The 65,502-nt window shown below is 38.5% G+C and overlaps 1 pseudogene and 6 gene segments (V, D, J or C); 4 read left to right on the top strand and 3 right to left on the bottom strand.

Moving 5' to 3' along the window:
* The first annotated feature begins 6,579 nt into the window (after positions 1-6,579).
* LOC118800308 lies at positions 6,580-7,436 on the top strand. The segment is given in 2 exon segments: positions 6,580-6,758; positions 6,863-7,436. Coding segments are annotated over 2 exon segments (375 nt in total).
* A 4,928-nt stretch (positions 7,437-12,364) lies between these two features.
* LOC118800303 lies at positions 12,365-13,524 on the bottom strand (annotated as a pseudogene).
* Positions 13,525-18,033: 4,509 nt separating this feature from the next.
* On the top strand, positions 18,034-18,677 carry LOC118800309. The segment is given in 2 exon segments: positions 18,034-18,101; positions 18,240-18,677. Coding segments are annotated over 2 exon segments (375 nt in total).
* A 3,604-nt stretch (positions 18,678-22,281) lies between these two features.
* LOC118800304 lies at positions 22,282-33,954 on the bottom strand. The segment is given in 4 exon segments: positions 22,282-22,722; positions 23,467-23,573; positions 33,007-33,245; positions 33,904-33,954. Coding segments are annotated over 4 exon segments (711 nt in total).
* Positions 24,260-35,069, top strand: LOC118800305. The segment is given in 3 exon segments: positions 24,260-24,418; positions 34,494-34,611; positions 34,744-35,069. Coding segments are annotated over 2 exon segments (417 nt in total).
* A 3,201-nt stretch (positions 35,070-38,270) lies between these two features.
* On the bottom strand, positions 38,271-39,933 carry LOC118800306 (the record flags this gene model as incomplete). The annotated part of the segment is given in 2 exon segments: positions 38,271-38,584; positions 39,834-39,933. Coding segments are annotated over 2 exon segments (414 nt in total), but the record flags the coding sequence as incomplete, so codon positions are not given.
* Positions 39,934-40,214: 281 nt separating this feature from the next.
* LOC118800307 lies at positions 40,215-40,983 on the top strand. The segment is given in 2 exon segments: positions 40,215-40,393; positions 40,533-40,983. Coding segments are annotated over 2 exon segments (375 nt in total).
* The last annotated feature ends 24,519 nt before the right edge of the window (positions 40,984-65,502 follow it).

Here is a 65,502-nt window from a genome sequence, read left to right on the forward strand (position 1 = left end):
TTATAGTACAAAAAACAGGGTAAAACGTGAAGGAAACAATTAATTTGAATAGTTCAGTTCATGCAGCAGAAGCAGCAGCATCAGTGGGGTCAGGTTGTGAGGGTGAGGTTTGCACGGTGAGCAGTGGCACCCGATCAAGGCAGCAGAGGCAGCAGCATCAGCAGCAGGATGGGCAGCTGTTCAACTCGGCAAAAGAAAGAGAGGAAAAACACAGTCAATGGGTGATTGATTAATTTGAATTAGTTTGAATGATTGATTGGTTCAAGTGAATAATTTTGAATAGTTCATGCAGCAACAGCAGTAGTATCAGTGGGGTCAGGTTGTGAGGGTGAGGTTTGCACGGCGTTGAACAGCAGGAGGCTCAATGTTGGTAACTCGGTCCAGAGGGCTGGCGAGCAGTGGCACCCGATCGAGGCAGAAAAGGCAGCAGCATCAGAACGCACAGGACGGGCAGCTGTTCAACTCGGCGAAGAAAAGAAAGGAAAACACACAGAGAGGAAAACACACAGAGTTAGTTCTGTAATGGGTGACCGATCACAAATTACAGTGTTAGCAGAGACTCTGGCAGGTATAGAACTAACAGGGAAAACTAATTACCAAAGGCTTGAATATACAAGTAGGTTTTTAGCCTAGACTTAAAGACTGAGGCTGTGTCTGAGTCCCGAACATTAACAGGAAGACTATTCCAAAGCTGGGGGGCTTTGTATGAGAAAGCTCTCCCCCCTGACGTAACTTTATTAATTCTGGGTACTAATAGTAAGCCAGCACCTTGTGATCTAAGTAGGCGGGATGGTTCATAGTGAGAGAGAAGTTCACTCAGGTACAGCGGGGCGAGTCCGTTTAGTGCTTTATAAGTCAGCAAGAGAATTTTATAATCAATCCGAAATTTTACTGGCAACCAGTGTAAGGCTGATAAAACTGGGCTGATATGGTCAAACTTTCTGGTTCTAGTAAGAACTCTGGCTGCAGCGTTCTGGACTAGCTGAAGCTTGTTAATGCTTTTGCTGGGACATCCAGCCAGCAGGGCATTACAGTAATCTAGCCTTGAAGTAATAAATGCATGAACTAACTTTTCTGCATCCTGTAGAGATAATGCATTTCTCAATTTAGCAATATTGCGAAGATGCAGGAAGGCTGTTCTAGTAATATTAGTTATATGTGTGTCGAAGGACAGATCAGGGTCTATAATGACACCAAGGTTTTTTACATATGAGCTTGATGCAACTGAGAAATTGTTAAGTTTAAGTGTTAGATTAGACAGTTTGTTTCTAGCTGCTTTTGGACCAAGAAGCAGAACCTCTGTTTTATCTGAGTTTAGAAGGAGAAAGTTACTCGACATCCAGTCCTTTATGTCTTGTATACAGTCTTCAATCTTGCTAAGTTTAATTCTATCATCTGGGTCGCTTGCTAAATATAACTGAGTGTCATCGGCATAGCAGTGGAAGTTTATGCCGTGTCTACTGATAATGGTGCCCAGTGGTAGCATATATAAAGTGAATAATACAGGTCCTAAAACAGAGCCTTGTGGAACACCATATTTTACTTTTGTGAGAACAGATGATTCACCGTTTATATTAACAAACTGATACCGATCAGTGAGGTAGGACCGGAACCAGGAAAGAGCTGTTCCTGTTACCCCTACAAGGTTTTCTAGTCTGTCTAGTAAGATAGTGTGGTCTATTGTGTCAAATGCCGCACTAAGATCGAGGAGGACTAACAAGGACACATGATCTTGGTCAGAAAATAATAATAGATCATTTACAATTTTTACTAGTGCTGTTTCTGTACTATGATGTGGCCTAAAACCAGATTGGAATTTTTCGTGTATTTGATTCCTATGTAAAAAGGAGCTTAACTGTTTTGCTACAACTTTTTCCAAGATCTTAGATATAAAGGGGAGATTCGAGATGGGTCTATAATTTGAAAGTTCGCATGGATCGAGGTTCGCTTTCTTAATCAGCGGTCTAATTACTGCTAGTTTAAGAGATTTTGGGATGTACCCAAGGCTAAGAGAAGAGTTTATTATTGACAGAATAGGCTTGGTTATTTCTGGCAGAATTTCCTTGAGTAAACCTGTAGGAATCGGATCTAGCATACAGGTAGATGATTTCGCGGAAGAGACTATTTTAAATAGTTCATTTTCTTGGAGTAAGGTAAATGATTCCAGCCTCTCTGCAGGAATTATAATATTTTCAAGGTTGAGGCTGGCATTATGGGGAAGCAGGTTTCTAGAGTTTAATTGCGTATTCTGAATTTTCTGCCTAATTTTTTCAATTTTATCACTAAAGAAATTCATAAAATCGTTGCTGCTATAGGCTGATGGCATCTGGGGTTCACTAACTGTTTTGTTCTCTGTTAGTTTAGAGATTGTGCTGAAAAGTAATCTAGGATTATTCTTATTGTTTTCTATGAGAGAGGAGAGATAAGCTGAGCGTGCTGTAGCAAGTGCTTGTCTATAGTCTGTAAGGCTCTCCTTCCAGGCGGACTGGAACACTTCTAGCTTAGTCAGGCGCCATTTACGCTCAAGTTGTCTGGCGTTCTGTTTTAAAGCCCGAGTGTTGTCATTATACCAGGGGGCGAGTTTTTTCTGCCTTACTATTTTACTTTTTAATGGGGCCACACTATCTAGAGTAGATCGAAAACTATTCTCTAAGAGCTTGGTCATAGCATCTAGCTCAGTAGGATTAGATGGACAGATGAGAGCGGCTGATAATTTAGGAAGGTTTCTAATAAAGCCACCAGCTGTGGAGGGAGTTATTGTCCGCTTGACACAATAACATGGTGATGAACGCACATTACCACTAAAGTGAATTTCGTAAGAGATTAAGTAATGGTCAGAGACTGCTGTGCTCTGGGGGAGAATGGCTAAGTTATCTATGTTTACACCAAAAGTCAGTATTAAGTCTAGAGTGTGGTTGTGGTAGTGTGTGGGCCCCTTTATGATTTGGGTGAAACCTATGGAGTCTATGATAGATATAAATGCCTTGCTTAGTGCATCTTGGGGATTGTCTAAATGGATATTAAAATCTCCGACAACTATTATTTTATTTGAAAGCGTTATTAGACTTGATAGAAACTCAGAGAATTCCTGTAAGAACTGAGAATACGGCCCTGGTGGCCTGTAGACTGTAATTAGTGTAAAGGAATTTTTATGTGTTCCTTGATCACTTATATTAAGAAAAAGAACTTCAAAAGAAGAGAATGTATAGCCTACTTTCTGCCTCACGCCTAAAGCTTTAGTATGGATGGTTGCTATACCTCCACCTCGGCCGCTTAAACGAGGGCTATGTGCATAGCTGTAGCCTGGGGGTGTGGCTTCGTTTAGACTAAAGTATTCATCGGGTCTAATCCACGTTTCTGTGAGACACAGAGCATCAAAGCTGTGATCGGTAATAATTTCATTAACAACGACAGCTTTAGGAGTAAGGGATCTTATATTAAGCAGTCCTAGTTTTAGACCAAAGGTGCTGTCACTGCAAACTGGTGTAACTGGTCTGATATTAATCAAGTTACTGAAGCAAACTTTTCGAGGCTTTTTGATGCTTTGTTTTATTCGGGGAACAGACACAGTCTCTATTGGGAGAAACCTATGAGCATTTATATTTATAGAATGAGCATTTGTTACCCTATTTACAGTATAAAAGCTAGCAATCGCATAATCTTCAGCAGTAGCACTATCATAATGAGCTGTAGCGTTTCTATCTTTGCCGCTACTTACGTGGCCTTCGCTCTGGAGTCAGCGGATGGCCCTCTCGATGTTCCGTGAGAGAACTATGGATCCCAGGCGACTGGGGTGGAGGCCGTCCCTCCGGAAGAGCGCTAAACTAAACAGTAACAGATCAATATCAGAGAAATGAAGAGCTTTTTAAATATAACATCATTGACGTACATAGAATGTAGTTTTTGTCTGTCAGAAACTGAAGACTTTCAGTCGTGATGTTCAGTTTCAGACGATACTTCTTCACTACTGAAGGTCACTGAAATGTAGGGCCGCCCTGTTTGACCTGTGGACGTCTTAGCTTTGACTAAGAATCTGAAAACAGTGCCTTTAGACTTCTGTTATGCCAGATTCCTGTGCTTATCTTGATTATGAATAATATTCATGTCATGTAGAGTTTAATTCCAGTGTCATTTGTGCCAGTAGAAATATTTAATCACAGTAAAATTTGATGATACTTATTATTGGACTGTTGAACTTTAATTCTTCCACTGTTCTTGTTTCATTAAACACAGACTGATTCTGACCATGTAGTGTATTTCTGTATTTTATGATCTTGATGAAACCTTTACTCACAGTAAGTGTATTAGAGGTAATGAGATCCAAAAAGAAATATAGTTTTATTACAGCTTGTAAAATATTTATAAGTGTTTATAAGCAAATAATAAGTAATTATACTTACTAAAGTCTTATTTTTACCATAAATGATGAAACAACTTTTTTAATGCCGTCTTAATGATTAATCTTGGCAGAAACAGATTTTTACACTTTTTCTCCACTGCGTGTTCAGTTTCATTACTACACCTATCTTTCCCTGAAGTAACTGTGCACTGAGACCCTCTTTGTGACCCTCTGTGTTGTTCTTAAGAAAATAAATTATTTTAAAATATAAATCTGTTGTTGATAATAAGCTGATGTGGTGATTATGTGCAGATCAGATTTAGATTTGAAATATAAGAAGGTGGATCAGATCATAAATCAGCTGAAAGGGCATCTCAGTACAAAATACACAAAACCTTTAGATAAAACAAAAATGCAGTGAATTAGAGAAACACCCATAAATCTGTTTCACAAAATAAAATAAAATAAATCTTTTTTTCTGTTTATTTGAGTTCAGCTCCTTACTGCTTCTTGTAAAGGCTTGGTCTGGGGTTGGGTTGTCTGTTACACTGAATTCGGCCAGTAGAGGGAGGCACAGAGTGTCTCCTTAGTAATAAATGACGAGCAGCATAACCTGAGCCTGGCCTTATTTTAGGGGAGCTCTCAGTCTGCTTGGTGAGCAGCTGGTACTCAATCCTGAATTGAGCCTGACCACCTGCCACAGTCGTCCTGCACAGTAGAAGATGTGGGTTTGATTCCACCTCAGGCCTGTTGACCTGTTACAACTTCTAAAATCAATCTTCAAATAAGATCTATTGATCACTGCATTAATCAGATCCACTTACATTCTGAAAACGCTGATGGAAAGATCTGTTAAAGTGCTGCTGTGTAGGAACACAAGAGAGACGTGTAAGTTGTTTAGTCTGAAAGGTGGGATTGAAGGAATTTGTAAGTTGCTGAATGTGAAGAGGAGAACATCTATTATCTGACCTGTAAAAGTTTCTCTTTATTTACTTTTTAAAAAGAAAGTAATTCATTTCTGTGTGTGCAGCTCATTTCTGTTTGTCTGTCAGGCAGAATGTCCAGCAGGGGGAGCCACAGCCCATCTCAGCCTCTCCCAGCCCCTCCTGAGAGCTCCACTCTCACACACTGATCAGTAAAACTCCCACTACTGATCTGGAGTGTGAGCTGGGAGGCTGCAGGAACGCTGCTGTGAGTTTCCTCACTGGTCATGTTGCTGCTGCAGGATTTCTCTCTGTAAACTGTGATAAAGACCACAGGAGAATCAGCTGGGCTTCATTCAGTGATCCACTCATCACACTGTTTTATACTCAGTTTAACCAGTAAAACAGTCAGAGAGAGAGAGAGAGAGAGAGAGAGAGCAGTGGGATGAAACTCAGATTTGCATTAACAGGCCTGAGTCGTCCACTTTCTCCCAGAATAGAGCAGCACTTTCAGCAGATGTTCAGCTTCCGTCCTTCTCCTCTTAGCCGTCCACTGTCCAGCAGACCAGCGGCCCCTGTGGAGAGTATCCAGACAGCAGGCAGAGCAGTGAGGCTGACCCCTCGGACAGCTGCAGAGAGGAGGGAGGAGCAGAGACACAGAGGGCTTCACTGTGGAACCAGCTGGAGACGAGAAACAACAGCACACATGATTAAACACAAACAGTTAAACATATTTACTAGTTATTCTTTATGAAGCTCTCTGAGTGTAATTTTTATTTATTTAGTAAAATCAGTTCAGCCCATGTTCTGTTCTCATATTGTTCAAATGAACCGACTTTGTTAAAACAATATTTATATAACTATAGTCATAATAACAGTTTCTAACTTTAAATTAATAGATAATCATTTTGTTGACTTCATACAGGATAACTAAACCCAGCATAGTCTGACTTCATGTTCTAAGCCAGAGTTCATACTTTACTGTTTAAAAAGCAGCTGACTGCAGGATAAAGACAGATTGAGAGTCATTATATGGATTTTATCCTGTTTTCCTTTCCTTGGATTTCTCAACAAAATAAATTAGAGAAAAATCAAACTTCTAAACTTCATCACTAAATTAATAATTAATAAATATATATTAAATATGTTCTGTACTTTTTGAGAAATTACAAGTTGTGGTATTTAATAGTGAACTGTACATTAAATAAGATAATAAATAAATCAACGTCCTCCAGAATGAAAAATAAATATCTCCCAAAAAAAATTATATACTTTTCTCATTTTCTAACAGTTTATAGTAGAGATACTTACTAGAGTCATTTCCATAGAGAGAGCTGACTTTGCATTATCAGCACATGCTTCAGTGCTCTGGGAGAGTTTATAGTCCTGTGAGTTTAACACTTCATGACTGAGAGCTGCTGCCCCACAAACTTCACCCACAGCAGACATGACTTTGACCACCATCTTCATCTGGACTCTGATCTTCTGGACTCAAGGTAGATCACTGTTATACAGTAATACTGTTATACAGTGTATGAGTTTATTCTGAAACAGTATCATGTGCATTTGAGTTACTTTGAATTGTTACTATTTATTTCAGAATCCAGAGGTCAGGTGACTGTGACTCAGACTCCTGCAGTGAAATCTGCTCTTCCAGGAGAAACAGTCACCATCAGCTGTAGAACCAGCACTGCAGTCTATGGTAGTAACCGTCTAGCCTGGTACCTGCAGAAACCTGGAGAAGCTCCTAAACTCCTGATCTACTATGCTAGCAGTAGAACATCAGGAACTCCAGCTCGTTTCAGTGGCAGTGGATCTGGATCTGACTTCACTCTGACCCTCAGTGGAGTCCAGACTGAAGATGATGGAGATTATTACTGTCAGAGTTTACATCAAATCAGCAGTGTCTGGTGGTTCACACAGTGATACAGAGCCGTACAAAAAGCTGTGAGAGTCAGAGACACAGAGACTGCACTGCTGCAGCTGAGACCTACTGCAGGTGCTGAGGGGGAGGATGTGATACAGCACAATCACACACTCTGTGGAGGAGAGGAAACACACCACACTAACACACAACTCAACACACACATCTATAAATAAGCACAAAGCAATAATGCACACAGCATTTCAGCTCCACTTCTATGAGAGGAGTAGTTTAGTGGAGCTGGAGCTCATTCTAGTCCTACTGTTCATGTGTCAGTGGTGTGCTTGGATGTAGTGAAGGCTTTACATATGTTCACATAATTTACATGCCTTTATGAATTTTAAATGCTGTTTTTCCACCTTTGTTAATTTACTAACTTATATTTAGAGTTTAGAGTTCATTTTTGGGGGGGATTCCTTAAAGATCTACATTCGTGTATCTCGTTTTCACTGATCACGTTTCGTAGTGTTTAAATGTTCTGCCCTCTGCTCGTCCTCTCTCCATCTCCCAGTTCCATTCACAAAATAAGAAAAGGGCCACAGAGATTTGAAACTAAACACATACAGAGAATTAAAATATGGTATCAGAATATATAACATAATTCTGTTCTACTAGAACAGAACATTTTCTCATGATCCTTAAAAAGAACCTGCACACGATACTCAACCCCATCCAGGACTGACAATCTAATAACCTGTCAACTACCAGTTTTAGTTCAGGGGGCTCTGCAGAGGACATTCAAGTTTCTGAGGGGGCTGGAGTCAAGCCCACCAAAGTGACATCACTGCACTAAGTGGACAATCAACCGAACTAGTTCAGATTAGTGAGAATTGAAAACCCATTGCGGTCTTTTAACTGACTTGGACTTTAGACTAAAATCATTTTCCGTTATGTTTATTTAGTAAAATAATGACTGATTATTCTATTTTGACACTAACAAAACAATCATAACACTACAGAAACTTTAACAAATGTTTCAGTAGTGATAATTTTAAATAGTTGCTCTAAAGCATTTATGAGAGTGTCTCACTGCAGCTCACCTGCATTTGCCCAAATCACCTCAACTGGCTCCTCTCAATGTGGAGGAGTAGCGGCTCTACATTGAGCTCCTCCAGGATGACTGAGCTCCTCACCCTGTCAAGTAGAGTGTAGCCCACCACCCTGTGAAGAAACTCATTTCCACCGCTTTTATCTGTGATCTCATTCTTTCAGTCACTATCCAAAGCTCATGACCACAGGTGATGGAGAGGATGCAGACTGACTGGTAAACAGAGAGCTTTGCCTTACGGCTCAACTCCCTCTTCACCACTACAGTCCGGTACAGTGAGCACATTACTGCTGCCGCCTGTCCCAGCCTGCGGCCGATCTCACAATCCCTCTTCCCATCACTCGTGAACAAGACCCTGAGATACTTAAAGTCCTCCACCTGGGGCAGGTCCTCCCACCTTACCTGGATTGTTTCATAATTTACACTCTAAAAACTCTCAACATGGATGTAACCTAATACATTTGGTGTGCTTGTGCCTCTGGGTCTGCTTTTTACATGCAGGGAGCTTTTTTCTATTCTAAAAGATTCTTATATTTTGTTCGTATTTACAGCCACAGAACAGAGTCTGGGACTGATTCTGATGAGAAGAGGCCAGAAATATGGCCGAGAAAATACAGTCACAGGCTGAGATGAACTGGTCCACATCATTTAACTCCTTCTTCAAAAATGAGTCCCACTCTGAACCTGCTGCTGTGAGTTTCCTCACTGGTCATGTTGCTGCTGCAGGATTACTCTCTGTAAACTGTGATAAAGACCACAGGAAAATCAGCTGGGACCACAGGAAAATCAGTGATCCACTCATTACACTGTTTTATACTCACATTTTATCCCTCAGCATCAACATAGAACCTGTTCTTATACAATACCGTCCCATCATGATCCATTTCAGACTCCATAAGTCTTTAATCAGCATCATTAGTCTATAAACTGAGTCTCTTTAACATCAGCTTAGTCTATTAAACTCACAGCACTGTGACTCTGACACACTGACAGTCAGCTCAGGATATTAAACTCACATCCTGGAGGGCAGCAGCACTAAAGGAGGAAGTGAAACCAGCCTTTACTCTCCTGAGGATTTTCACATCATAATAATCATAATCAATCTTTTTAGTGTTTAACTTCAATGTGTTTTGATAGTGTCAGTAAATGTACTGCTTTGTGATTGGTTACATCTCTGACAATGGAGGTTTGTATTTTAGACCAAAGAATCACAAAAAAGAGAAGAACAGATTTGCATAATCTTCAATTCCTGTGCTGACAAATCCTGGATATGGAGCTACTGAGACGTTCCACAGCAGAACTCAGTACCTAAGTAGATTTCTGACCTGGTACTTTTGAATTTCACGTTTTACGTTTACTTGTGTAATTATTTTATGCAGTGCTCTGGGAGAGTTTATAGTCCTGTGAGTTTAACACTTCATGACTGAGAGCTGCTGCCCACAAACTTCACCCACAGCAGACATGACTTTGATCTCCATCTTCATCTGGACTCTGATCTTCTGGACTCAAGGTAGTTTTTGACTATCCATGGGAAACATTTTTTAAGAATAATGAATTATTTAATATAAACTATTTTATTTTGCTCAGAATCCAGAGGTTATATGTTTACTGGATGTTTGTTTACATAGATTATTTATGAAGATAGAGACATTTTATTGCAACAGTGTGTTTGGGACTTGTTACTGAAAACAATAATATTGTGTATTTATGAGTCACCCTGAATTCTCCTTATATTATTTCAGAATCCAGAGGTCAGGCGACTGTGACTCAGACTCCTGCAGTGAAATTTGCTCTTCCTGGAGAAACAGTCACCATCAGCTGTAGAACCAGCCCTGCAGTGTACAGTGACAGTTCAGGTCAGCGTTTAGCCTGGTACCTGCAGAAACCTGGAGAAGCTCCTAAACTCCTGATTAAAATGATTAGCAGTAGAGAGTTAGGAACTCCAGCTCGTTTCAGTGGCAGTGGATCTGAAACTGACTTCACTCTGACCATCAGTGGAGTCCAGAGGCTGCACTGCTGCAGCTGAGACCTACTGCAGGTGCTGAGGGGGAGGATGTGATACAGCACAATCACACACTTTGTGAAGGAGAGGAAACACACCACACTAACACACAACTCAACACACACATCTATAAATAAGCACAAATCAATAATGCACACAGTGCACCAACTGGTTTGAGTTTGTGTCACTTTCTTGTGTTGAAGATTTGGTGTGACCCCAAGAAATGTGATCTTCAGCATTTTGTGACCCAATATTACAACATCATTGAACAACAACAACAACAAAACATTTCTTATTTCAGTTTGATGAGCTCAGTTTACTGTAATGGATCCCATATAATCAGTTTTTCCCTTCTGTCTTCAGCCTCTAATTAGATTAAGATATTACCATCATTTTTAAGATAAATCACAATGACTTCTGTGATCAACAGCATTAAATACCTGGAATAAAAAGGATCTCATGAGGACCAGACTGAGACAGGCGGTCCACAATCAGAGAACAAGTTTGAATCAATCATCAGCAAATCCAGTGAAAAGTGAGTTTCAGTATCAGCTGTTTTTGGGAGAATCTGTATATCTTTGGAAATACAAGATAAGAAGACGAAACAAGACCATCACATAAATGAGAGCTGGATGTGGGATGTTGCTCTTATGGAGTGATGAATAAGAATCTGAAGTGTTTATATGACACAGTAAAGGTGAGCACATGAGCTCTGCATGTGTGAGTCCCACCATAAAGCTTGGAATTGGATGGTGTAGGAGTGAATTACTGATGAAAGAGCTGGAGATGTTTATCACATATCCACAGCATTTCCAGTGAGCATGACCATCACAGAGGAGTGTCATTCTATCAGGACTATGAGTAGATGGGCTTTTCTTCAATCTACAGGAAAGAAAAAACTCAAAATCTTCCTCAGCTGGAACAGAAATATCTGAGAAAAATGGTCAACAGAGCCTTTAGATTTCAGCATCACTGGACTTGTGGGGGTCAAACTGGACTGAAAAGGAAAGCAAAGCAATCTTTCAGGACTGCGTGCAGCATGAAGGATGAAGATCTCCTTTACTGGCAGCACATGTATAAAAATGTAAAAGTGTTTATTTTGACTAATTTGTTGGTAATAAATATATTAAAAATGTTGCCCCAGACAGGAAATACATATTATTTGCATCCATGATAAAATTGCAAATAATTTGCATACATAAAATTATTAAATATATTTTTTGTAAATAAAATTAATTTACAATAACAATGCAAATAATTTGCATACATATACATAAAGATTGAACCTGCCTAAAGCTGCAGTCACACCGAACATGAGTAAAATCTGCCTTGAGGATAAAATCAATTCACTTGAATGCAAAAGATGTGAGCACAGAAAATCAATTCACCTCAGTTAAAGTTAAATTTCATTTCCTGCTGAGTTCATCTGGGTGACCTTGATTTCCAAGCAATTAAAATACGAGAAGGTGAGCTGTGGTCTCTTCTCTCTGTCAACATAATGTCGCTTGTCACTCACAGTTTCAGTAATATAAACTAGTTACTCAGCTAACATTTACTGAACTATATTTTCCCTCCAAAACCATCAGTACCGTCTCTACTCTCCTGACTTTTGTCCACACTGCAAAGAAAACACTGAGGCAGCAGTGCAGTGTGACCACAGCTTATTCTACCATTTACTGTGTCCACTGTAATTACATACTACAAATATTAAACAGGATAAGACAAATAAAAATACTATAAATAATATGAAACGTTCACTACATGATACTATAAATTACACAGCAGTCTGATGAATTTTATAGTTAAAATCATTAAACCTATTTCTGAAAAAATCTTGAAGGTTGATTGGTTTCGTTGATTCGGATCAACAGTATGACTTTCTAAAACTTTATCATTGTCATCATCAGACATGGCTGGAAATATTTGCCTCCACATTAGATTTTAATGACATTTAAGGTGTTTATTATGGTGGGAAAATGCAATAAAATAGCCACTGCAGTGTTGTTGACTGAAACGCTTTATTTTATTTATTTAAATTCAACAGATCATCATTTCAGCGTTAATCACAGACGTGTTTGAGCTCATTTGAGAGTGAGAGGAGCGCTATCAGCTGAAACCCCTATGTGGTTCTCACTGCTTAGCACTGATCTCTCCTCAGTGTCTGGCTGACAGGAGGCTGGGAGTCCTTGGTGGCCTCACAGGTCACTGTGTTCTTTAGCCACTGCTCCTCCTGGAGGGTCAGGGTGCTGCTCCAGCTGTAGAGGCCGTCGTCCTTCTGCAGAAGCCCAGGGCTCTGGCTAACCCCCGAGCTCCAGCTGCTCCCACCCACCTTCCAGCTCAGCCTCCAGTCTGAGGACACACGAGTGTGGCCTTCCCCTGCTGCAGCCCCTCACTGGAGGGGGGCAGGACAGTGAGGGTGGGCGAGGCCAAACCTAGAAGACACAAACACAGGAAGGGACACGTGTCAATCAACCAGCACAGACACACCAGAGTGGGTTTCACTTCTCTTATTTTGTACAGAGCTGAACTGAGTTCAGTGGAGCATTAAAATGTTTCACCCTCTAATTATAACCTGCTTTACAGTTTAAACTGCCTCTCAGAGCTGTGGCCATCAAAACTGTCCTGTTTTTAAAACATTTTAATATTTTTTATACCAGACATTAAAATTATGAAAATTAATATATTTTGTAATTTAAACTATTGAAATTAACGTTAATGTTGTCTCTGTAAAGCAATAACAGAAAATATCATTCTGAATAGAATTAATAATAATCTTAAAAATTAAAACAGACTACATATATTAAAAACAAGATTTGTAAGTATTTATTATAACCAGCACTGTGATAGTTCAGCATGAGAGTGAGAATTACAGTGAAAGAGCTGCACTGAGAGTCTACTGTAAATAACAGATCTTTATACTGTTAAAATAAACTCAGTAATTAAAGGCAAGTTGAGAGAAATTCACTGAAACATTTATACTTTTATTAGCGACAGTTCAGAAACAGACGGTCGATTAAAACTCTCCCAACACAGTAAACACTGATACTGTTAAATAACTAAAAACTAATAAATACTAAATATGATGTACAAAACCATCAAGTACATTGATTTTCCAGAATTTATTAAGAGATTATTTATATATAAGAAATAAAAAGCTACTCACGGCCAACTGACAGTTTGGTTCCTCGTCCAAAACTCCACCACAGTGATACAAACTCATTCAGTGTCTGTACAAAAACCTGCTCTAAAGACTCTGCTCTCTCTGTGCTTCACTAACAGCTTTTTCATATCAGTCATTAAATACTGATGAGTTTTATAAGCAGGAGATAAATGTATAAATTCTGAAACACTGAACTTTTGTTTCTTTACTTTTTTAAACTTGTTTGTCTGAACTGAGGTCACACATTATTAGACGTGTTGTCAGATTGCTAACTTGTTTATTAAACTGTAATATCATTGTAAAATTTTTGGATTATTTAACTTGATTTAAATAATAATAAATTATTACAAGAACAGAAAACAGAAGAGCTGCTGTGTATAAAATCTTTTTGGTTCTGTTGAGTAACAACATTAACATAGATAAATGAACATAAGATGATTTTCTGCTAAAAGAGAGAAAAGTATTGTAATAAAATGTGTATTTTTTACTGCATGCAGTTTAGTTCCTCCACCAAAAACTCCTGCACTGAGAGACAGACTGACAGCAGTAGCTGCAAAATCCCTCAAGAGAAAGACTGATACACTTTAAACTGAACAATATGAGATCGCCCCCCACTGGACATTAAGAGAATATTACACTGATCGGGAAAGGCAGATTGATCAACTGCGGAGATCAGGAGAGTGAAGATTCTCATATGAATCACAGTAAAAACCTCAAAATGACAATAAACCTCTACAATATCCACAATAAAACAGTCTTAAACAGTTTACAGTGTGTTCAGTTCAACACATTTCAGCAACAACAGAAGCTGATAAACAACACATATAAACATTTTCATGCTTCTGTCTGATATTCAGCAGCTCTAAACTGAACCATGAAGAACTCCTTCTGTTTCCATGCTGTTATACTCAATGTCACATGATCACTGCAGCCAATAGAGTCATTTCCATAGAGAGAGCTGACTTTGCATTATCAGCACATGCTTCAGTGCTCTGGGAGAGTTTATAGTCCTGTGAGTTTAACACTTCATGACTGAGAGCTGCTGCCCACAAACTTCACCCACAGCAGGCATGACTTTGACCACCATCTTCATCTGGACTCTGATCTTCTGGACTCAAGGTAGATCACTGTTATACATTAATACTGTTATACAGTGTATGAGGCGCTTATACTAAAAATAATATCATATGTTTTTGAGTGACTTTGAATTGTTACCATTTATTTTAGGATCCAGAGGTCAGGCAACTATGACTCAGACTCCTGCAGTGAAATCTGCTCTTCCAGGAGAAACAGTCACCATCAGCTGTAGAACCAGCCCTGCAGTTTATAGTAACCGTCTAGCCTGGTACTTACAGAAACCTGGAGAAGCTCCTAAACTCCTGATCTACAGTGCTACTAGCTTATGGTCAGGAACTCCAGCTCGTTTCAGAGGCAGTGGATCTGGATCTGACTTCACTTTGACCATCAGTGGAGTCCAGACTGAAGATGATGGAGATTATTACTGTCAAGGTGAATTTTACATCAGTAGTATCTGGTCATTCACACAGTGATACAGAGCCGTACAAAAAGCTGTGAGAGTCAGAGACACAGAGGCTGCACTGCTGCAGCTGAGACCTACTGCAGGTGCTGAGGGGGAGGATGTGATACAGCACAATCACACACTCTGTGGAGGAGAGGAAACACACCACACTAACACACAACTCAACACACACATCTATAAATAAGCACAAAGCAGTAATGCACACAGCATTTCAGCTCCACTTCTATGAGAGGAGTAGTTTAGTGGAGCTGGAGCTCATTCTAGTCCTACTGTTCATGTGTTAGTGGTGTGCATGGATGTAGTGAAGTTTATATGTATGTACACTTAATTTCCATGCCTTTATAAAATTGAAGTGGTGTTTTCTTACCTTTTTTAATTTAATAACTTTTATGTTTAGAGTTAATCATTTGTTTTTTGGAATTTCCTAAAAGATCTACTTTCACATATCTTGTTTTCACTGATCTCGGTTCTGTACTTTTTAAATATTCTCCCGTTCTGCCCTCTCCTCGTCCCCTCTCCACCACCCAGTTCAATTCACAAAATATGAAAAGTTCCATAGAGATTTGAAACGAAATGTCTACATTTTCTCATTATCCTTAAAAAGAACCTGCACACGATACTCAACCCCATCCAGGACTGACAATCTAATAACCTGTCAACTACCAGTTTTAGGACAGGGGGCGCTGCAGAGGACATTCAAGTTTCTGAGGGGGCTGGAGTCAAGCCCACCAAAATTACACCACCGCACAAAGTGGACCATCAACTGAACTAGTTCAGAGTTGTGAGAATTGAAAACTCATTGTGGTCTTTTAACTGACTTGGAATTTAGACTAAAATCATTTTCCGTTATGTTTATTTTTTATTATTATTCTATTTTGACACTAACAAAACAATCATAACACCACAGAAACTTTAACAAATGTTTCAGTAGTGATAATTTTAAATAGTTGCTCTACTGCATTTATGAGAGTGTCTCACTGCAGCTCATCTGCATTTGCCCAAACCACCTCAACTGGCTCCTCTCAATGTGGAGGAGTAGCGGCTCCTTTTTGAGGATCTACTGTCAAGTAGAGTGTAGTCATTTCCGCCGCTTGTATCTGCCATCTCAATCTTTCGGTCACTATCCAAAGCTCATGACCACAGGTGATGGAGGGGATGTAGACTGACAGATAAACAGAGAGCTTTGCCTTGTGGCTCAGCTCCCTCTTCACCACTACAGTCCGGTACAGTTACTGCATTACTGCTGCCGCCTGTCCCAGCCTGTGGCCGATCTCACCATCCCTCTTCCCATCGCTCAACCATGACCCCAAATACTTAAACTCCTCCACCTGGGGCAGGTCCTCCCACCTTACCTGGATTATTTCATAATATACACTCTAAAATCTCTGGACATGGATGTAACCTAATACATTTTTGTGTGCTTGTGCCTCTGGGTCGACTTTTTGCATGCAGGAGGCTTTTTTCTATTCTAAAAGATTCTTATATTTTGTTCGTATTTACAGCCACAGAACAGAGTCTGGGACTGATTCTGATGAGACAAGAGCAGAAAAGTGGACTGGTCCACTTTAATGCCTTCTCCAAAAATGAGTCCCACTCTGAACCTGCTGCTGTGAGTTTCCTCACTGGTCATGTTGCTGCTGCAGGATTCCTCTCTGTAAACTGTGATAAAGACCACAGGAGAATCAGCTGGGCTTCATTCAGTGATCCACTCATTACACTGTTTTATACTCACATTTTATCCCTCAGAATCAACACAGAACCCGTTCTTATACAATACCATCCCATCATGATCCATTTCAGACTCCATAAGTCTTTAATCAGCATCATTAGTCTATAAACTGAGTCTCTTTAACATCAGCTTAGTCTATTAAACTCACAGCACTGTGACTCTGACACACTGACAGTCAGCTCAGGACATTAAACTCACATCCTGGAGGGCAGCAGCACTAAAGGAGGAAGTGAAACCAGCCCCCCACCACCCCCCACCCAGGTGAACACAAACAAGCAGTTTAACCAGTAAAACAGTCAGAGAGAGAGAGAGAGAGAGAGAGAGAGAGAGAGATCAGTGGGGTGAATCTCCGATTTGCATTAACAGGCCTGAGTCGTCCACTTTCTCCCAGAATAGAGCAGCACTTTCAGCAGATGTTCAGCTTCCGTCCTTCTCCTCTTAGCCGTCCACTGTCCAGCAGACCAGCGGCCCCTGTGGAGAGTATCCAGACAGCAGGCAGAGCAGTGAGGCTGACCCCTCAGACAGCTGCAGAGAGGAGGGAGGAGCAGAGACACAGAGGGCTTCACTGTGGAACCAGCTGGAGACGAGAAACAACAGCACACATGATTAAACACAAACAATTAAACATATTTACTAGTTATTCTTTATGAAGCTCTCTGAGTGTAATTTTTATTTATTTAGTAAAATCAGTTCAGCCCATGTTCTGTTCTCATATTATTCAAATGAACAGACTTTGTTAAAACAATATTTATATAACTACAGTCATAATAACAGTTTTTAGTTTAAATTAATAGATAATCTTTTTGTTGACTCCTTACACGATAATTAAACCCAACATGATCTGACATCATTTTGTAAGCCAGAGTTCATACTTTACTGTTTAATATAATCTGTATTAAATCATAAAAAGCAGCTGATTGCAGAATAAAGACAGATTGAGAGTCATTATATGGATTTTATACTTTTTTCCTTTCCTTGGATTTCTCATCAACAAAACAAATTAGAGAAAAATCAAACTTTCAAACTTCATGAATGAATGAATTAATAAATTAATAAATACATATTAATAACTTTTTGTATTTTTTGAGAAAATACAAGTTGTGGTATTTAATAGTGAACTGTAAATTAAATTATAGTTTGAATCAACATCCTACAGAATTAGAAATATGAATATCTCACAAAACAAAAATCATTTTCTCATTTTCTAATATGGTCTGTGTTGTCTTGACTGTTTACAGTAGAGATATTTACTAGAGTCATTTCCATAGAGAGAGCTGACTTTGCATTATCAGCACATGCTTCAGTGCTCTGGGAGAGTTTATAGTCCTGTGAGTTTAACACTTCATGACTGAGAGCTGCTGCCCCACAAACTTCACCCACAGCAGGCATGACTTTGATCACCATCTTCATCTGGACTCTGATCTTCTGGACTCGAGGTAACACACTAATATACATTTACCTTTATGAAGATGATTTATGAAAACATATTAACACACATATTAATGAGGGGCTTATTTTAAAAATAAGATAATGTGTATTTATGAGTCACCCTGAATTCTTCTTATTTATTTCAGAATCCAGAGGTCAGGCGACTGTGACTCAGACTCCTGCAGTGAAATCTGCTCTTCCAGGAGAAACAGTCACCATCAGCTGTAGAACCAGTCACAGAGTGGATGATGGTACTGATCTCTCTTGGTATCTGCAAGAACCTGGAGAAGCTCCTAAACTCCTGATCTACTCCATTAGAAGCTTACAGTCAGGAACTCCAGCTCGTTTCAGTGGCAGTGGATCTGGAACTGACTTCACTCTGACCATCAGTGGAGTCCAGACTGAAGATGCAGGAGATTATTACTGTCTGGCTCTATTTTACATCAGTAGTAGATACTCGTTCACACAGTGATACAGAGCCGTACAAAAAGCTGTGAGAGTCAGAGACACAGAGGCTGCACTGCTGCAGCTGAGACCTACTGCAGGTGCTGAGGGGGAGGATGTGATACAGCACAATCACACACTCTGTGAAGGAGAGGAAACACACCACACTAACACACAACTCAACACACACATCTATAAATAAGCACAAAGCAATAATGCACACAGCATTTCAGCTTCACTTCTATGAGAGGAGTAGTTCAGTGGAGCTGGAGCTCATTCTAGTCCTACTGTTCATGTTTCTGCCACTCTCTTATTAGATCATAGTTCTAGAAATAATTCTAATATAAAATGTTCTTCTTTAGTTCATGTACATAAAAATACATGTGCACCCTGTTTATTCATAAAAATATTAAGGATTATAAAAAGAATTCAAAGACGTCGTAAAATCCATGATGTACCACGACTATGGCTGCCTCAAAACTCTGAACTGTGTATTACTGCATATTTTATTATTACAAAAACCCTTCTGCTGTTAAAGGAATTATCTTTGACTCTAATGCTGCTCGCATGGAGCACCGAGTATATTAATGAAGTAAGAGCCTGTTTTTCTTTAAACTCAGGGACTGAAAACATATTTTCTTACATAGAACTAGGCTGACCAGCTAGCTAACAGGCTAAAAGACAGACAACATACTAAACAACTTTCACTTTAACATCAGAGGCTTGAATTAAAGTACTAACGATATGATTCACTGAAAACGGCAGTATAACGGTCTAAAGAATGTCACCTGAATGGCTAACATGCTTCAAATGTCCATGTTTCAGTCAGAAGTAGCATCAAACCCAGGCTGAGTCCCAAACGGCTCTATACTCCATAGCTAAATAGTGAGCTGTGTAACATTAAGCTTAGAACTTCTAGCTTCTGCTGTAAAATAGTGACTGCCTGTTGAATATGAATGTGGATGAATCCCAAATGACCATTTTTAGGGATATTTTGCTTTGTCGAGATGCAGGAGTCAGTATTTAAATTCCTACATAGTGCACTATGTAGGGAGCATGGAGCCGTTTGAGATTCAACCCATTGTGAGAAGAGTGGCATCATCAAACTGGCAGAAGAAAACTGGTGGCAATTTGGTGACCAAAAAGTACTTATAAACTGAAAGGTTTTGCATTAAACAGTACTGTGTTATCATATGATCACTGTTAAAGAAAAAAGTTTTAAAAAATCATGAAATATCTGCAGTTTACAGTGACTGACAACCAGACGTTCTTCTCTGCATTCAGCGGTCAACAATACCACACTCTAAAGGAACTACAGTTCTTAGTGGATTACTTGTTTATGTCGATTATTATTAATAATAACTTAAAGAATGATCTAAAACATTGTGTATTTTATTCCAAGGTCTGTCCTGCTGGCTATCAGAGCTTTAAAACTCAGCATGGATCCAAGATGAGATCTGATGATTTTTGAGCTAAGAATACTTTAGTTCAACAACTTCTGAAAATACCTCTGAACTGCTGTCTCTCAGATCGTCTGTATGTGTGCAAAAATACTACATTTTAGGAGGAGGTGAGTTTACTTTTGGTACAAAAATGGCCAAATTCCCACCAATTTTAAAATTCTGTTAGAATTTACAACCCAAATAATGACAAATCTGAGGAGCCTAAGGTCTCCATAAAAAACAGCATAAAACGTGTCTCATATAAATACTTTGCAATCAGTCACTAAATGGAAAACAATAACATAAAATTAGCATTGAGTTTAAAAAGATGAGTATAGGTGATTAATGAATTAACTAATTCACTCATGTCTTAGTTGATTAAATAAACCTATATCTATACACACTTAACTGAAAAGTAATTTTTGACAACAGCTAATTCTCACTGTTATCCAAATCCTGGTGAGAGAGTGAAATCAGTTAAAGAGAGAGAGAGTGAGAGAGATAAAGGGAGAGAGAGAAAGAGAGAGAGAGATAAAGAGAAAGAGAGAAAGAGAGCAGAGAGTTTTCCATTAACAGGGCTGAATCTTTCTGTTTCTCTCAGAATAGAGCAGAACTTTCACCAGATGTTCAGTGTTTGTCAGCCAGACTCACTCAGTCACAGCACACATCTAACACTGATAATGAGCTGAACTGCTCTAAAAGAACAGACACTGTTCATAAAGTGTGTCAGGTCTGTCAGGCTGCTGAACACTGTCTCTGTCCTGGAGCTGCTGCTGTACTGTTTCCCATCAGAGACGCATTAGGACTTGTGTATTTATACCTGGCAGCTTCCACAAGAGTCTACAAGCTCTCTCGCTCTCATGATGAGTTTCTCAGCCATAGATTTGATCTTTCCTGCTGTTGATTCTGTTTCATCCTGTTTCTCTGAGTGACTGATGACAACATGATCATCACAGCTTCACTTCAGATGTCATTACATCACGATTAAGGCTCGATACACAGCCTGTCAATATTCAGCAAGACAGTAACTCAACATCTGTACCATCTGTACAGAACTATCTGGTGAAGAAGTGGAGTGAACTGCACCTTAAAGAAACAGCCTTAATCTCACTGAGATCTCAGTCTCATATGACCTGTTCAGGCCAAACTGCCCCATCAGCTGTTCTTAGAAATGAGTGTGACGTCACTGTAAAATATGAAAATGCTGGTTTCTTTCTTATGAATAAAACAGTCTACAAATTTAGAATAACAGTCATTCTGTCCAATCAGATGTAGGAAAGTGACATAATCACACTGACTAAATGAGCTGAAATGTAAATGAATGTGGAAGTAAAGTTCTCTAATGTGCTGCACACACACACACTCACACACACACACACACACACACACACACACACACACTCACGCACACACACACAGACACACTCACACACACACACACACACACACACACTCACACACACACACTCACACACTCTCTCTTTCTCTCTCTCACACACACACACTCTCTCTCTCTCTCTATCTCTCTCTCTCTCAAACACACACACACACACACACAAACACACACACACACACACTCTCTCTCTCACACACACACACACACACACACACTCTCTCTCTCTCTCTCTCTCACACACACACACTCTCTCTCTCTCTCTCTCTCTCACACACACACACACACTCACACACAGGCATGCATGCACGCACACACACACACACACACACACACACACACACACATTCATATCTGCCTGAGTCTTGATGGGTTTTGTGTTTGTGAAACTCAGATTTGCATGAGCAGGATGGTCTTCCCTTCCCAGAAAGAAGCAGCTCTGTGTCCAGATGTTCATCATCTCCAGAGTTCAGAATTCAGAGCAATATCACTTTAGTTTCAGCACCAGCATGAAGATCCAACCTGCCTCAGTCTAGCATTAACTGACTACAGATACAGAGGAGACTGTGGCCTGAATACTGTGATTATATACATTAACAAATAAATCAATATAATACCATTTATATAAATACTTAATGTTCACTGACGATGTTAAAAAAATATGCACCTTCTTTATTTACATTATATCTGAATATATTTTAAAGTTAAATTAAATTTCCTGAAAAAAATAATTTACAGATACTTTAATCCCTGATTGATCTCCTTCGTGATCATTAATGAACTTCTGTAGATCATTAGATGTGCCTGGAAATGTTTTCCTACAGAATTAAAGACTCTATATAGCATTTCTGATTCTGATAAAGAAGAAAAAATCTACCTTCAGACAATAAAACATACAGCGTTGTTGATTGAAACGCTTTATTTTCTTTAGTCAAATAATCAGATCATCATTCCAGCATTAATCACAGACGTGTTTGAGCTCATTTGAGAGTGAGAGGAGCTCTATCAGCTGAAACCCCCGCGTGGTTCTCACTGCTCAGCACTGATCTCTCCTCAGTGTCTGGCTGATAGTAGGCTGGGAGTCCTTGGTGGCCTCACAGGTCACTGTGTTCTTTAGCCACTGCTCCTCCTGGAGGGTCAGGGTGCTGCTCCAGCTGTAGAGGCCGTCGTCCTTCTGCAGAAGCCCGGGGCTCTGGCTAACCCCCGAGCTCCAGCTGCTCCCACCCACCTTCCAGCTCAGCCTCCAGTCTGAGGGGAAGCCCTTGTTGGCCAAACAGACCAGTGTGACCTTCCCCTGCAGCAGCCCCTCGCTAGAGGGGGGCAGGACTGTGAGGGTGGGTGATGCCAAACCTAGGAGACACAAACACAGGAAGGGGACACGTGTCAATCAACCAGCACAGACACACCAGAGTGGGTTTCACTTCTCTTATTTTGTACAGAGCTGAACTGAGTTCAGTGGAGCATTAAAATGTTTCACCCTCTAATTATAACCTGCTTTACAGCTTAAACTGCCTCTCAGACTAATCTGCAGTTACTCATCTCAAAAAGAGTCTGAATTTATGAAACATTTCATTTTCAGACAAACATTTTTTCACTTCATTTATAAAATTAGGAAATTTAATGCATTCAATCTTTTTATATTTAAAATAAATATAAATTTTGCTTATGGAGAAAAATAAATGAAAAAATGAAAAAAAACATAATAGAACTATTAAATACATGAATCAGAAAAACACAGTCTATATGTAGATGTTATCATGTCTTTAAGAATTTACAGTAACTGAAATGGTGATCTCAACATGAGAATGAGAACCATAGAGCGATAAAAACAAATTTATGACTTTTAACTATGAACTCAGTGATTCTACACGCCTTAAGAGAAATTTGCTGATTTTTTATTTTTTTTTGCTTTTACTAACAACTTTTCAGAAAAACATATGATGAAAAATCTTTATTCTAAACTGCAACAGTTAAAACAATAAAGTACTAAATAAATAAAACTCCATAACTTACAAAAAACATCAAGTACATTAATAGTCTTTTCCAAATTTTTTTAACAGATTAATTATGAATAAGAAATAAAAAGCTACTTACGGCCAACTGACAGTTTCGTTCCTCCACCAAAAGTGTACCACAGTGATACAAACTCATTCAGCGTCTGTACAAAAACCTCCTGCTCTAAAGACTCTGCTCTCTCTGTGCTTTACTAACAGCTTTTTCATACCAGTCATTAAATCCTGATGAGTTTTTATAATCAGCAGACAAATGTATAAATTCTGAAACCCTGGACTATTGTTTTTTTTTTTCTTTTTTGAACTTCTTTGCTCTGAACTGTGGTGATACATTGTTATATTTGCTCTCAAACTGCTAATTCATGAATTATTTAATTCTGTGATATAATTATAAAATATTAACAATTTTATTATTTAACTTGACTTTAATTCAACCTTCAAAGTTAAATAAAAGTAAATTGTTACAAGATCAAAAATAGTTAAAGAGCTGCTGTGTATAAAAAATACTTTTGGTTCTTCTGAGGAATGGAGAAGAACAGGAATAAGTTAATACAAGTTGATTTCCTGCTAAAAGAGAGAAAAGTATTGTAATAAAATGTATATTTTCTTACTCCCTGCATGCAGTTTAGTTCCTCCACCAAAAACTCCTGCACTGAGAGACAGACTGACAGCAGTAGCTGCAAAATCCCTCAAGAGAAAGACTGATACACTTTAAACTGAACAATATGAGACGCCCCCCACTGGACATTAAGAGAATATTACACTGCTGAGCTGTGAGATCAACTGTGTCTTAAACAGTTTACAGTGTGTTCAGTTCAACACATTTCAGCAACAACAGAAGCTGATAAACAACACATATGAACATTTTCATGCTTCTGTCTGATATTCAGCAGCTCTAAACTGAACCATGAAGAACTCCTTCTGTTTCCATGCTGTTATACTCAATGTCACATGATCACTGCAGCCAATAGAGTCATTTCCATAGAGAGAGCTGACTTTGCATTATCAGCACATGCTTCAGTGCTCTGGGAGAGTTTATAGTCCTATGAGTTTAACACTTCATGACTGAGAGCTGCTGCCCACAAACTTCACCCACAGCAGACATGACTTTGACCACCATCTTCATATGGACTCTGATCTTCTGGACTCGAGGTAGAACACTGTTATACATTAATACTGTTATACAGTGTATGAGGCGCTTATACTAAAAATAATATCATATGTATTTGAGTCACTTTGGATTGTTACCAATTATTTCAGGATCCAGAGGTCAGGCGACTGTGACTCAGACTCCTGCAGTGAAATCTGCTCTTCCAGGAGAAACAGTCACCATCAGCTGTAGAACCAGCCCTGCAGTGTATAATGACGAATTGGCTCAGCGTTTATTCTGGTACCTGCAGAAACCTGGAGAAGCTCCTAAACTCCTGATCTACCACATTACCAACAGAGCATCAGGGGTTCCAGCTCGTTTCAGTGGCAGTGGGACTAAGACTGACTTCTCTCTGACCATCAGTGGGGTCCAGACAGAAGATGATGGAGATTATTACTGTCAGAGTTATCATTGGATCAGTAATACAAACCTGTTCACACAGTGATACAGAGCCGTACAAAAAGCTGTGAGAGTCAGAGACACAGAGGCGGCATTGCTGCAGCTGAGACCTACTGCAGGTGCTGAGGGGGAGGATGTGATACAGCACAATCACACACTCTGTGGAGGAGAGGAAACACACCACACTAACACACAACTCAACACACATCTATAAATAAGCACAAAGCAGTAATGCACACAGCATTTCAGCTCCACTTCTATGAGAGGAGTAGTTTAGTGGAGCTGGAGTTCATTCTAGTCCTACTGTTCATGTGGTAGTGGTGGAAGTTTCATTCTAAAATGATCTGCCACATAGAAGCTGTTTGTTTTTTTCTGCTCCAGCAATTTAAGAAATTTGAAAAGTTGAACAAGAAGTTGTCAAATAGGCTGAGGGGGCAGAATGTAACTGCTGCACCATGTAGGGTAGAACAGGAAACTCAAACAAGAAGCTGACTTCAGCTTCGTTCAAGGCAATGAGTATTTTCAGAGTAGTGGGCTTTCATTTTTGGGAGAACAGGCTTAGCTTTAACTACCGTACATAGCCAGCCATGCATCCAGCTAACTAACATTGACCGAGTTACTAAAACCCACATGAGCTGTTTAAAATTCGCAAACAATGAAAACATTGCAAATGCATACATTAGCTGATCAACCTATAGTGTGTGACTCGTGATGCACTTATTCGTGTAGGTTTAGTGTCCTCAACCTGGAGCTTTGTGTCTGGGGAGGAGGGGGCGGGGCAGACAACTCTCTCCTATACTTTGAATTTAGACTGCAGCACCTATTTTAAATGCTTGCTGTCAGTTTTAGACACTGATCCTTAAACTCCAGCAGAGTATGACGCTCTGAGGTGTGCGAGACACACAAATGAGACAAATTACTTTAGAAACTCAGATGTGGAACATAATAATCATAGTCTCATAAGCGACGGCGGCAAGGCGCTACAAGTTCAGGGAACTCCCAATTCCCGGAAGCCCTCGGGCTGATTAGGCCCAACCTGGCACACCTGTGGACTCCTCTACATAAGGCTGTGGCAAACAGCAGCTCTTTGTCACACCTTTGTAGAGGGTGACTGGTACGGTACGCAGCCCAGGTGGGTATTTAATCGAAAAAAAAAAGAGGGCTGGAAAAACAAAAGAGAGAAGTTAACTTAAAAACCAAAAGAACTCTTGAACAAGAAACGGCTCCAGTTAGAAAATACTAAACCACTCAGTTGAGGTCAATAGTCGATTGTTACATCTGTTACCTAGCAACCAAAATTACAAGCACAGCTAAAACATAAACACACAATCAAAATGATGTTTACATTTGTTAAAGTTAGTTAAACAGCTCTCAGTGTAAAAAACATCAGAACTAAACTGTGATGAACTACAAGTTTACAGAAAGGTGAATAATATTGATTCCCAAAGATTCAACCAGCAAACAAGCTGGAAGAACATCATTCAAATGTAATAAAAGAAACTAAATACAGAAAGAAAGGAATAAAGTAAGAGAGATACAAAGTAACAAATGGGTGAAAGTACAAATTGAGAAAAAAAGAAATAAAGGAATAAAAAGAATAAATGCAGAAAAAGAAACTAAGCAAGAATGCAAAGAAAAAGAATGAACGGAAGAAAGGAAGAAAATAAAGATATAAAGAAAAAAGAAAAAGAGGAAGGAAGAAGAGTAAAAGAAGAAAGAAAGGAATAAAGTAAAGAGAGAAGAAAAAGGACAGAAGGGAGAAGGGAATGAATAATCCTGTTCAGCTCCTCTCCAGCCTCTTCTACACTCTGCTGCTGCTGCTACATTTAATTCAGTACTGTAAAATGGAAAAATACCTTCAGCTAAAAATGAACTGCATGTATAAAAGACCACCTGACCACAGATAAACACATCTGTATGAACTGGTTCCCCATCTGACCAGAACTCAAATGACCTCATATTACTCTGTCCTATTATAGTTCTTATAATATACACTTAAAATGGTGGTTCTTTAAGGGTTCTTTAGTTAAGGCAATGGTCCTATTTAGAACCATGAGATCTATATAGAACCATTTTGTGCTTAAATGTTTCTTTGCCTGGTGAAATGGTTCTACAGATTGATGGAGAATGTGCTGTTTGGTTCTAAAAAAAAGAAAAAAAAAGTTTCCATATAGCACCAAAAAGGTTTCTTCTACTGTTAAAGTGTCAAACTTATAACAAATAAAAGAACGCTTTTCAAAAATGGTCTATATAGAACTCCTGACATTACTAAAGAACCATTGAAGTACCATATTTAAGTGTGTCCAGTACAATGGAAATAACTAATAATCCATGTTGTGCTAACATGAAGCTCTTTCTCATATTCACCTTTTCCTGCTGCTGTTTTCCTGCTGTCTCTTTCTGGCACTCCTTAAAAAATGTCTAATGTCTGTATTTGTTTTAAAAATAATGACTAATGAAGGAAACTGAGGAAGTAAAACACACACAGTAGTAAAATTATACTTAGCTAGCCTGGTTTACTGATAGCAAAACAAAACCTCTTCTTTTTCTGCCAGCTTCTTATTCAAACTCTCCGTTCCACCTTAAATGGCTTAAAAGGCGCAGCAGCTCCATTCAGACGCCTGCGTTCTGCAGCGCCATTTAAGGTGGAACGGAAAATTCGAATAAGAAGCCAACCGACAAAATAAGTTCACTGGCTAATATCTGCACCATCTTATGTCCCACAGCTGCTGGTCCATTATCGTTAGTGTGTAGCGACATTATGGTAAAGATAATGACCGTTAATGTTTTTGTACCTGGGATTACAGCGCAGTTTAAACGGATTACAGTTCAGTTAATGTTAGTCTGCACCGCTAACCTGTCTAAGATGGTGTTAATCTGTAAAACTCCACTAAAGTAAAACAACTAAAGCTCATTTTTCTCATTTCTTTCCAGACTTTCATCACAGCAACGCGCTCTCACTGCTGCTCGGCTCAACAACGCCTCCCAGTTAGTGAATCTTGGGGAATCGATTCAGAAAGAGTTGATTCTATGACTCGAACACGTCTTTGCCAATGATTCTGAGAGTCAAGATGCTCTGAGTCGACTCTTTTATGACTGGTTATATATATATATATATATATATATATATATATATATATATATATATATATATATATATATATATTTGATTCCTCTTTTAATCTTAGAAAAAGATCCGGGGTTGTTGAAAAAACGTTGGGGTCTGCAGCCCAATGGCCCGAACCGAGTCACGACCCTGATTTAAAATATGTAACTCACAGTAAACTGGATTAAAACAGCAAATGGGAACTGGCCACAACTTAACTGGGTAAAAGTGATAATAAGAAGAAATACAACCTGATATTTACACTACAGACTCACAAACACCATCATTATTAATAAACTGATCAATATAATGAATCATGAAGACTGATTTGACTGAGACTCTTAAACTGTGAGTGACTGATTCAGAGAGAGAATGAAAACAGGACCTACAGAAGGTGTTAAAGGTATAAACAGTAGAAATAGAGCTGCTAGCGCTGCTGACCAACACCAGCACCACCTGACCGCTACCCGAATTGAGGAGAACGTCTGTTTGGATATGAATGATAGTCCAGAACCGGCGCGCGCTTCCAGATTTTCCCACAGCCGCTCAGTGGAGTCTGTCGCCCCGTGTGGCCGCGTTTGGAACTGCAGGCCATGATTTCTGTAGGAAAGAGAAACATTTACTGACTTTATTAGCATGTTAGTTTGGTAAATATAGAGAATGAATGAACAGAAATGATTCAGGATTCAGTTCTAAATGAATAAAATAATGCAGTAATGAATAAATGGAGATTATACAGCTGTTCACTGCTGTACATTTCAGTTTGAGATTGTATGATGTTCCCATTATTTCACTGCATTTCAACAGCAGCCTTCATCTCACTCTTCAGCTCCCAGTCAAACACATCACACTGTCCACTCTTCTAGATCATTCTGAATGGAGTTTAAATGGTACTCAGTAATGAGTTTGGGGGTCTCAGTGGGATGCGGGCTGCTGTGAGTTACACTGAATAAAATTCAGAAAAAACAACATTGAAAAATTAAATAATACAACCAAATTTGCACTTTCAACTAAAATAATTAAATAACTAATTTTAAAGTTTGATTCATAAACACACCATAATGTATTTTATGACTATATAATGTAATGAATACTCTGGTGGGAATCGGAAGATATTTCATTCTCCCACATCTCTACAAAAAGCTGCATTTTAAACATAAGATTCCACACTGAGCAGAAATGTTTGATCAAACAATATCAAATAAATGTAATAATCTTTACTCTGTGTTGTCAGAAAGATGATTTCCATAGAGGCTCCACTTTGCATTATCAGCACATGCTTCAGTGCTCTGGGAGAGTTTATAGTCCTGTGAGTTTAACACTTCATGACTGAGAGCTGCTGCCCACAAACTTCACCCACAGCAGACATGACTTTGACCACCATCTTCATCTGGACTCTGATCTTCTGGACTCAGGGTAAATGTGAGGGGATAAGTTTCAGTTCTGCCACATTAACCCCCTTTTTATATTTACATTTGATTTATTGCTCTGTTTACATCTAAAATCATCAAATATTGAAATGCTTTTCTGTCATTTTTTTCTTAAGCGTCCATTGGAGAAATAATCCTGACTCAGACTCCAGGATCCCAGACTGTTTCACCAGGAGACACTGTTACTATCACCTGCAGAGGCAGTGATATCTTGCTTTTCTGGTATCTGCAGAAACCTGGAGAAGCTCCTAAACTCCTGATCTATTTTGCCTCTAACCGTCAGTCTGGTGTTCCAGAGCGTTTCAGTGGCAGCGGTTCTGGATCAGAATATTCTCTAAAAATCAGTGGAGTCCAGACTGAAGATGCAGGAGTTTATTACTGTCAGAGTTACCATGAGATCAGTGGTAGGTTGGTGTTCCCACAGTGTTTTGGAGGTGTACAAAAAGCTCCCCCAGTCAGAGACACAGAGACTGCACTGCTGCAGCTGGACTCTGCTGCAGGTGCTGAGGGGGAGGATGGATACACACAATAACACACTCTGTGGAAATCAGGACATTAGATGGAATTTGTTCTTCTTTCCTTTAGACTGTAAATGCTTTGTGATTTTAGATATTTATTTACTGATCTCCACAGATCTGGAACTAGCTGTAGAGTTCAGCTTGAGTGTCATTTATTATAAAGTTTATTATGAGGATCTGGACAGACTATGAAATGGATGTTTCTCTCAGTCCTGAAAAAGAGGGAGTCCCTAAAGAAATCCTTGAAAAACTCAACTGTTCAGTTTTTATTAGGAGATGATATTCAGAGGTGAGAACACTGAAAAAAAGTTTGTACGTTCAACCTAAAAAAAATAATTCTTATGATAACAAACGGTTTAAATATTCTCATTCAACTAAATGAAATACTTCAAATGAAATGTTAGTTTGTTTGTTTCCACATGAAGACATTTAGGCTCCTCCAATTATATTGAGAGACAGACATTAAGTTCAGATCTTTACTGAAGAATTCACTGTAAAACTGACAGTAAAAATATGTAAACAGAATGTCTGTTATCAGTTTGAATATCTGTGTTTAAGTTAGAGCTGCTATCAAATCTTTGTGCACCACTGTTAGCTTGGTGCTAACATTACATTACAAACCCCTTAGAGGAGCTAATCTCACAATTTTGACTGTCTTTGATTCAAATTAATTTAATACACTCAACATTTGACACCTACAGCATCCTGTTATTTATTTAGTTCTGGCTGAGTTTTGACATTAATGACCTGAACTAGAGGTCTAGCTCTGAAAGCCATGGTTGATGGCTGAGTTCTATAGAGAAACTCAGAGCTTGATTTTGATTTTAGACCTAATACTTTTTTATTCCTACTCAAGTTGTACTTTTACTTCTACTCCAGTCATTATTTCACTAAAGTAACAATACTTTTACTTGAGTATGACTTTAAGCTGCTCTTTCACTCTAAACACTTTTCATACTACATGACTTAGTGTTGTTCTGTGTTCCTGCAGTGCAGAACTTCCCAAGAGTCTAACTGGATCTAATGAAAACAGTGGTCAGTAGCAGTTGGTGTGCTGTTAGACAGAGTGATCCACCATGGAGTCTGAGCAGACTGAGCAGCAGGGGGTGCCACAGCCCACCTCAGCCCCTCCCAGCTGCCTCCTGAAGCTCCACCCTCCCTCACTGATCAATAAAACTCCCACCTCTGATCCTGGAGTGTGGAACTGGGAGGCGTGCAGTGTTTACAAAGCACTGTGGCTATGATACACTGACAGTTAGTTCAGGATCTCAAACTCAAATCCTGGAGGCAGCAGCACTAAAGTAGGAAGTAAATCCTGGCTAGTGGTCTATTCAGTCTCCATGTCACTGCTTTCCATGTGAGGTCAATAAGGGTAGCTACCTTATGGTATGACTTTCCAGTATCAGTCAACAAGACAGAGGAAGGATTAGATGGTTTCTTTGGTTGAGGGTTATGCAATACCAAGATTGCTACCAGTTTCCCTAATCAATATCACAAGACCTTATCATTTCGGACAGGGGTTCCTGACCCCTGGTCCTAGAGGACCCTCTTTCCTAAACGTTTTTGTGTTTTCCTGCCAAAACACACCATTTAAATTCAAGAAAATCATTAATTAATTAGCTGATTCGTTGGATCAGGTGTGTTGGGAGCAGAGAAAACACTAAAACCTGCAGGGCAGGGGATCCTCCAGGAACAGGGTTGGGATCCACTGCTCTAGGATAGTATTTTTTTTAACCCAGTCCCCTGGGCCCACCACATATTTTGCTCTTTCTCAGCTCGTAGTACACATGATCCAAGCCAGTAAGACCCAGAACACCTGCCACATGTGCTCTAGGACCCAGGTTTGAACAAAAATATCCAGTCACATGCAGTAACTTATCAATCAGCCACTCGCCAAAAGGATTCTTTATAAACCTGTAAACCTCTTGCGATGATAAAAACGGGGTTATTTGCTAATGTCAGATGCTGTGTATTTTGCTCTGGTCTATAACTGTTTCTATTCTTCTTAAAGTAGACTTTCTTAAACTAGGACGTTTTTTAGTATAATAAGGAAACATGTTTTCTTAACATGTCTCTAACTAATCCTACTTGTGCAAATAGCTGCAATAAGGGTATGTACCATGTGTGTAGCTTTCAGGGCAAAAAGGGCAAAATGAAGTATAAACACACTTGTCTAAAATGTTTTTATTTGTAATATCTTCTACTACCACTATTTCTGTTTTCAATGCCCACACTGTAAAGCCTTACAAAATTTAGCTGCAGCTTTGGTAAACTTGGTTTTGACAGTTTTGATCTTTTTAGCTTGTTGTTGTTTTTATGTTTTATTCTCAAAGAATGACCCACAGTGGAGCTCAGTTCCAGTCTTGGAGACTGAACACTCTACATGTTGTTGAAGTCTTACTCTAACACACCTGACTCAACTGATGCAGAGCTTTATAATTCCCTGAGGAGTTGAAGGAGGTGTGATAGACTATGACCATGACACACCCACAGTTAGCATTATCACTAAAATAAGAAGAAACCCCCTCCCCAGCCCACCCAGCTGAATACAAGCAAGTAGTTTTAAGCAGTAAACAGTCAGACAGACAGAGAGAGAGAGAGAGAGAGAGAGAGAGAGAGAGAGAGAGAGAGAGAGATCAGTGGGGTGAAACTTAGATTTGCATTAACAGACCTGAGTCGTCCACTTTCTCCCAGAATAGAGCAGCACTTTCAGCAGATGTTCAGCTTCATTCAGCCAAACTCACTCAAGCACAACACACAGCACTGCACTGAATCTACAGCTACAGATACTCTCTCACAACACTGACCATTAAACAGAGTAAAAGAACAGACGATGTTCAAGATTCAGCTTTATTTCAGCTCAGCAGAACCACAGGAACAGCAACAGGACAGAGAACAGAGTAAAGACAGGAACATCAGCACTGTGTAGAGTTTAAACTCTACTGTAGATGATGTGGAAGCAGCTCTATGTTCAGCTCTATCTTGGAGCTGCTAATTTTCACAGTGGCTTTTTGTGAACGTGATTGGCTGATTGACGTTGTCATGGAAGACCGTACAGCCAAACTCCTCCCCCTTTTCCCAGAGTGCTTTGCTGAGGGTCAGGGTGCTGCTGCGGCTGTAGCGGCCATTCTTCTCTTCTTCTACACTGGTCAGAACCCCCTCCTTCACCTCTGAGCTGTCCACAGTCCAGCTGACCAGCGCCCCCTGTGGAGAGTATCCAGACAGCAGGCAGAGCAGTGAGGCTGAACCCTCAGACAGCTGCAGAGAGGAGGGGGGGAGCAGAGACACAGAGGGCTTCACTGTGGAACCAGCTGGAGACGAGAAACAACAGCACACATGATTAAACACAAACAATTAAACATATTTACTAGTTATTCTTTATTAAACGTCCCAGCTGGAGCTCTAAAACCTAACCAGAGTGTGAACATCACTGCAGCGCTCTGTACTGATCTCACTTTGCTGAAATTAAATTGAAATATCTTTAAAATATCTATCATCTTCAATAAAACTGATAAACTCTAACAACAGTCATAAAACATTCCTCACTTTAACAGAGCTTTTAATAAAAGTTACAGCTTTTGTTGAGTTCATACAGGATCATTAACCCAAAGTCTGACTTCATGATCTGAGCCAGAGCTCATATTTTACTCTTTAACACAGTCAGTTTCAGTCAAAAGCAGCTGATTGCAGAATAAAGACACAGATTAACAGACAATAAATGAAATTTTAATCACCTTTCTTTTCCTATTACTTTCCAAAATATACAGTATATTTGGGTTTAATAGCTAATTGTATATTACTACATTTTTAAAAATCTATGATAATACTGTTTCTAGTTTCACTAATTAAATTGTATTACTTAGTTTTTAATAATTCATTTAATTAACACTACAATAAAAGAAGTAAAGACTCTTACTTTTCCCAATGAGTTGAGTTCCTCCACCAAAAGTCCACCACAGTGATACATTCTAATGAAGCCATCATAAAAAAACCCTCTGATACACTACAGTAACCACACACACACACACACACACACACACACACACCAGATCGGGATCGGCTTTATAAAAGTGTATAATTTTAATATATTTTTTTTCTTTCTCATTCTGCTGACCTTACCTGACTCCTATTTAAAAAGTGATTTAAACTTCATAAATTATTTATTACTTTGGATCAATTTGCATGTGCTGTTTGATCTCTTGATAAGATGGGAAATCTCACCTGGATGTTCCAGTCTTCAATACGCCTGCCTGGAAGAGATTATAATGAATAATCTACAATCATATGACTCATCAACTCCTAACATGATCTTCCATATCTGGAACCTGCATTTCTTTATGCTTAATGCGAAACATTAAGACACTGAGAGAAAATCTAATAATTAAAAATCTCATGAAGCAGAAAGCATATTAGATTGTCTGTTATGATCTAAATCTAGTAGAGAGTCATTTCCATAGAGAGAGCTGACTTTGCATTATCAGCACATGCTTCAGTGCTCTGGGAGAGTTTATAGTCCTGTGAGTTTAACACTTCATGACTGAGAGCTGCTGCCCACAAACTTCACCCACAGCAGACATGACTTTGACCACCATCTTCATCTGGACTCTGATCTTCTGGACTCAAGGTAACACACTGTTATACATTTACCTTTATGGAGTTAATTTATGTAAACAAAGACATGTTAAACAAAGGTTTATGTGAGGCTGATACTAAAACAATAATATGTGTATTCATGTGTTGTCTTATTTTATTTCAGGATCCAGAGGTCAGGCGACTGTGACTCAGACTCCTGCAGTGAAATCTGCTCTTCCAGGAGAAACAGTCACCATCAGCTGTAGAACCAGTCACAGAGTGGATGACGGTGTTGATCTCTCCTGGTATCTGCAGAAACCTGGAGAAGCTCCTAAACTCCTGATCTACTATGCTACTAACTTATGGTCAGGAACACCAGCTCGTTTCAGTGGCAGTGGATCTGGAACTGACTTCACTCTGACCATCAGTGGAGTCCAGACTGAAGATGATGGAGATTATTACTGTATGGGTGAATTTATCATTAGTAGTAGATACTCGTTCACACAGTGATACTCAGTCATACAAAAACCTCCCCGAGTCAGAGACACAGAGACTGCACTGCTGCAGCTGAGATCTACTGCAGGTGCTGAGGGGGAGGATGTGATACAGCACAATCACACACTCTGTGGAGGAGAGGAAACACACCACACTAACACACAACTCAACACACACATCTATGAATAAACACAAAGCAGTAATGCACACAGTGCACCAACTGGTTGAGTTTGTGTCACTTTCTTGTGTTGAAAATTTGGTGTGACCCCAAGAAATGTGATCTTCAGCATTTTGTGACCCAATATTACAACATCATTGAACAACAACAACAAAACATTTCTTATTTCAGTTTGATGAGCCACTCAGTTTACTATAATGGATCCCATATAATCAGTTTTTCCCTTCTGTCTTCAGCCTCTAATTAGATTAAGATATTACCATCATTTTTTAAGATGAATTACAATAACATCTGTGATCAACAGCATCAAATACCTGGAGTAAAAAGGATCTCACAAGGACCAGACTGAGACAGGCGGTCCACAATCAGAGAACAAGTTTGAATCAATCATCAGCAAATCCAGTGAAAAGTGAGTTTCAGTATCAGCTGTTTATGGGAGAATGTGTATATCTTTGGAAATACAAGATAAGAAGACGAAACAAGACCATCACATAAATGAGAGCTGGATGTGGGATGTTGCTCTTATGGAGTGATGAATGAGAATCTGAAGTGTTTATATGACACAGTAAAGGTGAGCGCATGAGCTCTGCATGTGTGAGTCCCACCATAAAGCTTGGAGTAGGATGGAGTAGGAGTGAATTACTGATGAAAGAGCTGGAGATGTTTATCACATATCCACAGCATTTCCAGTGAGCATGACCATCACAGAGGAGTGTCATTCTGTCAGGACTATGAGAAGATTAGCTTTTCTTTAATCTACAGAAAAGAAAAAACTCAAAATCTTCCTCAGCTGGAACAGAAATATCTGAGAAAAATGGTCAACAGAGCCTTTAGATTTCAGCATCACAGGACTTGTGGGGGTCAAACTGGACTGAAAAGGAAAGCAAAGCAATCTTTCAGGACTCCTTTGTTTCCTTGGCTGTATGTTTTGGGTCGTTGTCGTGCTGGAAGACCCATCCACGACCCATTTTCAGTGCCCTGGCGGAGGCAAGGAGGTTGTCACCCAGGATTTTGCAATACATGGCCCCGTTCATCTTCCCGTTGATGCAAGGAAGTTGGTCTGTGCCCTTAGAAGAAAAACACCCCCAAAACATAATACTTCCACCACCATGCTTGACGGTGGGGATGGTGATCTTAGGGTCATATTCTGTATTTTTCTTCCTCCAAACACGTCGAGTTGAGTTGAGGCCAAAGAGCTTAATTTTGGTCTCATCTGACCACAGCACCTTCTCCCAGTCTCTCTCGGAGTCATTAATATGTTCACTGGCAAACTTGAGGCCTGGACGTGAGCCTTCTTGAGCAGAGGAACCTGGCGTGCACTGCAGGATTTTAAACCATTACGTCTCAGTGTATTACCAATGGGTTTTTTGGAGACTGTGGTCCCAGCTGCCTTGAGATCATTAACCAGCTCCTCCCGTGTAGTTCTTGGCTGATTTTTAGCCTTTCTCATGATCAGTGAGACTCCACGAGGTGATATCTTGCATGAAGCTCCAGGTCTAGGTCGATTGACAGTAACGTTGTACTTCTTCCACTTCCGAATAATTGCACCAACAGTCGTCACCTTCTCATCCAGCTTCTTACTTATGGCTTTGTAGCCCATTCCAGCCTTGTATAGGTCAACAGTTTTGTCCCTGACATCTTTAGACAGCTCTTTAGTCTTGCCCATGGTGGAGATGTTGGAGTGTCACTGAGTCTGTTGGCAGGTGGCCTTTTATACAGGTGACAATTTGGGACAGGTGTCTCTCATGCAGGTAACGACTTCACTGAGATTAGGGCGTGTTAGTGGTGGGAGCCAACATTAGTCATGGTTTTTAGGGGATCAAATACTTATTTCCCTCAATGAAATGCAAATAAATTTTTATTTAAATATTATTTAATTTTCTAGATTTTCTTTTTGATATTCCATCTCTCACTGTTCAAATGAAGCTACCATAAAAATCATAGACTGTTTAATTATATCAGAGTACAAACTTTCAAAATCAGTGGGGGATCAAATACTTATTTCCTCCACTGTAAATATATTGAAAATATTGCCTCAGACAGGAAATACATATTTGCATCCATGATAAAATTGCAAATAATTTGCATACATAAAATTATTAAATATATATTTTTTGTAAATAAAATTAATTTACAATAACAATGCAAATAATTTGCATACATATACATAAAGATGGAATCTGCCTAAAGCTGCAGTCACACCGAACACGAGTAAAATCTGCCCTGAGGATAAAATCAATTCACTTGAATGCAAAAGACGTGAGCACAGAAAATCAATTCACCTCAGTTAGAGTTACATTTCATTTCCTGCTGAGTTCATCTAGGTGACCTTGATTTCCAAGCAATTAAAATACGAGAAGGTGAGCTGTGGTCTCTTCTCTCTGTCAACATAATGCCGCTTGTCACTACAGTTTCAATAATATAAACTAGTTACTCAGCTAACATTCACTGAACTATATTTTCCCTCCAAAACCATCAGTACCGTCTCTACTCTCCTGACTTTTGCTCCACACTGCAAAGAAAACACTGAGGCAGCAGTGCAGTGTGACCACAGCTTATTCTACCATTTACTGTGTTTACTGTGATCACATACTACAAATATTAAACAGGATAAGACAAATAAAAATACTATAAATAATATGAAACATTCACTACATGATACTATAAATCACACACCAGTTTGATTAATGTTATAGTTAAAATGATTAAACCTATTTATTCAAAAATCTTGAAGGTTGATTGGTTTGGTTGATTCGGATCAACTGTATGATGACTTTCTAAAACTTTATCACTGTCATCATCAGATATGGCTGGAAATATTTGTCTCCACGCTAGATTTTAATGACATTTAAGGTGTTTATGTTATATGGTGGAAAAATACAATAAAATAACCACTGCAGTGTTGTTGATTGAAACTCTTTATTTTATTTATTTAAATTCAACAGATCATCATTTCAGCGTTAATCACAGACGTGTTTGAGCTCATTTGAGAGTGAGAAGAGCTCTATCAGCTGAAACCCCCGCGTGGACGTCACTGCTCAACACTGATCTCTCCTCAGTGTCTGGCTGACAGGAGGCTGGGAGTCCTTGTTGGCCTCACAGGTCACGGTGTTCTTTAGCCACTGCTCCTCCTGGAGGGTCAGGGTGCTGCTCCAGCTGTAGAGGCCGTCGTCCTTCTGCAGAAGCCCGGGGCTCTGGCTAACCCCCGAGCTCCAGCTGCTCCCACCCACCTTCCAGCTCAGCCTCCAGTCTGAGGGGAAGCCCTTGTTGGCCAAACACACCAGTGTGACCTTTCCCTGCTGCAGCCCCTCGCTAGAGGGGGGCAGGACTGTGAGGGTGGGCGAGGCCAAACCTAAGAAACACAAACACAGGAAGGGACATGTGTCAATCAACCAGCACAGACACACCAGAGTGGGTTTCACTTCTCTTATTTTGTACAGAGCTGAACTGAGTTCAGTGGAGCATTAAAATGTTTCACCGTCTAATTATAACCTGCTTTACAGCTTAAACTGCCTCTCAGAGCTGTGGTCATCAAAACTGTCCTGTTTTTAGAAGTATTTTAATATTTTCTATACCAGACATTAAAATTAAGAAAATTAATATATTTTGTAATTTAAAATATTGAAATTAATGTTAATGTTGTCTCTGTAAAGCAATAACTGAAAAAAAATTCAGAATAGAAATAATAATTATCTTTAAAATAAAAACAGACTACATCTTGTTCTTAAAATTTTTGTAAGTATTTATTATAACCAGCACTGTGATAGTTCAGTATGAGATAAGAATTATAGTGAAAGAGCTGCACTGAGAGTCTACTGTAAATAACAGACCTTTATACTGTTAAAATAAACTCAGTAATTAAAGGCAAGTTGAGAGAAATTCACTGAAACATTTATACTTTTATTAGTGACACTTCAGAAACAGACGGTCGATTAAACTCTCCAAACACAGTAAACACTGCTACTGTTAAATAAATAAAAATCTGAAGAATACTGAACACGATGTACAAAACTATAAAGTACAATGATTTTCCAGAATTATTAACTGATTAATTATGAATAAGAAAAAAAAAGCTACTTACGGCCAACTGACAGTTTGGTTCCTCCACCAAAAGTCCACCACAGTGATACAAACTCATTTAGCGCCTGTACAAAAACCTCTTGCTCTAAAGACTCTGCTCTCTCTGTGCTTTACTAACAGCTTTTTCATATCAGTCATTAAATACTGATGAGTTTTATAATCAGCAGATAAATGTATAAATTCTGAAACTCTGAACTTTTGTTTCTTTACTTTTTTAAACTTTTTTGTTTGAACTGAGGTCACACATTATTAGATGTGTCCTCAAATTGCTAATTTGTTTATTAAACTATAATAGCATTTTAAAATATTTACATTTTTGGATTATTTAACTTGATTTTAATTTGATCTTTGGATTTAAATAACAATAAATCATTACAAGAACAGAAAACAGTTGAACAGCTGCTGTGTATAAAATAACATTTTGGTTCTGTTGAGTAACAACATTAACATGAATAAATTAACATAAGCTGATTTCCTGCTAAAAGAGGGAAAAGTATTGTAATAAAATGTGTATTTTTTACTCCCTGCATGCAGTTTAGTTCCTCCACCAAAAACTCCTGCACTGAGAGACAGACTGACAGCAGTAGCTGCAAAATCCCTCAAGAGAAAGACTGATACACTTTAAACTGAACAATATGAGACGCCCCCCACTGGACATTAAGAGAATATTACACTGATCTGGAGAGGCAGATTGCTGAGCTGTGAGATCAACTGTGTCTTAAACAGTTTACAGTGTGTTCAGTTCAACACATTTCAGCAACAACAGAAGCTGATAAACAACACATATAAACATTTTCATGCTTCTGTCTGATATTCAGCAGCTCTAAACTGAACCATGAAGAACTCCTTCTGTTTCCATGCTATTATACTCAATGTCACATGATCACTGCAGCCAATAGAGTCATTTCCATAGAGAGAGCTGACTTTGCATTATCAGCACATGCTTCAGTGCTCTGGGAGAGTTTATAGTCCTGTGAGTTTAACACTTCATGACTGAGAGCTGCTGCCCCACAAACTTCACCCACAGCAGACATGACTTTGACCACCATCTTCATCTGGACTCTGATCTTCTGGACTCAAGGTAACACACTGCTATATATTTACCTTTATGGTGGCGTTTAATGGAGACATTTTAAAACAAGTGCATGTGAGGGGCTTATTTTAAAAATAATATCTTGTGTATTTATGAGTCATCTTGAATTCTTATTATTTTATTTCAGGATCCAGAGGTCAGACAACTGTGACTCAGACTCCTGCAGTGAAATCTGCTCTTCCAGGAGAAACAGTCACCATCAGCTGTAGAACCAGCCCTGCAGTGTATAATGGCAACTGTCTCTACTGGTATCTGCAGAAACCTGGAGAAGCTCCTAAACTCCTGATCTACACCACCAGCAGTAAAACATCAGGAACTCCAGCTCGTTTCAGTGGCAGTGGATCTGGAACTGACTTCACTCTGACCATCAGTGGAGTCCAGACTGAAGATGATGGAGATTATTACTGTCAGAGTTATCATTATATCAGTAGCACAAACCTGTTCACACAGTGATACAGAGCCGTACAAAAAGCTGTGAGAGTCAGAGAAACAGAGGCTGCACTGCTGCAGCTGAGACCTACTGCAGGTGCTGAGGGGGAGGATGTGATACAGCACAATCACACACTCTGTGGAGGAGAGGAAACACACCACACTAACACACAACTCAACACACACATCTGTAAATAAGCACAAAGCAATAATGCACACAGCATTTCAGCTCCACTTCTATGAGAGGAGTAGTTTAGTAGAGCTGGAGCTCATTCTAGTCCTACTGTTCATTTTAATTTACTAAGTCATGTTTAGAGTTTATTCAATTATTTTATGGGATTTCCTTAAAGATCTACATTCACGTATCTCGTTTTCACTGATCACGATTCTGGACTGTTTAAATGTTTTCCTGTTCTGCCCTCTCCTCGTCTCCTCTCCACCTCCCAGTTCTATTCACAAAATATGAAAAGTGCTATAGAGACACCCTGATTATGCTGTGGGTTTACCTTACACATTTCAAGAACCTCTTCAGTGACACACATCAAACTCATTAATGAATTTAGTCTTTTATACTGACTGCATGTGTCTATTTTCTGCTTGTTGTGAGCATCAAGCCACTAGAAACATGTGCAGAATACCATCACTGTGCTTTTCATTCATTAAAACACAGCATTGCAGAATCACTGCACTTTGTACAGAGGGATGCGTTTCTTCCAGTGTTGGTAAAAATTATGCAATATGAAACTTACTTAGCGCACACAGATAATATGATATAATATAATGATAACATAATTCTGTTCTAATAGAACAGAAAACTTTCTCACAATCCTTAAAAAGAACCTGCACCCGATACCCAACCCCATCCAGGACTGACAATCTAATAACCTGTCAACTACCAGCTTTTTTAATAGAGGGGCTCTGCAGAGGACATTCAAGTTTCTGAGGGGGCTGAAGTCGAAGCCCTCCATCACTGTATCACCTCCAAGTGACATCACTGCACTGATCACTGCACCATCAACCGAACTAGTTTAAAGTCAGAGTTGAAAACACATTCTGGTCTTTTAACTGACCTAGACTTTAATCTGAAGTCATTTACATTTACATTCACAGCATTTAGCAGACGTTCTTATCCAGAGTGACTTACAAAAAGTGCTTTGTCTGTCCAGAGAAAGTATCTTTGCTAGTTACCAATAGGTTAGAGAGAAAACAAGTCCTGAACTCAGATACTGCTAGAATCAGCTAGATGCTAGAAGTCATCTACCTTTGAGTGACCCTGTAGCTTAAATATGTTTATTTTATTACAATAAATGACTGAATATTCCATTTTAAACAAAAAAAGTACTTAAGTACAGAAAATGTGTGTTTTGGTAGGAACAATTTTAATGATACTGATTTTCAGAGTTTGGGACACATTTACTCCATAACAATAGGATCTACCTGCTCACCATGTGGCCATGAGGGACAGGGATGCAGCCTCACTTCCTGATCTAAAATGCAGGGGCGGGGCTAAAATAAGGCTCCAGCTACTGACTAAAACTCTGTTTCAGTAGTGAAAAGTTTATTTTAAAATTTAAACTTATGATAAATGTAAACTCTCAACATCACTTTAAAAGAAACAAAAAAGATTTCCTTAAAAATAATGTTGACCCAGAACAATTTCAGTTTGTTTACAAGTGTACATTTAGGGCTTAGGGTTTGGGACAGAAACCTCTGAATAGAAAGTCTTCTTTCACAAAAATATTCTCATTCAAATATTGAAACACTTTTGTTTTGCAGATTGTTGGAGCATGCTCCTTTTCCCCACTACATCCCTGGTGGTGTGAACCTGAGTGTGGTGGAATCTAGAGCTGAACACATGATGTGTGTGTGGGATGTGGGGAAACACTCACTACTGCAGAACCAACAGTGCTTTAGATTTTCTCACATCTCTGATTTCCATCAACACTTTATATCAACATCTCCTCTAAACATGCTGCAGATGTTTTGGTAACACTTTCTATGAATGTCACCTTTGTAAGCATCTATAAACACAATCATAACATGTTATAATGCATTCATAAGACATTATAAACATAGCTATAAATATTAATAAAAATGCATTATACGTTATAGCCATGTTTATTATGCATTATGAATTGGTAATATAATACATTATAAGTATTGATCATAACAAAGTATAAGAGCTCATAAGTCATATTTGTCCGCTCTAAGTAAAGTGAACCGTACTGTACTAAAGCCTCCTCCAGTGTTAAGAGTGAGGCTTCAAGTTGAAGTATTTACTGAAGGATTTACTGAAACACTAAAACATACACAGTAAAGTGCATTTTACCTAGGACTGCCATCAGTGTTTTACCCAATGTGGGAAAGGTAATGTACACCACCGTTAGCTTGGTATTTGTTTTTACTTTATGCTCTCCAAGCTGGGACTGACTTCTTTGGCACTGACATTATAACATGTTATTAACACTATTCATAATGCATTATATTAACAATTCATAATGTATAATAAACATGGCTATAAAGTGTAATTCAGTGTAATTCTTTTTTATAAATATTCATAACAACGTTTATAATGCCTTATGAATACATTATAACATGTTATAAATGTGTTTATAGATGCTTACAAATGCGACATTCATAGAAAGTGTTACCAATGTTTTGTATCAGTCTTGTGGGAAACATATATATGATCATATATTGATGGAGCCACTGTGTCCCTGTCTGCTCCAGTCAGTGTCCATCTACTCCATCCTGGTTAAAGTCCTGCTGCTTTACTCAAACACACATTTCACTCTCAGAACTGGAGACAGTCACTCTTCAATTCAACTCAGATCTCTTATGGTCTGTACTGTCACAGACATTTAATAACACTGCTGTACAATTTCAGAGTGGATGTTCAGGAGCAGCGGGAGAATTCCCAGTGTGCCGGAATTACCTGGATTATTTAATAATTTACACTCTAAATAGTCTCAGCATGTATGTAACATAATACACTGCATTTTTCTGTGCAATCTAGCCTGGTACCTGCAGAAACCTGGAGAAGCTCCTAAACTCCTGATCTACTATGCTACTAGCTTACAGTCAGGAACTCCTGCTTGTTTCAGTGGCAGTGGATCTGGATCTGACTTCACTCTGACCATCAGTGGAGTCCAGACTGAAGATGCAGGAGATTATTACTGTCAGAGTTATCCTTGGATCAGTAGTACAGTCCTGTTCACACAGTGATATTCAGTCGTACAAAAACCTCCCTGAGTCAGAGACACAGAGGCTGCACTGCTGCAGCTGAGACCTACTGCAGGTGCTGAGGGGGAGGATGTGATACAGCACAATCACACACTCTGTGGAGGAGAGGAAACACACCACACTAACACACAACTCAACACACACATCTGTAAATAAGCACAAAGCAATAATGCACACAACATTTCAGCTCCACTTCTATGAGAGGAGTAGTTTGGTAGAGCTGGAGCTCATTCTAGTCCTACTGTTCATGTGTCAGTGGTGGAACCTGAGTGTGGTTTAATCTAGAGCTGAACACATGATGTGTGTGTGATTGTGGGGAAACACTCAGTATTGCAGCAGAGGAAAAGTGGTTCCTATATTACACATTTACTTAGTAATGCTCTCTTTTTTCATAGTCTGTTTATGTGCAAAAATACAAAACTTTTAGAAGGTGGTAAATTTATTTTTGGTACAAAAATGATCGAATTCCTACAAATTTTAAAATTCTGCTAGGATTTGCATCTCAAATGATCTGCATAGTCTAAGGTCTCTACAAAAAAGCCATACAACATGTGACTGTCTCATATAAATACTTTGGGTAACACTTTCTATGAATCAGGTATCCACAATGCCTCATAAATGCATTCATAAAGCATTCATAATGCTTTACATTGCTCAACATAAGCCTTTATAACTGTGCATAAACATTCATAATAACACACATAAAATGTTATAACACCACAGTATAAGGCTTCATAGCACAAAGTAACATAAAGCATTATAACACATATTTTTCCTGTTCTTAACATTGTTGTGAGAAGAGTATCATAAAGCTTAATAACAAATGTTCTGTTGATTGACACAATGCTTTATAAAGATCCATAGTGATAAAAGCATCCCTCCACTCTAACCTATGTATTCTCTAATGTTCCTCATTATCCTCAAAATGAAAATGATTTTGTGAGCGCACATAACATCTAATAAAAACTTACAAACTCTTCTTACAGACTTTAGGTAAAGTGATGATATTGGTCAGCTTTATTAAGTAATCCATGTTAACATAAGCACATCCCAACTTATAAAGCACTATAAGCGCTCTTTACAGACTTTAAGTAAAGTGAGATTCCCCAAATAAGGAGGTCAAAACAGAATACCAGAATCACCAGTTTGTACTTGAACAAGGATTTGTTTATTGACAAAATAAACTTTTACATCAAAAAGGCAATGATGTATATGTATGGAAAGAATTCCCAATATTCCTTAATTTTTTTCAAATAAATCGTACTTTGGTTTTCCAGTAAAACAGATTCTTTGATGTTAAATTCTAAACAAATCATTACAGACTTTTCCTTTATATAACAAAACCTGTCATTCAAAACAAAAGAAGCTTTAACAATCTCAATGCCATTTACTGTATGCAAAATGTAAAATCTCTACAAACATAAAAACTGAAAACAAAAAAAATTAGATATACGAACACTTTATTCAATAGCCCAATGAGCATTAGACTGATTGGACAACATTTCTTTAAGTCTGATATTTTTTAAAGAAAATGAACTTGACAAAACAAGCTTTCAAAAATTTAAGAGAATCTGGAAAATCTGCTCCCTCAAAAAGAACAAATTTCTTCTGAACTGAACAACATTTTTACTGCTGAACTACACCTCAGTGAGTCATAGGTAACAGTTCTCCCCATGCTTTCATCTGTATGATTTTTTCTTTGATTTCGCCATTTGTGTCCTCTTGGCACCTGTCCACAAATGTGGACAATTTCTCTACTTGAGAATTCCATGGGGGGAGAGCCTGAAAGACACCAGGTGCTGCTAGGGCAAGCTCAGCAATTGGTGAGGTCCTGGAGATGGTATTGCGGTCCACTCCCACTTTTTGGAAAGCCCTCTTCATTGACCCACTTTGATTAAAGGCTTAGAGCACGCTTGTAACGCAGTATTACTCCACGAACCGTTTTTGCTGTAGAAAAGAAGTAATGCAAAACAAATTTAATATCTGAACACAGACACACCAAAGAACCATTGCAAAATAACATCATAATCAATCAAACAGTTATTACTTCGAGTGCGCCCCAGATCATCTTGCTTTGTAGATCTTGCTTTCTTGCCTTTTGAAGAAGGCTTCATCTCCTCATCATCAGAGTCATCAATGGTTGATGATTCTGAAGACAGAACTTGGCAAGACAAGACCACTGGATTTACTAGTTGGGTTAATTATGTTATTCCAAATTCACTTTAAGTCAGACTGAAAGTTGAAATTTAATGAAAAATATGGTGTGTTCCAATCAGGATACAGCTGTCTAAGTAGGCAGCATTCTAAGGCAGCATTTGCATGGTCCTGAGGCAAAGGCTGTCCCATTTGACCAAATCTGAAGGCAGCATCACATGTATCCTTCTCAGCGAGGGCAATCCCATAATACTGTTCACCTGCTCACCAGCTGAGAGTTCCATCGCTTTAGTTTGATAAACATGGCGAACAATCCCATAATACTGTTCACCTGCTCACCAGCTGAGAGTTCCATCGCTTTAGTTTGATAAACATGGCGAACAAAGCGGCCGTTTCTGAAGACTGAGGAGTCGACAGATGTAAGTTATTTCATGACTTCTGTCTTTACTGTTTCGATTGATTGTTGTATTTGTGTAAATTATTTAACATGTTTGCATTTGTAGATATCTAGAAATTGTTCCTCTGGTAAAATTTTGGGAGTTCGCTTGTCTAACGCGACCTGACAGTTTGTAGCTAACTCGTTAGGTGAAGCTAATGTTAGTTAGCTAACTTTGTAAATGTGTCAGCTCTTTAAAACGCGAGAGAGTCCAAAGTAAAAAGCTGTTTACTGTTTTGTAGCACCTTTTATTTGTAAATAATTCATCGGTTTGATTGTGTACTCAGACGTTTCTTCTGTCCTCAGAAACTAATGTTACAGCAGTGGAGAGGTGCTGGCTGAGGAGCTGAGGAAGAGAAGCAGTTATGGGGAGAAAACTCTACTGAACGACTGAAAGCAGCTCACTTGCTGAGCGTATGGTGGGGGAAAACATGGTGGAACCAGCACAGTAGACTGACATTCTCCCTGAACAATAGAATTTCAGAAATGAAATGTTTTTAAAAATAAATACCACAAATATGTATCTTTGCCAGCTCTGCTTGTCCTGTATTGCGATGCTCATCACAGTCACATCAGCGTTAAGTGAATGTTGAAGGCTAAATTTCAGACTAGGAGCTCATGAATCAGATGGGAATGCATAAAATAAAATGCATATTAGCCAGCGTAACACATTGTGTGCGATCATTTTTTTTTTTTGGATGCATGTTGTACAAAATTATGTTAGACATAAAGCAAGTTCATCAAGGTCAATTAAGACAGTGAATGAATTGAAATGATTTATAAACTAATAGTCATGATTATCTGTATCTATCTGGGGCGCCGAGTCGAGTATATCATGTCAGGTACGACTCCTTAAAGTCAGCCTGTTCTTCAAACACAAATTTCCACCACAGTGTCAATGCAAGGAAAACATCTGCTACAGATACAAGAGCCAGCTGTCCTTTTACACTGAGGTGATGCACCTTTACAGTCGGAGGTGAGTGTAAGCTAACCAGTGACTGAGAGTAAACAGATAAAATGTGTACAGCACAGTGGAAGTTATGATGTATGATGGGTCTGTAGAGATGGGTCCCGAATGCGATGCCTGCTAAGGTTCCTTTTCGGTTAAAATGCTGCCCAAAGAGAGAGGTGCTTTTGAAGGCAGTGACTAGTTAGGCAGCTGCCTTCAGAATGGAACACACTAATAATTTAATAATATTATCGTACATTTTCTTTTATTCGTGGTCACGATTTCTTAAATCGTTCCCTCGTTTTCTTTAAATCGTGTGCATGCTTTCTTTACTTCGTGGGTATGTTATTTTAAATTCGTGATCACGATTTTCTAATCCGTTCTCTCATTTTCTTTCAGTCGTGGACATATTTTAACTGAATGCACATCGTTTGGTTTTTGATTTGTGCACAAAATCAATACAGGTCGTGTTATTTGTCCTATGCAGAAGTAACAAACAGCTCCCTGAAACTGTCTGACGGGTTCTGATGTGTTAGATTGATGAGATAGACAGAGATGCTCATCAGGTCTGATTTTGATTTGGGGGGTTATGAGGTCACTGTAGCTCCTCTTCACAGCAAACGGCCCACAGATCCATCAGTGCAGCTGCAGTTTGGTGGTGAAATGAAGGATGACAGTAAACTACAACCACAATCTTCACCAAACTGCACTTTCTAATGATTAGATTAGAAGCAATTATCAGCATCAACGTTTCAACAACCTCAAATTAAACGCACACAGAAACATTCATGTGGGATGAGGTCAAATGGCAAGAGAGTTTAATAAAAATATGGATTAGATGTAGAGATATTAATGTGAGGATGTTGAAACGCTGATCATTTCTACCTGTAATTGCGTGATGGTCTCTAACACCGCAGCTTGACGCAGGAGCAGAAACACCGTGGGCCATTTGCTGTGAACAGGCGCTGCAGTTTCCTCATAACCCCCCAAATCAAAATCAAACCTAATGAGCATCTCTGTTCATTATCTCATCAATCTAACACATCAAAACCCATCAGACAGTGTCAGGGAGCTGTTAGCAGCCTGTATCTACTACATTTTTTTGTTTGTGTGTTCCTTTACAGATTGCCAGGTTTTATAAAGCAACAATTCGCAACTGGGTATAATGCTATCACTTTAATAATCTTATAAGATTAAGTAATTACTGCATAGTTAATTATCTATAGTTACATGAAATTAATATAAATAACCCCATTTGAATTATTTTCATACAATATTCATACAAGCATTTTATGAGTTCTTGTTAGAACTCTTCACCCCTGATGTGCAGCAATGTGCATCAATGGTAACTTGTTGTGATTTTTCATCAAAGTGCTTTTACATCTTTAGCTCAGGCAGGTGTATTTATGAAAAAAAAGTAACAAAGTTTGCTGCCATTTTGATGTGATTTTTCAGTGCATTAAATACAGTAATGAAAGGAAAAGTTAATCTTCCTAAATATAGCAAAGCTGACCTGATTCAACAAACAGCAACACAGAAACACAAATTTACAATTATGAGTATGAATCACCATGTATAGTTCCAAACTGTTATATTACAGATACCAACTGTGCTTCAAGCACACAAATGTGTTCATTATCAGTATGAATGTGATGTACAGTTACTGAAAACATGTTTTTCAGTATGCAACAGACCAATGAGGTCTTTAAAACTCTAATTTTAAATAATCTCAGTGCTCCTAAATGTAACTATCACAATGGGACAGTTTTATGCAAAGAATTTAGTTTTAATCAATGTCAACCAAGTTATGTTTGCACAGCATACCCTACACAAGAGCATGTAGGCAAAAAGGAGAGGGAGTGGGTTAGCTAGTTACCTTTTCCTTTTGGAGCACCTGTAGATGATCCTGAAATGCTTGAGGACCTTGAAAGGCTTGAAAATGAGACTACAATAAAACAGAAAACAGAAAATATATTCATTTAGTCATCCAAGTGGTTAGTTTATTCAGCTATATGCATATCATGAGTACAGACACTGATTTTGGTCAAATTAAAAGTTTATATATATGATCAAGTGTACAGTATTTAGCTAACCCTTTCATCTACCTGTCATTTGTGAAAGCTGATCCTTTAGGAATTCCTTGTCTGCTTGTAGATGTTTTATTGTTTCCTGAAGACTTTTAACTTTCTCCCTTTCGGGCCTCAAGAAGCATCTTCGTTAAGCTTCTTATTTTTCTATGAGACATATACTCTTAATGCTTTAATTACTGAGAGCTGTGATCTGATCAAATTAAACCACCACATGCGACACTTTAGAAAGAATCCCTGATTAGGTGAAATCTCACTCTAAAATACTGGTGCAGCCTGATTACATTTCATTTGAACCAAAAAAGGAAATCTAAATGAAATCGACATTTAAATTTCCTTTGGTTTAGTTTTAATTAAGTATATTTTAAGTATAAACAGCCCAAATGACCAAAAGAGCCCCCGTCCTGCACAGTTTCAACTACTCTCTGCAATACAACAATGTTTTAGCTTAAAAAAGTAAGCAAGCTGACTGCATTTAAAATCTGATTTTACTGAAATGGAAGTTAACAAAATGTAAGATACAGATTACTGTTAACTTACTATTTAATTTTAATGAATTCAAAATTCCTCAGCCAGGTTACCTTTTTAGTTAATGCAAATTCACCTTAAACTTAGTTAAGTTTAATTCATGGGTTGCATTAGGTGCCTTTGAGGAGTAAGTTAGCTGAAACTGTGCAGTGCTGTGGATCACCAGGCAGGATTAAAAAACACTGAATACTACAAACATACAGAACTAGACATTGTACTACTCCATAAAAACAATATTGAGATTTATTGTTTTTAACACGTCATTTATAAAGCCAACATTACCTGCTTTACACTGCTGAGGTGGCAGAACAGAATTTTCGCTTGGAGTCACGTTAGAAGTACATGACTTTGCCTCAGCTTTCTTTGACCTGCGCCCACGAGTGTCCATCTGGGAGAATTAAATCACAAGATAACAATGAACTCTTCCATTAGCAGCAACTAAAGCAAACCAGCAGTTTGAACTTAAGTTACACTTTACATTTTGATTGATCTTCTGATAGGCCGTTTTTCTGAGCAGCTAAATTTACTTAGCCAGCCATCTCTTCTGTTAATATGACCTAGCTAGCTGGCTAAAGTACCTATCGCTAATTCTCCTAGCTCGGGAGCACTGCGTTCTGGAGCTCGATAATATTAGCTCAATTGGTCTTCTAACTCTATTGATAGTCCATTTTAACTCCAACCAAGAAAACACTAGACTAGACCAGTAACTTTTACACTCTTACATCTGGGTAAAAATGAGCTAAATTAGGTAGCTAGCTAAAGTATATCAGTCCGTGCCGCTAGTTGGCTGGTACCACACTGGCATAATGACCAAGCTAGCCACTTACAGCTGCTTATGCTGACTTAGGCACAGTTAAGATTTTAGCTGAATATAGCTAAAAGTAAATCTTTACAATGCTATAAAATGTCAAAACACCGCCGTAATCCTCACTCGCCCCTTTTTAGCAGCAGTTTGGAAACTTCTTCTTTACTCTCCGTGCCTGAAATGACGTGATACAGCTCTGTGCTGCATCACATGACTACAGCTCATCCTTTGACTCAAACGCGGGAAAAAAGTGAGTTCCGGACACAACCAAAACAGAAATTTGGACGGAGAGGTTTTGGAACATGACGTTAATCCAAAGAAAAATTCTCAAATTATTAAGGGAACAGGATAACCTTCGAAATAGATGCAAACTTGTGTGATGGATGCAGAAAAAACAGATTCTGCGCAGAGCAATGAAATGCAACTCATGCAGCAAAAAAATGAAATTACACAAACGGTTCCAGGGAGACGGATATCAATGGTGAGATTTTGATTGTTATTTTGAAATTTAACAGTAGAAAATATTTGTTGAATTTTCTTTGAGAATCCAGTCTAGAGGCAATCACTGTAAACTACTGCACCTAAGCTGCCAACATTGTGTTGCCTGTCCAAACAATTATTTTGCTAGGTGTTGCACGAGGAATGCACATCACCATCAAGATGTCACAGCTTCAGTCCGGAAGGGCTCTGTTTTTTCGCTCCTGTTTATCTCTTTGACAGCACCTCGAGTTCATCTACAGGTAAACAATCGTGTCTCTTTTGTCTCAAATATAGAAAATATATTCTGTAAATTGAATGGCACCATGAAGGTTTTTGACTGTTAATACTGGTGAACAACAGCAAGAAAAAAATGACAAATAACACTATGAAAACTTTAGATTTTCTCAGGGACTGAGACTGAGACAGATTGATCTTCTTGAGGATGGAATGCAGGCAGCAGCAGCAGAACTCTGACCAAGATGACATCAGCACTGAGAAAAGTAAGAGCATTTTCATCTTCCTAGCTAGTTTTTAACCTCACTTCAAATGTTTTACCAGGGAGAATAGAATGAATTAATAATAATAATAATAATAAAAACTTACCATGGTGACTTGTCTGTGCTCAAGGTATGCATCTCAGGGATGACAAAACTTCGTCAGCGTGGAGGAATGCGAGTTGGGGGACCACACCACTTTGTGATGATAGATGAGAGTAAATTCTCACACAAAAGAAAGGTTCATAGCCTTAATTATCTATGCTTGTGCAGCCATATGCAAATGTTTGAACAGTCCTGGTCAAATTACGTTTTGCTGATTTTCCTGTTGAAAATAAGTTAACACATCCTCTACAGAAAACACACTTGGAACACTTTTAGTGCACAATTTCTATTTATTTGAAAAAAAGAGTACATAAAATAAAAAATAAATAAATAATGGTTATGATTGACAATATACATCATAAATGTCTGCCAACAGGAATATATGATATAATATAGCATCTATATCAAAAGGTTAACAGAGAATAGAAAATAAACAGAATTTACAGTTTATTAGGTGTTGCTGCCTACACTCTCTGCATGCTCTGCTTAACCCAATGTTTTCACTAAGGTACATACACAGTTGCCAGTTTATTAGCCTTTACTGAGTAGCTATGTCCATTATCCATTTTATTAGTTCTGCTTACCATATAGATGCAATTTGAAGGTCCACAGTTACAGACTGTAGTCCATCTGTTGCTGTAGTTTATCAGCCACCACTCAGGAACAGTCAGTAATTATAAACCTACAAAGTGCTTGTAAATAATAGGTTTTCCTCATAAAATCAGTGTAAGTACAACGCAATTGCGATAAATACATTGGTAACTGAACGTATATTTATCCTTTGTTAAAATATTGTGATATGTAATGCACAACATGTTTAACAGTGCATAGTTTAAAGGTTTTCTTAATTTTTTTACAGTACAACCGTGGACGTGTAGGCTCTGCCTGGCGACGGAGTAAAAAGTGGGTACTAGGAATTCTGGAAGTGAGTGCTACCACCCGGAAGCCCATACTGAAAAATGTCTCTGGCAGGTCAAGTGAACAACTGCTACCTATTGTGAGACGATATGTGAGAAGAGGCACCAGTATCATAACTGATGAGTGGCGGGCATATAGAGGTCTTTCAGATCTTGGCTATGACCACCATACTGTTTGCCACAAGAGACATTTTGTGCATCCATGCACAAAGGCCCACACCCAGCACCTGGAGAGGGCTTGGCAGAAATTCAAGGTTGATGTGTGGCGACACCGTGCAAACTGAAACACAAAACGTCTGAAAGAATACCTGAAGGTTATAGAGTGGGAACACTGGCTTGCAAAAAAGCACAAATGGGGTATACTTGGACGACTGCTCCATGACATTAGAAAACTGTACAGAAGCCATTGTAAATGAAATAGTTCTGATAAGCGTTCTGAATTTTATGGCTCTTAGCATCTGATATCTGTGTAGTTATTGGCTCATAAAATGCAAATGTAGAGAAATAGTCTATTCAGAAATATTGATATTGCCATGTAGTTTGGCAGTGTGTTTAAAAATGTTTTTGAAAACACTTGTTTTAAGGCAGGTTGTCCCAGAATTTTCAGAGCATCATTTTTTTACATTCGAAAAGGCTTTGAAGTTTGTCAAGATGTTTTATATAAAACATACCTTCAACAGAATAAGTAATGAAATAGTACAGATTAACACTCTGCATTTTTCTAACTCATATTAGTTTACTGATAAAAACAAAAATAGTCCTGTTTGTGTAATGTTTGTGTGAAATATAAAACATGTTTTAGTCTGTTTATACTTTGTTAACTTGCATACTTTATACAGACATATTTTTGCAATAATAGGATTATACCTTTTCGATGTAAAAGTTTATTTTGTCAATAAATGAGTCCTTGTTCAAGTACAAACTGGTGATTCTGGTATTCTGTTTTGACCTTCTTATTTGGGGAATCTCACTTTACTTAAAGTCTGTAAAGAGCACTTATAGTGCTTTATAAGTTGGTATGTGCTTATGTTAACATGGATTGCTTAATAGAGCTGACCAATATCATCACTTTACCTCAAGTCTGTAAGAAGAGCTTGTAAGTTTTTATTAGATGTTATGTGCGCTCACAAAATCATTTTCATTTTGAAGATAATGAGGAACATTAGAGAATACATAGGTTAGAGTGGACGCATGCTTTTATCACTATGGATCTTTATAAAGCATCATGTCAATCAATAGAAAATTTGTTATTAAGCTTTATGATACTGGTCTCACAACAGTGTTAAGAACAGGAAAAATGTGTGTTATAATGCTTTATGTCACTTTGTGCTATGAAGCCTTATACTGTGGTGTTATAACATTTTATGTGTGTGATTATTAATGTTTATGTACAGTTATAAAGGCTTATGTTGAGCATTATAAAGCAATATGAATGCTTTATAGAGCTTTATGAATGCATTTATAAGGCATTATGGATACCTGATTCATAGAAAGTGTTACCAAATATGTTTTATCGGTAACACTTTCTATGAATGTCACGTTTGTAAGCATCTATAAACACATTTATAACATGTTATAATGCATTCATATGGCATTGTACACATGATTATAAACATTTATAAAAATGAATTAAACTTTATAGCCATGTTTATTATACATTATGAATTGTTAATATAATGCATTATAAGTAGTGTCGATAACATGTTATACTGTCAGTGCCAAAGAAGTCAGTCCCAGCTTGGAGAGCGTAAAGACAAATACCAAGCTAACGCTGGTGTACATTGACTTTCCCAAATTGGGTAAAACACTGATGGCAGCACTAGTGTAAAATCTGACATTTGAAGCTTGTAATGTGCTTTATTGTGTATGTTTTAGTGTTTCAGTAAATCCTTCAGTAAATACTTCAACTTATAACCTCACTCTTAACACTGGAGGAGGCTTTAGTACAGTACGCTTCACTTAAAGCAGACAAATACGACTTATGAGTTCTTATAATTTGTTACGATCAGTATTTATAATGTATTATGTTAACAATTCATAATGCATAATAAACATGGCTATAACGTGTAATGCATTTTTATAAATATTTGTAGTCATGTTTACAATGCCTTATGAATCCATTATAATAGGTTATGAATGTGTTTATAGATGCTTACAAAGGTGACATTCATAGAAAGTGTTACCGTTTTATCTTATCCACTTCATTTAATTTGTAAATATATATAAATATTTATAAATATTCTGATGTTGATGTTTGCAAAATGTTCCAAAAAGATGGAACAGGGGCAATTATGAATAAATGAAAATAATTTTACTTTGCAAAATTTGCCACATCCTACAAATACTGCTTCCACTTTGAATAACATCGTTTATATTGCATTAAAAAACAAAGAAAATTATTTATCCAAATGCATGTAGCTTTCATTTGGTCACTGACAGGTCAATATGTAAACACACTGTTCTGTGTAAACTATATAGAACCTGTGAATTTATACACTATATCACCAAAAGTATTCACTCACCCATCCAAATAATTGAATTCAGGTGTTCCAATCACCTCCATGGCCACAGGTATATAAAACCAAGCACATAGACATGCAGACTACGTCTACAAACATTTGTGGAAAAATGGGTCGCTCTCAGGAACTCTGTGAATTCCAGTATGGTACCGTGATAGGAAGCCACCTGTGCAACAAGTCCAGTCAAGAAATTTCCTTGCTACTAAATATTCCACAGTCAACTGTCAGTGGTATTATAACAAAGTGGAAGCAATTGAGAACGACAGGAACTCAGCCACAAAGTGGTAGGCCATGTTAAATGACAGCGGATGCTGAGGCGCATAGTGCACAGAGTCAATTGCTACAGACCTCCAAACTTCATGTGGCCCTCAGATTAGCTCAAGAACAGTGCATAGAGATCTTCAAGGAATGGGTTTCCATGGCCAAGCAGCTGCATCCCAGCCTTACATCACCAAGAGCAATGCAAAGTGTCAAATGCAGTGGTGTACATCGCTGCCACTGGACTCTACAGCAGTGGAGATGTGTTCTCTGGATTGACAAATCACACTTCTTTGTCTGGCAATCCGATAAACGAGTCTGGGTTTGGTGGTTGCTAGGAGAACTATTATGGTGTGGGGTTGTTTTTCAGGAGTTGGGCTCGGCCCCTTAGTTCCAGTGAAAGGAACTCTTAATGCTTCAGCAGACCAAGAGATTTTGGACAATTTCATGCTCCCAACTTTGTGGGAACAGTTTGGGGAGTTTGGCCCCTTCCCATTCCAACATGACTGCACCAGTGCACAAAGCAAGGTCCATAAAGACATGGAGAGTTTTTGGTGTGGAAGAACTTGACTGGCCTGCACAGAGTCCTGACCTCAACCTGATAGAACACCTTTGGGATGAATTAGAGTGGAGACTGTGAGCCAGACCTTCTCGTCCAACATTAGTGTCTGACCTCACAAATGTGCTTCTGGAAGAATGGTCAAAAATTCCCATAAACACACTCCTAAACCTTGTGGAAAGCCTTCCCAGAAGTGTTGAAGCTGTTATGGCTGCAAAGGGTGGGCCGACATCATATTAATTCCTATGGTTTAAGAATGGGATGTCACTCAAGTTCATATGCGTGTGAAGGCTGACGAACGAATACTTTTGGCAATATAGTGTAGGTAAAACACAATTATATACTATATATACAGAAATATACACAGCTATATATTTATTGAGCCATCTCTTTAACTGACTCTGCCCTCAAGAGGACTTTAAAGGAGAACTACTGTTCAGAAGAAACAACACTGTCTCAATTGCTCCTGCAAAAAATTGTGTTTTCTGAAGATGAGAGGTGAGCAGACTGGTCTACTGAATACTGTAGTATTTTAGCAGTTGTCCCATTTAGACACTGATGTACAAACTGGTTCACACAGCCAAATATGAAGATGTGCATTAACCTTTTAAGGTTCCCCATCAAAACAAATCTGTTTTTCACAGAAAGTGAAGTGAAAGTATTTCATTACAAATGAGGTCAAGTAAAAGTACTCATTAAACTCTAAAAGTACACTCAATGCACTCAAACGCTGTAACAAGTAATACATTATATTCCATCTCAGTTTTGTATGCCATTGTGATAACATCTGTTAGTGTGTTTGTGTGTTTATACAGAGACAGTAATTCAGTAACTCACTGTAGTTTCTCCAGTTTACAGTGTGGATCTTTCAGTAGATCAGAGAGCAGCTTCACTCCTGACTCTCCTGGTTTATTGGAGTTCAGATTCAGCTCTCTGAGGTGTGAGGGGTTTGATTTCAGAGCTGAAACCAGAGCAGCACAGCCTGCCTTTGTAATACTGCAGTTAGACAGACTGTAGAGAGAAGAAAACTCACATCTTTATTAACATTCATAAACATCATCTCACACACAAACACAGAAGAATAAAATATAAGAGCATCACTCACTACAACTTTACATAAAACTATAACAACCATATTCACACACACACATTCTCTCTCATGTATATTTTCTCTCTCTCAATAATGTACATACCCTCTCTCTTTCTCTCACTCACTTATGTGCATTCCCTCTCTCCCATGTTTTCATGGTCAAAGTGAAGCCACAGAGAGATTATAAAATCGAGGCTCTGGTGTGTGAGGATGTGTCAGAATGTATTATTGTTATTTTCATGACTACCAGTGCAGATGCTGATCTGGTGTAGAAGAGAACAGCTGTACAAATGGATGAGTTTAGAATAAACACATTATACACAGGTGTGATTTGATGTGCTGTAAATGATATACAATCAGATCAACTCCTCTCATTCTCTTAAGAGCAGAGTGCACACAGCACAGTGATATTTTCCTAAACATAGATTAAATATACACACACAAACATACACATTTTCTAAACTGCTTATCCCAGCAGTCATTGTGCAGAAGGCAGGAAACACCCTCGCCAGTCCATCACAGGGCAGACACACAGACATATACATCCACACACACATTCACACCTAGGGGCAATTTAGCATGTCCAATTTGCCTGACCGCTTGTTTTTGGACTGCAGGAGGAAACCTACACAGACATGGGGAGAACATACAAACTCTGCACAGAAAAGACCCTGGTCGCCCAGCCAGGGAACTGAACCCAGGCCTGTGAGGCGACAGCGCTACCACTGCACCACCATGCTGCCAGAAACACTGACATCTCAAACACGCACAACCAAAAACAAAGGAGATTAAGTCATGAGTAACACTCATTAGAAACTATAACATGAGCTGTCAAGAAAACATACACACATACACATGCTCATGCTTGAATAAGGCAGGAGAGAAATTATCAGATTTTCCAAAAATACATCAATCCAAAAACATCCTCTCTGTTTCTTTCTCACTGTGTTTTGTTTAAACAAAACAAAGTGCCGGTTAGCAAGCTAGCCTGTTAGCATCCATACTGCTCTCACGTTTCTTACACTTTCACAGCAAAAACAAGAGGCCTTCAGGAAAAAGAAGTCAGGTTAAAAAGTATATAATAGATGTAACAGAGTGTAATTAATTGTTGTTTTAGTAAGAGATGGACTGTGTGTGTGTGTGCATCATTCCATCATCAGCTGACCCCCTCACAGCCTCACAGTGCAGCAGAAAATAGAGCAAATACTGACAGATATTTGAACTACCTCCAGTTAAGTTTTCAGAGAAAACTCACAAGTTATTATTTTAAAAACAGTCCAAACACTGAAAGTGACAGAGAAGAAAGGAGGTCATCTACCGAGATCCTACTTAACTCGGATAAAACATAGGTCCTGTTTCTTGGTCCAAAAGCAGCTAGAAACAAACTGCCTAATTTTACACTTAATAGTTTCTTAGTTGCGTCAGGTTCATCTGTAAAAAATCTTGGTGTCAAGATAGATCCTGATCTGTCCTTCGACGCACATCAATACATATTATTATATTATATTACAAATATTAATAGAATAGCCTTTCTGCATCTCCGCAATATTGCCTAATGCATTTATTACCTCAAGGCTGGATTACTGTAATGCCCTGCTCTCTGGATGTTCCAGCAAAAGCCTTAACAAGCTTCAGTTAGTCCATAATGCTGCAGCCAGAGTCCTCACAAGAACCAGAAAGTTTGACCATATCAACCCAGTTTTATCAACCCTACACTGGTTACCAGTTAAATTTCGCATTGATCGTAAAATTCTCTTACTGACCTATACAGCTTTTAACAGACTTTCCCCTCAGTACCTGAGTGAACTTCTCTGCTACTATGAACCATCACGCCTACTTAGATCACAAGGTGCTGCTCACTATTAGTACCTAGAATTAATAAAGTTACATCAGGTGGGAGATCCTTCTCATACAAAGCCCCCCAGCTTTGGAATAATCTTCCAGTCAGTGTTTCGGACTCACACACAGCCTCAGTCTTTAAGTCTAGGCTAAAAACTTACTTGTTTAGTAAAGCCTTTGGTAATTAGTTTTCCCTGTCAGATAAAAGGTGCAGATCTGGGGGTTCATGGTCATGGAGTATTATGGTAAATGGGAGTGTTGGTGCTGTCATCCTGCTGCTCTCATGTGTTCACTCGAGGTTTGCTGATGGTGGAGTGGAGGGGCGCCGACATCTCAGGGAGCCTCATGTCTCTGTTACTTTTTGGTTTCTCCCTTTTAGTAAAGGGCTGTAATAACTAGCCCTCCCGGAGTCTCTGCTGCTCTGTTAATACGGTAATCTGTGATCAGTCACTCTTTACTGAACTGACTCTCTGTGTATTTTCCTTTCTTTGCTGAGTTGAACAGCTGCCCGTCTTGTGCGTCTGATGCTGTTGCTTCTTCTGCCTTGATCGGGTGCCCACTGCTCGCCAGCCTTCTGGACTGGCTTGACCATCATTGAGCTTCATGCTGTACAACGCTGTGCAAACCTCATTCTCATGACCTGAAGCTCCCAATGATGCTGCTGCATAAACTAAAACTAATCTAATTAACTATTGCTCTGCAATTTTTTTTTGTACTATAATACTTTATACCAATGCTGTTTGCTATCCGGTGTCAGCCAGAGGAGGATGGGTTCCCCTTTTGAGTCTTGGTTCCTCTCAAGTTTTCTCCCTCTTGCTATTAGGGAGTTTTTCCTTGCCACTGTCGAAACTGACTTGCTCATGGGGGCTTAGACCTGTTTTTTTCTGTAAAGCTGCTTTGTGACAACACCTGTTGTAAAAAGCACTATATAAATAAACTTTGATTGCTTGCTTGCCTGTATGTTATACTGGATGTCCCTTCACTTTCAGTACGAACCATATTTAATAGCTGATTTAATCTAAAATATATTTATTGGGCAAAACAGTAAAAACACAATTGAACAATATATAAACAGATGTCAATATTGTGCATCACCTCAAAGGAGGTGAAATAAACTCAATGGGAGCGTTCTCTAAACAATGAGCCCAAAAACGGGTGGAAACTTTGAATTCCTGCCTAAACGTCAACTGAAAGCTCCTTAACCAGAAGATTCCTTTATATAGCAATTCAAAGGTTCCCATTAGCATGTTTTCCCTACAAGCATTTAACAGCATCCTATCAACCCCCATTGCCGACGTGTTAAATTCTGCCTATTGGCGCACTTTTGACTGCATGTCTGAAGTTGCTTCATGGTGTCAGTCATAGGAACTGGTATGCCCATTGCCAATACCAATACCGCGTTTTATGTGCTAATATAAATGACAGCATATGTCACCCTTAAAGTGTTGTGCTTTATCAGTTTTGTATCACCACATTTCATCAGATTTCAAGTTTTGGCTTTAAAGGGAAGTGTTGAGATAAAGATAAGATGTGCATGCTTGGAAAGCTCTACAACAACCCAGCAACCTCTGAGGTGTGAATTGCATGCAGGCAATTTCAATGACACTGCTAGCACTCATGTAGCATGAGTCTAAATATGTATAAACACTTCCTACTGACTTACTTTTGAACTTAAGCAGCTGACCTAGGTCACCAACTCTGAATACGGGTCATTGTTAGTGTGTGCATAATTTACATAGTACAGTAACATTGTGTGGGACGTCTGTGTGTCCTTAGTGAAATAGTAAGTCAGTAACTCACTGTAGTTTCTCCAGTTTACAGTGTGGATCTTCCAGTAGATCAGAGAGCAGCTTCACTCCTGACTCACCCAATTTTTTGTTGTTTAGATTCAGCTCGCTCAGTTGTGAAGAGTCACAAAGCCTGCCAAAACAATTTTGAAGCTTTCAGATCTGTTAAATTTTCTACTCTTGTTCAACTATGTGTGTTTTTAAAGACACAATAAGTCAGTCACTCACTGTAGTTTCTCCAGTTTACAGTGTGGATCCTCCAGTAGATCAGAGAGCAGCTTCACTCCTGAATCTCTTGGTATATTATCCTTCAGATTAAGCTCTCTCAGGTGTGAGGGGTTTGATTTCAGTGCTGAAACCAGAGCAGTACAGTCTTCCTCTGTTATATTGCAATTAGACAGCCTGCAGAGAGAAGAAAAACTCCCAATACACATACAGACAAATATAGAAGGCAAAGTTAAAGACCACTCAAAAGTATGTTTTTAAATTGTTAACTCATGGTTTGCTAGGAAAATTGTGGTGTGTGGAGCTGTTACCTTCTAATGAAGTTACCCTTGTCCTATTTAGCACTAGGTGCTACAGCCGGGGGAACTATAAGGCTAACAGCTTCATAAAACAAGGCAGGTTTTATTCCAGCAAACTGATGCTCTACTGACACTAGTTTGAAGTATAAAGACTCAAATCTGTGCAAGTGAAACAGAAAATTACTGGTGGAATAAAGGGAACACAGAATATAATCTGTTATGATGTGTGTGGAGTTGTAAGCATGCTAGTTAAGCTAATGCTGTCATCACAACCAGTTCCACTGGAGTGTCCCAGAATCATCTAACATTTAACAATTGCTGTTAGGTTAATGATTTGACACTTACTAAGTGATGAACTGAAAATATTTTTTTGTTTCCTTTCTCGTTAATAATTTTATAGTGGAAACTAACCCTGACCCTAAAACTGCAGGGCTGTGTTCCAGGAAGGTAAAAGCAAAACGTGCAGGGTTGTGGGGGGAAAGGGTGGGATTGGGAAAGCAGGAATTTACACAATTAGCATGATGGTGTATATTCATAATTACTTTTAATATTTTCTTTATATTATACAATTTAAATAATACCGATTTAAATATTTTAAACTAACTAAGCTTACTGTAAGATGATCTGTTTAATATTTCAACTATTCTGGTAACATTTTATTTTGGACATTAATATTATAATTTTAATTATATAATAGAGAGAGTTTATGTATTTAATATAAATGAAATATCATTTCAGTTAATAATGTTAGATAGTATGCTGGCACCAGTCAATATCAGATTTATAAGGAAGGTAAAATAGTTCAATGAAACAGCATTTATTAATCACAAAAACGGTAAACACAGTCAACCCCCTGAATAAAACACAATGGCAGAATTTATTCCTGCACTGTATTGAAGGTGCGTGAAGGTTACTTTGATGATGATGGGCTTTTTATCTGACATCCACAGAGGTGAAGTTTGCAATAAACAAATCTGCTACCTGTGTTCATCTAATCATTCATAAGCAGTCAAAGGGAACAATGTGCATCCTCTACAGAGAGCACACTTTAGTATACTTGAATGTACAATTACTGTTTACTTGATGAATTTAACATATTCGGGGAAAAATAAAACATAAATTCTGGCCTGTGCAAAAGTTATGGCACGTTTTAACATGTAAAATTTTATCCCATGTTAGGTTGTGCCTCACTCTCACTAATGATAAAAAGCAACTGAAGAGACTATCTAACTGAATTAAGACATTGAAATTCAATAGAAGTGAATAGAAAAGAATAAATACGATTTTTTTTTCAATGCTCTAACTGTGCCTACACAATCACAGAAGGTTGGTATCAAGTGAATGTTTGTATCATTCACTGAAATATATATGTACCAATGTATAAAGCAGTTCTCCAGTGACATATTATGTCTATGATTGGACTCAAATGGACAATCTGATGTTTAAGCTATTGTTCAGGTCATAATTCTTAAGTTTTATGTGTTCGCATTTAAGAAAAAAAAGAGTTTTTCCACGGTGGACCCACATGTGTTACATGTGGATAAAGGTGTGTCACCACATAGCACCCTAATGTATAGACACATTAGGTAAGGGGTGTTAGATCAGTGTAGATAACTCTTTTGTTTTGCTCTTAGGTGAGAACTTAAACTAAAGAGCTACATCAGTTTTGTGTTTCTCCTTCCCGGTTTGTGCTTTAAATGTCACATGTTACTGACCCCATTATTCCCTCGTTTTACCTGCAGGTTGTAACACATGCTACTGAAAAATAGATGGACCTTGAAGTGGAAAATGTTACCCCTGGTACGAAGGATGCTGCTTTACATTTGATTTTGAGTGTGTAAAAGAACAATAAGTTGGTTACTCACTGTAGTTTCTCCAGTTTAGAGTGTGGATCCTTCAGTAGATCAGAGAGCAGCTTCACTCCTGACTCTCCTGGTTTATTGCTGCTCAGATTCAGCTCTCTCAAGTGTGATGGGTTTGATTTCAGAGCTGAAACCAGAGCAGCACATCCTTCCTCTGTAATACTGCAGTCATACAGACTGTAGAGTGAAGATTAAAAATGTATCACGCTTACTGAACTGAACTGAACAGACACAAATGTAGAAGAGAAAAAGACAAGTAAAATAATAAAACTACAAAGCAGAACTTTAAACAACATGCATGTATGCGTGCATGTTTTTTTTTTCACCCTCACTTACTGTAGTGTCTCCAGTAAACAGTGTGAATCCTCCAGTAATTCAGAGAGCAGCTTCACTCCTGATTCTCCTGGTTTACTAAGGTTCAGAATCAGCTCTCTCAGATGTGAGGGGTTTGATTTCAGAGCTGAAATCAGAGCAGCACAGCCTTCCTCTGAAATACTGCAGTCACACAGCCTGTAGAAAGAAGAAGAAAAATTATTAAACAGCTCAACAAAATTTTACCCAGCAAAAAATAATCTCTCTTTACCTCCTACACACAAACACAGAGAAAAATTCAATATATCAGAACCAGGGACACATTCACAAATTCTGAATGTAGCCCTGGGCTACGTCTGTCTCTGAGCACCTCACCCTCATTAACTTTTATGAACAAAAGCTGATTTCCAGAAATAATACATAAGATCATTTAACACTGACATACTTCAAAATTGCTCTAAGAGTCATAACATTTTTCAAGAGTTGGAAATTGAGCTGAAGTAAATGAAAGCAGGCTAAAATTTGCTAGTGTTAAGTGCGACTATACACAAGTAAAGGTAGATGCAGTTTGGGGTTAAACTAGCATGTCACCACTATGGTAGCTACCAGTAAGATAGATCTTAAAAGTGATATGTACAACATTTAAAACAATATAGCAGCAAACAAACATTTTCTACATAGAGATATAGAAGAGTGATAAAGTCCTGAGCCAAGAAAGTCACACTTCCTCTGCATGTGTTATAATTTGAGATTCTCTGTTTTTTGTTTTCACATCCGGTCCGGCCATGCATGCATGCAGTGACTGCCCACACAGCACTGTTCACCATTTATTGTGGGATGGGAAAATTCAAACAAGAAGCTGAGGCACCTAAATGTAGTCTTAATTGCTGCACCTTTTAAGGAAGAAAGAAAAAATGTGAATAAGAAGCTGAGGTGCTTGAATGTAGCCTAGCTGCTGCACCTTTTATGCTGGAAAGGAAAAATTCAAACAAGAAGCTGAGGGACCTAAATGTACTCTAGCTGCTGCATTTTTTAAAGTGGAATAGGACAATTCAAACAAAAATCTGGCAAAAAAGAAGCTAACTTAACCTTCATTAAGAGTTCATTAAGAAATGCATTAAAAGGGATGAGTAGGTTGCTCCTGCTTGACACAGAATCAGTAGGTAGTATCATTTTGTCCTGTTTGCGAATGTTTGAGACAGCAACTGGATAGCTTCCCAGAGCAATTGTAGCAACAGTTTGCTAACCAACAGCCTTGCTAATGTTAGTTGCATTACTTGCTTTGTTATTTTCACTGCAATGTTATGTCATGGTATTTGTCTGTACAATGTTTGCAAAGAGTTTTATGGCCACAAAGACCTAAAAAAGTGTTGTTCGCCTCTGCAGTGCGTGTCCATGAATTTGGGTGTGGAACTTCTGAAGGAGCACTGAAGAGAGGGGTGTATTTATTTTGCTGTCCAGTTCAAATATCAACAATCGCTCTCCAGAATCATATACTGCTCCTTTAAGAAACAGTATGAGAAAAGTGGTTTTTAACTCTTTGCACTTGCTCAGAATGCTCAGAACATTTTTAATACACCATGTCACATGCTAATGTTTATTTATTTATATTTTTCTTAGAACATCCTTTCCTACTTATGTTAATTACTCCTTATAATCTACTGTAAATGTACATGTGTGTGTTTGGGAGGTCAGTAACTCACTGTAGTTTCTCCAGTTT

Source organism: Colossoma macropomum, unplaced genomic scaffold, assembly GCF_904425465.1.
Source record: "Colossoma macropomum unplaced genomic scaffold, Colossoma_macropomum, whole genome shotgun sequence".
Taxonomy (NCBI): Eukaryota; Metazoa; Chordata; class Actinopteri; order Characiformes; family Serrasalmidae; genus Colossoma; species Colossoma macropomum.